The sequence below is a fragment of the Magnolia sinica genome, chromosome 9, assembly GCF_029962835.1.
Source record: "Magnolia sinica isolate HGM2019 chromosome 9, MsV1, whole genome shotgun sequence".
NCBI lineage: Eukaryota > Viridiplantae > Streptophyta > Magnoliopsida > Magnoliales > Magnoliaceae > Magnolia > Magnolia sinica.
In genome coordinates, this window is record NC_080581.1 from 56,547,079 (window position 1) to 56,619,167 (window position 72,089).

At 38.0% G+C, this 72,089-nt stretch overlaps 2 protein-coding genes across 2 annotated transcripts; both read right to left on the reverse strand.

Moving 5' to 3' along the window:
* Window positions 1-12,755: 12,755 nt before the first annotated feature.
* On the reverse strand, window positions 12,756-31,258 carry LOC131256324 (putative inactive receptor-like protein kinase At1g64210). The gene is made up of 4 exons (XM_058257280.1): window positions 31,198-31,258; window positions 30,037-30,108; window positions 29,382-29,453; window positions 12,756-13,170 (listed from the first exon to the last, which is right to left on the reverse strand). The coding sequence occupies exons 1-4, from the start codon at window positions 31,242-31,244 to the stop codon at window positions 13,086-13,088; spliced, it is 276 nt and encodes a 91-aa protein (XP_058113263.1). The 5' UTR covers window positions 31,245-31,258; the 3' UTR covers window positions 12,756-13,085.
* Window positions 31,259-33,712: 2,454 nt separating this feature from the next.
* LOC131254996 (uncharacterized protein At1g24485-like) lies at window positions 33,713-51,503 on the reverse strand. The gene is made up of 4 exons (XM_058255697.1): window positions 51,266-51,503; window positions 48,666-49,203; window positions 37,753-38,234; window positions 33,713-34,026 (listed from the first exon to the last, which is right to left on the reverse strand). The coding sequence occupies exons 1-4, from the start codon at window positions 51,501-51,503 to the stop codon at window positions 33,713-33,715; spliced, it is 1,572 nt and encodes a 523-aa protein (XP_058111680.1).
* Window positions 51,504-72,089: the final 20,586 nt, after the last annotated feature.

Here is a 72,089-nt window from a genome sequence, read left to right on the forward strand (position 1 = left end):
TAAAAGTTGTTCCAGCAAGGTTGCCCTGCCATTTTTATGGTGTATGGCTGTCCCTAGAATAATATATTTGTGATTACAATTTATTTCAATTCAGTTTGTATTTATTTCTGTATTCCTCTTCGGTTTGAGATTTGATACAAAGATCTTTCTAGAAATAAGGTTGTCCTACCATAAACTCTGGTTTTTGGTGTAAGGTTGTCCTTAGAACAACATTTGTATCAACCTCTCAAGATTTGAATTTTGAGGCTGTTTTACTTTCCTGCATTGTGATTTATTTTGGCTATCATATTCTTTTTAATTCCGCTGTTATAAGTTTTATTTGGCATTGTCCTATTCACCCCCCCTCTAGGACATATAGCTAGGCCTTTTCAAGGAGGTCGACAAGCTCCTAGAGGCCGAATTTATTGAAGAAGTCTACTATCTCGACTGGTTGGCAAACATCGTATTGGTGAAGAAGTCAAATGGCAAATGGTGAGTATGCATCAATTACACTAACTTGAACAAAGCATAACTAAAACATAGCTTCTCCATCCCAAGGATCTACCAGCTGGTCGACAACGTGACTAGGCACGAGCTCCTCAGCTTTATTGATGCATACTCAGGCCACAATTAGATCACCATGCATAAGCACAATAGTAGATGACAGCCTTCGTCGCCGATAAGAGACTCTATAGCTACAAGGTTATGCCCTTCCGGTTGAAAAACGCTGGAGCAACTTACAATGCCTCGTTAAAAAAATACTCGCTAAACAAATCGACAACATGATGGTAGTTTGCGTTGATGATATGATGGTCAATAGCACTAAGATGACAGATCATGCGGTTGACCTGGAGGAGATGTTCATGATCTTGTAGAAGTATCAAATGAAATTGAACCGAAACAAGTGTGCCTTCGGCGTCAGCTCAGAAAAATTCATTGGCTTCCTATCAATCAAAGAGGAATCGAAGCAAACCCTGATAAGATTCGAGCACTTCTAAGTATGAAGTCCCTAAGTACCATGAAGGAGATACGGAGCCTGACAAGCAAGGTAATAGCCCTTAATAGATTTGTCTCCAGAGCCACATATAGATGTTTGTTGATGGGTAAGTGGAAGGAATTGGTAGTGGGGCACCAATATTTGAGAAAGCCCTTAAAGACAGTGGTATCTTTACAGAAGTGATTGGACGTCACCTTGATTGTGTTTAAAAGATCACTTTTAATATAAGACAGTTAAAGGGTCGGTTGAGAATGTGAAAGAATTTGTTACTCTTATGAGTCTGACATTAAGACTCTCGAAAGATTATACCAGGTAAAAATGTAGATCTAAATTATATAGTAGTATGATTGGTAGTTTTACTTTATTTGCTTCACACGTAGACACAAATCTGTTTTAGTGTTGGTATTTCTTATTAGATATCAATCGATACTAATGAGTCATCTGCTTCATTGTTAAATGGTTATTCGATATGTAAATCTTATTAATTTGGGTCTCTGTTATCCATATGATACTAGTGTTCAGTTGGCTGGGTACACTGATGCTGATTGGGCTGGTAATATCGATGATAGGAAATCAACCAGTGGTGGTTGTTTATATATTAGAAATTGTTTAGTTTTTTGGTTTAGTAAGAAGCAAAATTCTGTATCACTCTCAACTGTTGAGGCTGAATACATCGCAGCTGGAAATGCATGTACTCAGCTTGTTTGGATGAATAGAATGTTAAGCGATTATGGAATTGCACAGGAGTCAATGGTTTTATATTGTGATAATTCCAGTGCAATAAATATTTCTAAAAATTCAATTCAGCATTCATATACCAAGCACGTTGACATTAGGTATCATTACATTCGTGAATTAATGGAAGAAAAACTAATATCTTTGGATTATATTCTGACCGAGAATCAACTTGCTGACATTTTTACTAAGCCACTCGACAAAAGCAGGTTTAATAAATTGAAATTTGATCTTGGTATGTGCAATTTAAATTGAATATTCATGTATATTTGTATCATACTGTATATATATATATATATTTGATAATTTATTGGTTTAAATTTTAAATTTTTATGAAAAATGTATGTTTTTGATGGTACACGACCAGTCGTGGACCTGCTCGACCAGTCATGGCACGACCGGTCGAGGACGACCCATGACCAGTCGTGTAGCGTGCTGGACCTTTTAAAATTTAGGAAAAACTCATCTTCCTCATTTCCTATTTCCTCTCCAACGAGCCGATGCCCGACCAGTCATACCCACCTTCCTAGATCTTCAAGGTTATTGCGTTATTTGCATTTTTCTTGTAGATTCTAGTCAATATAACTTCATTTTCACTCTTGGAGTAATTTATTTTGTAATTCATTGCGATTTTGAGATTTTCTTTTGAAAAATCTGTTCTAGCCAAACCCCATTCTACATCCTTTGTAATCTCTTGATTCTTTGTACTCTTAGTTGCAAATGGATGCTAGAGGTAAAAAGAAAACTTCCCGTGGTTCATCATCTTCTACATTAACTCCTATCTCTTGACGCCATCGTCGGTCACCCGAAGATGATCCCTCACATGTGCGAGATTTACGAATGCGCAATGTCATTATTGAACAACCTGTTGATCTTGACCACATCGCTCCTTTTGGTATCCTTCCTCTTCTCCAAGCTGTAGGATGGGCTAACATCTTACATTAGGGTGGGCCTGTATACTAATCTATTCCTCAATCTATGTTTGCATGCATTTCTGACTTTTCGACTGAGAATTTAACTTTTAAAATTGATGTTAGAGAAGGTCCATTTGAAATAGACCATCATTTGATTTCGGATCTAATGGACATACCGGTTAATGACGAGGGTATTCCTATTCATACTCTAGTTAAGAAACCCTCAGAATCAGAAAAACGCATGCTCATTAGAGCACTATGCAATATGGATGTGCAATGGACTCATAAAGGGAATGCGCTCCCCTCAAAGTACTTATTACCCAGATACAGGGTTCTCCAAAGAATCTTTATTTCAAATCTATATCCGCGTTCTGGTAATAAAACAGAACTGACTCCCTTTATGGTTCGAGTTTTGCATTTTGTCATCACTGGTGTAAATGTCTGTCTGTCTTCTTTAATATGTCATTCCATCATTCAGTTTTATCTCCATCTAGGATAGTGATATTCCATTTGCCTATCTTATGACTGTGTTAGCTACTCACATGCTAGTTGATATGCCTGTTGGAGAGGCTCCTATACATCATCTTATTTTCAACAACTCTAATATAAACAAGATGAAATTGGAATTGGCTCCTGGACAAGTGGATGTTGGTGGTGGTGGAGCTGAAGCAGGGAATGCAGATAAGGCTGGTGATCTTCCTCCTGATGATATTAATATGGATAACATCTTTGATGAAATTGAATCAGACTCTACTAATGATCCTGATTATGAGCCATCTGATTTTGCTGCTCGTCTTCATGCACTTGAGGAGAAGGTAGAGAACATGAATGTTGCCCATGATTTACAATTTAAATATATGCGCAAGTATCTTAGGCGCTTAAACAAGGGCCTTCATCAACTTGATCCTACCATACCTACTCCTTTTTCAGGATCTAATTAGGTGTTTTTATCCTATGGTCTGTAATAACTCCTATACTACTTTGGTTTCTTTCAGTGTGCTAGACTTACTTTGGATTATACTGGTTTATGATATGTGCACTTTGAATTTGCTTTTATATCTTTTACCTATTTAACTCCTTTATTATTCTCTTATTGGTCTTCCTCTTCCATTTATTCTTTGCTTCCTTTGTCATATTGTGACAAAAGGGGGGAGTATATTAAGTTGGATTGAATACTTATAGATATGGATTGAGGGGGAGTAGAGTAGCATAATTATGTGTGCTACTCAGGGGGAGTAAGTAAGGAGGAGTTTGAATTTGTGCTAGTTAATAAAAACTGGTGCATGATTCTTTAACCAGGCTGTAACTGGTTCTCTTATATATGACTGATGCATGATTCTTTATTGAGTATGTTGTGCTTCTCTTATATTGATTGGAGTGTGTTTTGTCACAAATTTGACAAAGGGGCAGATTGTAAGTGCTATGGTTTCCTGCTCCTTTAGTTGTCAAATTTTGTGGTGCCAAAAACACAATCTGTGTCTTGTGTAGCATGTTGATTTATATGTTCAAGACACTGCATCACAATGCTTCAAGTTAAGAACGGTGATCTACTTCAAGAAATGCAAAGTCAAGTACTTTGTCCACTTCTGTAAGTTTCAATGTTCAGAGTTTTTAAAGCTAAATCAAAAAGACGAGTGCTTGTTCAAGACTCAAGATAATGTTCAACTCAAGATCAAGTATAACTCAAGAACGACAAATCCAAGCTTTAGAAGATCTCAAGTTCAAGATATATTATGTAGAGATCTTAAAGCTTCATAATCTTCAAAGGTCAACCATCATTTCAAGAAATGAAGATTCAATGTCCATACTTCACATTTAAGATATGAATGACCTTAGATTGACCTTAGGGTTGTATACATGAGTCAATTGAATCATTTTATAAGTGTTTGGTCTGTTCTAAGACTAGTCCTGGACCTTGTTCCATGAGTCCTGGAACTGCCTCAACTAGTCCAAGAAATTTCAAGACCAGTCCTAAGTTTGTTGCAAATTTTCAGAATTTTTTGGTTGAGCTACGACTAGTCCTGGACTCTGTTCGACCGGTCGTGTGAACAGTGCACGACTCGTCCTACGACCAGTCCAGGATCTACGACTCAAACTACAGCGAACAAACCTGGTGCCTCACGACTAGTCGTAAGATGGTCACGACCAGTCGTGGAGGTATTACGACCGGTCGTGCAAGGCCTACGACCAGTCGTGAAATGGTTTTATCCGATCGCGCTCAAAATTTCAAAATGCAGTTCGTCCTACGACCAGTCGTAGTATCCTCAGGACCAGTCGTAGATGTGATTTTTGCAACTATAAATAGAGCACGAATTTTAGAGTTTCATATCGAATTCAAGTAAAATCAAAGCATCACTCTAAGAGATAAGTTTGTATTCTTTTTAAGCTACATTGTGCATATTTAATATTCTCTTTTGTTAGCTTTTCTTATTTGATTTTGTTTCTGCATTCCAATCTAATTTGAAAGAGGAATTGAGATATTCCACTTCTTAGAATCAAAATCAAATAGAGCTAGCCCAACTTGATTTAATTTAAAATCAATTAGAACTTGGAACCATTTCAAAGTGAGTATTGAACATTGAACTTTTATATTCGAACTTCTACTCTGATTGGTTCTTTCGAGCTGCTACAAAAGGAGAAATCCAGGTATTTTACATTATTATAAATTTTCTTATTTTGGTTTCTTTTGAGATTAAGCCAGAAAAATCTCATTGTATTGGTTATCTGAGGAGAGCCAGAAAACTTAGAGGTTGAGGTTTTCGAATTGTGTAAGCCCATTTGAAAGACACAATTGTGAGGGTTTTAGGTGAACCTGAGAAACCTATTTTCATAGTGAACGCTAATATCCCCTGTGTAAGGATATTAGGAGTGGAGTAGCAAGTTGTGTGGCTGTTGTTTAACAGTTGGTAAACTAATTCTTTGTGTCTTGTGATTTGAATGTTTGTTTAATTTCTATTTCTTTTATCATTCAAATTTGTGGGATGTGTGTGTGTGTGGATGTGAATGTTGTAATATTTACATTTTAAGCATTGTGGGGAATGTTGTAATAGTTTAGAATTTATTTCTTTCTATTTCCTTTATTTCCTTTCAGTTTGAGTTTTTGATATTCAAATTGTTCTAGTAAGGTTGTCCTGCCATAAACCCTTGATTTTTATGGTGCAAGGTTGTTCTTAGAATAACATTGGTATCTATTTGAGGTTGCTTTACATTTCCGTATTGTGATTTGTTTAAAGTGTTATCTTTCCTTAATTCATTTATATTCTGTCGTTAAAGTTTTAATTTGGCATAGTCCTATTCACCCCCCCTGTAGGACATATAGCTAGGCCTTTTCAGAGGTTTGCCGGAATTCGATCGGGAGGACTGCAAAATCCTATGGAACAGTACGGACTAGGATACGGGTCTTACATGAGACTTGGGACTTACTCCCGATGTGTGCTAGGCCATCCAGGACCATTACCTTCCCGAAGGGTGTGGATGAAGGACAGTTGTCCAAATCCAGGACGGCTTGGAAGAAAGATTGAGAATATCGACAACCAATTTGGAATCAGATTTCACCACAATCCGAGATAGGCCCAGCGAAAGGCAATGGGTCACACCGTCCCAAATAGCTCTGAATTCTGCTTGGTTGTTGGAACCCAAACCGTACCCCACCGTACGATACCAATTTAGCTATCATAACCTTACATCTATTCTCCAACACAAATTTGACCATTGGGAATAATCTCCGTTCATAAATCAAGCCATCTGATCATTGATTTTGACATAGGATCACCATATAACTAAGTATTCTTATCTCTCTATCATAACAAATTGCTCAATCAAATGTTCACTATTAGATAGAGACATCTGACTGTCCACTTTAATTTTGGACCACCCGATCATAGTAAACTAACTATCTAACCTCCACATCCATCCGCACACATATCAGATTGAGATTTTGATCCGTTCATATTGTTTACCCCATATGAATATGTTTAACTAACCATTTGAACTACAATATGAGGAACTTACATGTATCAACAAATTATTCGAATCGAACAGTATATATGTTCTACCCCTTGATCGCTCCAAAAATCCACTTGGGTTCATCCTTTTACAAAACTAACTATACATCCACCTACATACATGGTAAGAGTGCTAACCATCAAGTTCCCTTATTTTTAGCAAGTCATTTGACCATCCATCATGTTTGGATCTACCAAATGAGCCACGCAAATATCATGGTAAACCGATCATCATGAAAATCTTAGGTCATATATTCAAACTACCTAGTAACCTATCAATCGTATATATACAAATATTATTTTGAATTATGGAGTGAGTTAGTCCTTGAAAGATCATGTTGGCTATCTGGAAAGATCGGGTCCACTCTAAACCGAAAGGAGGGCAGAAAATATCACAACATTCGAACAGTGCATCCAAATGTTATGGATGACAGAAGGTAGGACGAGGAAAAAGGGCAAGTTCGTAAATAATGGATGTCATGTGCATGACCACTTAGGTGCTTTGCTGTAGAAAATTTTAACAAAGGATGATGCTCCCTATTGTTTTATAATGTGTGGCCCACCTAAAGATCAGATCGACTTCATATTTGGACTCGAGAGTCAACATGAGTCGAAGCAACTGATGAACGGAATGGATTTTCATAATAAGATAGGGGATCCGTCTGTGGATTCGCAGCCATCTACGTCCCTGACATCTGAAACCAAAGCAATAACAGATTCCTGCATTCAAGTTACGTGCAAACCGAACTGCCCTCCGACGCATCATCTCACAGCTTGACAGATCGTGTGGTTCGCCCGAAGCTCGAATCTGGCTCACATTTTGGGTCCTGGGTCAACACGACGTAAGGGAGCTAATGAAGGGAGTGGATTTCCCTCTACGTCATCACAAGTGGACCCCACCTGAAGAAAAAGGAAAGCTTGGAAACAGGGTCCACTTGTGATGACGTAGAGGGAAATCCAGCAAGCGAAACAGGGTCGACACTTCTTCGCTTGCTGTAACAGTGTCTAAGAATCTTGCTTTCGCAAGAAGTTTTTCCACCATGAACTCTCGACTTTGACGCAATCTACACCATCCACATCCCACTCTGGAGGATCCTGATCCAATCTGGAAAATTCAGAGGAGGTAAGAGATCCAGACATGACCGCACTAGCAAACCTTGTGGACTCCAGTTGCAGCAGCGTGCGAAATAAAAATCGTCATTCAGTGGGATGGGAAACCCACTAAGCAAATGGCCTTGAAGCTTCAATCTGAAGCACCCTGTAGCTTCCAACAACCAATCCGAACCTTCCAGTGAAACCAGAATGTGGAGAGGAGGTGCCCATGCAAATCTGCCATCGATGTCAGCTATCTTCTTCGCCAAGAAGTAGTAGCTATAGGAAGCCATCTGACCATCATTTTTGGATCTTAACCAACCACAAAGTGGCCCCCATTCTCAGCAAATGACTTTTGTAATTGGGAGGGAAAGAACGGGACCACATTGTGACATGGACGATTGAACATCTAGCCGTGCGCAAGAAGCTTCGCACGACCACGTAACTGGAGTTGGAAACCCTCTCCGACACGAAACCTTGTCCCAAATCTCTATATAAGCACTTCCTTCATGTGTTTCCTAGCACAACAAAACGTTAGAAAGAGAGAAAGAAGCAACAAAGAGAGAGAGAGAGAGAGAAGGACCGGGCGTTGTGAACAGCGCCCAAACCCCCGAAGTCCAGCAAGAATCCATTCTGACCAACCTCCAGTAAGAGTTGGGTTCGGGCTGGCTGTGAAGATTTCTTGCCCAACTTTCCAAGAAGAAGAAGAAGGAGAAGAATAAACGCGAGGGATGCCCTGCGTTGTGCGGTGATTCATCAAATCACAAGATCAAGTTTAGATCCGAGTTAAGCCCTACAAACTTCGGAGGTTAGTCAGTTTGTTTGATCACTCCTGTGATATTCTATATGAGATAGATTTCAATCAACGTTACCATCCAAACCTTCAATCAACCATTAAGTTCCAAAGCATGGGTAGATTGTTTCCAAGTCAACTCAGGGAAATAGTAGCACTAAACTCGTTTTCAAGTTGAGACTTAGGTGTTGATCAAGGTAAGTTAGCCATTTACATAGTGATTTATATTAAAATTTTAATTTGACTAATAATTAGTTTAACTTACACATAGATGAAAGATGAAATCTTGGATTAAACCCTAATCATATAACTTGTGTAATATATAGTAGAAGTTGAATTTAAAGTGCATGCACTAAGTTTTAACAACATGAGAGGGTGCTTCAATGTAAAAAGGTGAGGAACTTTCCTTTAAACTTTGCAATTTAATTAGTTACACCTCTTTTCCCCGTTTCAAATTTATTTATTTTTTCATAATCTCCTTATGAATCAACACTATAGAAATTCACATCACTTTATTATCCTGCATGCAAGTATCGTATCGGGCATCCCACCCTAGGTAATCATCATAAATTCGTGGACGTAATGCGTTACGAGTAGCGGCCCTCTTAGTCAACACGTAATTCCGTATATGGTTGGCATGATGTACAATCGATGTAAACAAATCGCCATGCGTGTTACATCACTTCTTGGGATTGGATGTCGTAAATAGTCGCTCCATAAATACATCTTGTCACGAAAATCCCTTAATCGCGTTGTTGCACCGCCTTAAGAAGTTCGTATAAATCCATGCTGACGTGGGACACGTCGGCGAATCTCCATAATATGAGAATGCGGGGCGAGTCAGATGTAATAAACTACCTTTTACATTGTGATCATGATTGCTGAGTGTGATGGATCACATATATTTTGCTAGGCATACATGCCATATAAAATGTTGCGCATATCGATACCCTTGCATATGTGGAATACGAGAAATATCAGTGCCCTTTCGATATCCTTGTTAATTAATTTAATTATTGTAAATTTTAAAGGAATAACTATCACTATGAGTAGGGCGTTGGCCCTCTCCAACCGTACAGATGATGCGGGTGATGTACAGATTGAAGACCCAGAGGAACACCTCTCTATGGAAAACTATATTGAATAAATAAGAAAATAGTTTTATGATTTAGCTTTATTTACATTTCCACTGCAACTTGATTATGTAATAAGCTCCCATTGAGAGGGTATTTGATAATTTGTTAAGTTCTTTTTAAATACAGTCAATTTTATTCTCGCGAATGGTTACCTTCATGAATGTAACTGGATGTGATTTAAATGGAAAAAAAAACATGGTGCAATTTTTAAAGCATCCAATCTATTCAATTATTAACACCCGATTTTTTCGAGCATGAGTATAAACTCTGGTCATGAAAATTCAGGATATTATATAGCATGATGGGCCCACATTGAGTTTGTAAATTTCTCAATTTAAGTGTTAAAAAAGTAAGTTGTCACATCTGCATTAGGAAAGATGTAATTACCTAGGAAAATAATTATTACCCATTTATATGGTAATTACAGTTGAGTGGAAAAATCAAACAGGCCCTTAGTAAAAGAGAAAGATGAAGTACAATAACTCGATCTTATCACAATGATAAGTATGTGGGCTGCTCTCTCATTGGTTACGGAGAGTTTGTTTTAAAAAAAAAAAATTTAACTCAATCCCTCACTACAAACTAGTTATAGTACTAGTCTATGTCTTAATAACAAGTTACAATTTTTATTTTTTATTTTTTAGAGAGAGAACTGAAAAGTTGCTAAGAATTAAGAGGGCCGCCAAAAGGTAGGAAAAGAAACCCACCTTCACAAACAAAGAAGGTTAGTAGATTAGGCTGCTTTTGTAAAAGATACACACTCCGAACAAGTCAAATTTTTCTTTGATTCTTTTTTAATAAATTTTATTGCTTGTTATAAATAAATAAATAAATAAAATGGTGTGTAGATTGAACTATATTATTATGATCTTTTCTGTTATAACCTTAGTGACTTAATTTTATTGCTTACGTCAACTTCACTACTGGTTGTGATATACGGAGTTTTTGTCATGATATTAGTAGATGCGAGAGCAATAAGGAATTGTGTGTTCTTTCATATCCTGTAGTTGTCATACTGTAAATTTAATTGTTCTAGCTGTTTTATTAGAACCTTTGAACCAATGAAAATAATCAGATTGTTTAGGGCCGTTGAATTTGGTTTTCGACTTGAAAAAATTTGACAGCAGTTTTTGACCCCCGCATCCATATCCGTCGAATTTTCAAAAATTCAACAGCCTTCCGCCTTTTCACTTAATGCCCGATCTAAAGATACTTGAATTAATTAAGATGAGTTGGAAAATCTTCACAAAAAATTGTGTGAGAGGATCTAAAAGTTAAACTTGGGAACGAGTTCTTTTGATGACTAAAGACTAATGTAGTTGCCTAGGAAGTGAGGCCAACGGCTACCCCCCACCCTCATCTACACTCTCTCTCTCTCTCTCTCTCTCTCTCTCTCTCTCTAGATCTCTCTCTCTAATGATAAGACAAAGCTGTATTTTTCTTTTTGTTTATGAGATCTTTAGATCGTCTTGGAGAATGACTTAGTTCTCTCTTGTATTTGGGTGAGTGATTCCCCAAGGCATATATAGTATATTGTCACCTCCATTTCTTATCAAGGAATCATCTTTTTTTTTTCTTCTCTCTACCACTTGCTTGAACATTTTATTTATTTATTAATTATTATTATTATTATTATTATTACTATTATTATTATTATTATTATTATTATTATTATTATTATTATTATTATTATTTTATTTTTCTAGTTGGGATCAGCATCACAATGAGTAAGTAGCCCGATTGACCCAATGTGCTGACCTGGCTTGGGCTAACTAGCTTGGCCCTTGCATTCAAGGCCCAATCAATTTCCCCTTCCGGTAGCTCAATCATTTTAAGCCCAACTTTGTACTGCCTGATATAACTTTATATGTAGGTGCCATATCTTATAAATGTCATTTCAATCTCACAGTGGGTAACCCATCCATCTTGTATGTAGACTACTGGTTTTGTTGGTAATAATAATACAAAATGTCTATTTCTTTGTGCATGTGCAGCTCATTTGATCAACGGATAGTTTATGAACATTTGATGTAGAGCGGGTCATGGACACTTTCTTGGAAAGGATGGACCAAAGAAGGCCCGATCGAAGGTGGAAATAATCCGAACCATTAGAACTTTAAATCAGTCATATCTCGCAAAACGTACGGGATGAGTTTTTCAACATATTATATATGATTTTGAGGTAGGATGATCTACTTAAGCCAACCAACCCCACTAAGTTAGGTTGAACATGCTGGATTTGCGAGATTCCATCGGATTGACGGTCAAAAGTCACGTTTAGTTTTGTTTTTACTATAAATAATAAGTTTTAGTTCTAGCATAACTTTTGATCCTTTGAGTTGTAGAAGCTGTGCCTAGAATGAAAGGGGCTTAGAAAAGTTAGGAGAATAACATGGTTGGACTAAATTGGACACTTACTATTTTTGGCCGAAAATCACAAAGTCTAGTAGGAATAAAGGTTGTCTGTAAATAGTAAGTTTACTATTTATAGTAAGTCGCATTTTTAGGGTGTTTAAGTTGGAGTCTAAGTCTAAAACTTCATCCTAGGTTTGAGTTCTTTATTTAAATAATTGTAATTTCATTTTTTATGATCAAAGTTATTTTGAATTTATTAGAAATTATTCCTACTTTTATCCCTTGTGGATTCGAGGAAGCTCTGTGATAAGTCCAGAGAACTCTATAAATTCAAAGTAGTTATCACCTGGGGAAGATTGTGATCGACTCATCACATCCCTCCCTGCTACAACATTCAAGTGAGGAATGGGGATTTCATAAAATTTTGGATCTAGCCATGCCATGTTAAGTAGGGGGCCAGTTCTAGTCCTAGCTTGACCTGGCCAGAACTCGGTCCATTGCCACCAATGCTTGCAATTTTCCTCACAATCCATTCTAATCATCAAAAGTCTACCAATAGTTTGCTGAGATTATCAGGTCTGTGAGCTTCTTTTGGCCATCAACATTAAGGTCGATCGGATTAACAGCTGGAATCCCACACGTGTGGCCTCAAGAACTTAACGACACAGTATCACATTGATGAAATGGTTTCATCATCTAAGCGTAAGCGTATGGCATTGTACTTACTACGTACATATAAAGGCTCCGCCCTTCTATCCCACCACATCACGATCATACCGTTCTTTTAAAAGGTTCCACCATATATGGCCTACAATGAAAATTCTCATTGATTGGAGCTCCTAACCATTAGGAGCCTAAAGTCAGAAATTGCTTTCCTGGACGATTTTTTATTTTTTATTCTAAATTATGTCATAGGATCCATAAGAATAATGAGCAAGATATTTTCCATGTGGCCCATTCATGGTGGGACCTTACAGACGAACAGTCTAAATTATCACATGGTGGGGCAGAAGGGCTGAGCAGCTTATGGTATTCTATTTGGCCAGTTGCCCATATTGGCCCACCTCTGAGTCCTCATGATCATTGAGTACTTGAAGGTGACGAGGTTCTCCTCTTGCTGCTTCTTGTTCTCTTCTTTTCCTTGATCGACGGAGAAATGCTGTGACTATGAGGCAAAGAACCACAACGACAATCAGCATTCCGATGGTGAGGCCCACTATAAGACCAATCTTCTTCTTCTTCTTCTTTGGAAATTTCAGTTCCGGGTTTCCACTTGCACTAAGAAATCAGAAGGGAGTTTGATGTTATAGATGTGAATCAGTCGCAAAATAAATATTAGATCTATATAATATGCATTCAATCGTGAGAATGAGAAGCCACTAATATGCATTTAGTCGTGGGAGAAAGAAGCCACACTCAATTGGTGGGCCTCACCACATAGGTTAGCTGGCCCAAAAGTTAGGTTGGCTGACGACCATGTGGTGGGCACACATCCATGTTGAATATGGTCTATTGGTCATTTTTTAATCACCATTTTTTTAGGCTCACCCAATGAGGGGATCGGTCTACTTTTGCCCCATGGAATCTATATGGCGGAATGTTTGAGTTTTATTTGGTTTAGACTATTTGCATATGATAGTAGTTAGTTAAATAGATTCAATTAGATTACTATGCTTATATAAGAGAGCATGAATCAGGAATTTTCTTTTCTTTTTTCTTAAGCCATTGGAATACACTACTAGTCTTCTCTCTCCACTTTTCTCTTTATATTACCACACATACACCTAACACCCATCTCTTCTCCACAGTAGGTAAGTTTGATTGTGATTTTGAATTTTTTATGCTTTCACCTTCTGTTAATTCTCCACTGCAATTTTCGTCAGTGTTGGTGAGCTCGATCACATCAACATTAAGTGCAGTTGTTCCCAAAGTTCTACCATGAAGAACTATATAAATAGGAAAGTGTGCTAAGAAGCTACTTGTTGGGTCAAGGCTTTTTGGATATAGTCGCCTGTAGAAACTTGCAAAATGGGGAAAGAACAATAGAAAGGCTATATGCGCAGCCCAAATTTCATGTTGAATGGAGATACTTTCCTAAGTAAGAGAATTGAATCCTACGTAAGAGAATTGAAATCAGCAAAAGATGCTTTGAAATCATTTAAACACGTTCGTGAACAAGCCAGCAGTACTAAGAAGCCATTTTTTTTTAACAGATGAATTTTAGTTGAATAGGTGAGTTAAGGACTTTGTGCCAAAGCTTTCTAAATAAGTGAAGGAATTACTATCATCAAATGGAAAGAATTAGCGTCAAGATGAAAAATAGTACTCTAGTAGCGATCATCTCAGAAAATCTATGAATCATGTTTGATGGTACACGTGTGTTCAAAGGAAAATGCTACATGAGAAGGTGTGAAGTGAAGAGTGATTCAAAAAAGGTGGAGGTAACGAGCAATGTTTTACTTTCATAAACACGTGGTCAGATCCATAGAAAAGGAAGGGTTGCGGATTGATGGGAGTTCTTATTTTAACCATCCATATTTTCTATATTATTCTTCATTGACCTTGATGGCAAGGCCCACCTTTTGCATGACTCAGATGTCACATGTACTTGAGATCAACGGTTATATATATCTTAATCTAATCTATAAATGGTTTGATGGTACGAGTGTTCAAAAGAACTTTCTACCTGTGAATTGATGTTAAGCGATAGATTAGGGCTAATTCCATTCTCTCTTATTAATTTATATTAATAATACCATATTTTGTTATAATAGTTTAGAGGACGACCTAAAAATAGAATGATTTTCACTTTAACACTCCCCTTCAAGCATAGATATTTGTCATACCTAGCTTGGAACATAGTAGAGAAAATCGTGCACACGATGAGGCCCTAGTGAGGATATTTGCAATATATGATTTGGACTGAATATAAGTTATGGCAATCTGCTTGGAAGGGATCATCTCTTGTATGAATTTGCATCAACTTTTATATGCGTAGTCCTCTCATGGAAGACTGGATATGGGTCCTTGCTTGATCATCGCAATAAACCATCATAGGCCCGCCTCAAAACAACTGGAGTTCTTGTAATAAAGATTTGAGCGGTAACAATTCACAAACTGCATGACATATGGCTCTACACTCTGTTGATGCACTGAAATGAAAGACCATATTTTGCTTCTTATACTTCTGAGTAATCAAATTATCCCCAACAAAAGTACAGTATCCCAAAGTAGACTGCCTATCTATGATGGAATATACCAATCAGCATTTGAAAACGCCTCTACCTGAAGGTAATCATTAGCTCGGTAAAAGATCCCCTAGTCAGATGCTTTATGGAGATATCTAAGAATTTTGAGAACTACTTCCCAGTGTGGAACTCTTGGTTGATGCATACGTCTACTTATAATACTGGCTGCAAATTTAATATCCAATCGAGTGACTGTAAGATATATATCAAGTTACTAAACATCCTTTTATATCTACCCGGGTCATTAAATAATTCTCCTTAATCATCCAATAGCTTCTCACTAGTCTTTATGGGCGTATCAACAGGTCTACATGCAAGCATACCGGTCTCATTCACCGAATCAAGAACATACTTTCTTTGAGAAAAGATTAATACTTGACTTTGATCTACCAACTTCAATGTCAAAAAACAATGAAGTAGCACTTGGTCTGTGGTTTGAAAATGCTTTTGGAGATGATTTTTAGTTATAAGATGCTAAATGTGTCACTCCATGTAATAACAAGATCATCGACATATACAATCAATGCTATCATACCCTTATCATTATAGTTCATGAAAACTAAGAGATCAACCTTACTTCAATAGAAGCCATAAGTTAGTAGGACATTACTAAACTCATCAAACTACACCCTTAATGACTATCTTAAACTGTAAATTACTTTTCAAAGTCTACATATTCTCCTAGTCTCCTCCTGAGGAAGAAAACTAGGTGGTTGCTCCAGCTAAGTCACCATGAAGGATCTGGTCCGACGGGGCTGGGGAACATATAGACCAAGGTTGAGGTGGGTTGCTAGATTATGGCAAGGTTACAAGGTCAGTGTCGCGACGCGGTGACGGAGAGGGAGGATATGATTTGAGGGTTCCATCTCTGATTGCAGCAGGTGAGAGGAAAGACAAAGTTACAATTTTGCAATGAGTTGGGGATGAGGCTATCATAGACAATTATACTGCCCCATATGGTGCCAATCGGAGAAGAAGAAGATGTGTTTGAGTTTAGATTAATGCTAGCCATAGGTGGACGGTGCCAAAAAATGGGAGAAAGGGAGCTAAGGTTTTAATCTATCTTTGATACTATGTGAGTTGATGTTAAGTGAGAAATTAGGGCAAATTCACTTCTCCCCTATCTATTCGTATTAATAATACCATATTTTGTTATAATAGTCTACGGAACCACCTAAAAATACATTGGTCTACTCTTCAACACCACCTATGGAGGAGACGTAAGTGTGATATAGGCTTTTGGAAAGAAGAAAAATGAATGCCAAAAGCGATTCTATAAAGGTAGAGAGGTAAGAATAGATCTATTATTTTGATGGACATGTGGCCAAACTCATGGAAATGGAAAGGCTGTGGATAGGTGGAAAGTCGTATTTCAACTATCCATTGTTTCCATGTTTGTCTATAACCTTCATGGCAAGGGCCACCATTTACATGGCTCATATGTGATGTAGGGCGGGTCACAGATAGTTTCATGGCCAAGATGGATAAGAAAAGGCCTGGTCGACGACAGAAGTGATTCGGACCGTCGGACCTTATATCGGGAGTATCTCACAATCCGAAATGAGTTATTAGGCATAAAATATATGATTTTGGGGTAGAACGAGCTACTTTAGCCAATCAACCCCGCTACGTCGGGTTATACAAACCAGATTTGTGAAATACCTCCGGATCGATGGTCGTTTCCCTATTTTAATTCCATTTTTACTATAAATAGTAAGTTTTAGTTTGATTATAACTCTTCATCCATTGGGCTTTAGGAGTTGTGTCCAACATGAAAATTGCTTAGAATAATTAGGAGAACAACTTGGTGAAGCCAAATAGGACACTTACTGATTTTGGCTGAAAACCTTGCACACTAGTAGACATCACGATTGTCTATAAATAATAAGTTTACTATTTATAGTAAGTTGCGAATTATAGGAGTTTTAGTTATAGTTTGCTTTTGATTTCTCTCCCATTGCTTGGAACCCCTATTTAAAGGGTTGTGAACTCGTTTATTTCATTCATTAATCAAATAAATTTCAAATTTATTGGAATTTATTTCTATTTTGTTGCTTTCTTTTCTCATGGATTCGAGAAGTCTCTATGAGGAGTCTAGAGAAGCTTCATGGATTCAGAGTAGTTATCCTTGAGGAAGACGGTGATCAACGTCATCACATTCATCTCTGCGTCAATTGGTATCAGAGCGAGGATTCCCCTCAGGCTGATGGCAAACAATGAAGGTATGACTCAAAATCCTATGGACGGTGATATAAGGATTCGTGATCTTGTGGAAAGAATGTAAGCTTTCCACTGAGAAAGTGTCAGTTGACCATGCAAGGGCTGCAGGCAACCCTCGACTGTCTTGCAAATACGATACTTCTACCCCGAGCCCTAGGCGATGCTCCACCACCTATGGTTGCTTCACCGCCCGTGGTTGCTGTATGACACAACTCCGATTTTTGTAGAGCATTATCAGTGGCAAACCGTAGGGTTACATCAAATAATTCAAGTTCCAGTGACAAGAACAATAATAAAAGTTTTGCTCGACGACCAGTACATAGAGGTAATCATTTAGATTGTGCTGAAAGAGACTACGAGGTAAGACTGAACTTCCTAGTTTTAATGATTTATTACGCATAGAAGATTTCCTCTATTGATTAGCCAAAGTAGAGAGATATTTTTATTATATGGACGCGTCAGATCATAAGAAGGTAAAATTGGTAGCGTTTAAATTAAAATCTGGTGCTTTTGGATGGTGGGAGCAATTACAACTCTAACGAGCCCGCCAGAATAAGGTACCCATCTCATCATGGCCACAGATGAGACGTCCTCTTCAATCACAATTTCTCCCTAATGATTACGAACAGATGTTATTCCAGTTATACCACAATTGCCGACAAGAAAATCGAACTGTCACAGATTACACTGAAGAATTCCAGTGGTTGGTAACCCGAAACGATCTGTCAGAATCTGAGTCACAGAAGGTGGCACGATTTATAAGTGAGTTGCAATCGACAATTCAGGATCGAGTTCAGATGTACCTAGTCAGGACTGTGGATAAAGCACTTCAATTGGTAGGTAAGGAAGAAATGCAACTTGCGAGGGTTTTTACTCGGCCTTATCCTTCAACTTGACCCCCCATGACGAGTCCCACACAGGATCTAGTGCTGGCACGAGGAAAAGAACCAGTAGGAGACGTTCTCAACCTCCTCCAACCGTAATCCATGATACGGGGAGCAACTCATCTAGACCCCAACATGTAATACCCACAACAGCGGGCCCGAGTAGGATTCTAAATCATTATGTTCGGCTAAGGTCGAACAATTGTTACCGCTTGGCCAACTGGGCCACTCATCAAACAACTGTCTTCAACGTCCCATGACACACTTAATCATAAATGAAGGGGGCACTAAATGTGAGGTCGCAGAAGAAGACCCTGGCTTTAATGAACATGACCAAGCCACTGAGGAAATAACAGATAGTGATGAATTGACGAGCGAGGATCATGGTGAGTCTCTAGTTGTGAGGCGATTATTGTATACCATATGGAAGGAATGATATCCACATCAAGATAATATATTCTGTACGCGGTGCACTGTCAATGGAAAGGTCTGTGATGTGTTATAGATAGTGTAGTAGCGAGAACATCGTCTCAAGTGTGATGGTGGACAAGTTACAGCTACAAATGACAAAACATCATTCCCTGTACTCAATTGGTTGGATAAAAAAGGTGAACGTGACTAAGGTAACTGAACAATACAATATCTTATTTTCAATTGGTAAAAATTATAAGGATCAAATACTTTGTGATGTGGTCGACATGGAAGTATGCCATATGTTACTCGGTCGACCCTGACAGTCAGACCGTGATGCGACCCATCAAGGATGAGACAATGTCTACATATTTGTCAATGATAGTCGAAAAATAATCTTTACCCCTATGGCACCAGAGAATCACCCTAAAGCCTCTAAAGTGTAGGAGAGTTCCCTCCTGACCATTCAGGATTTCATGGAGGAATCTAAGGAAACTGGCAGGTATATGCCGTAGTAGTGAAGGGTGAAGAATTAGAACCCTCAAACATTCCTCCAAGTTTAAGACTATTGCTAAACGAATTCAAAGAAGTTTGGCCTAAAGATTTACCTAATGGATTACCCCTCATGAGGGACATCCAACATCACATATACCTCGTCCCTGAGGCTAGCATGCCCAACCACTCTCATTATCAAATGAGTCTAAAGGAGTGTGAGATACTTCAGGGGCAAGTGGAGGAATTGATTCGTAAGGGTCTCTTGAGAGAGAGAGAGAGAGAGAGCATGAGCCCATGTGTCGTACAAGCATTATTAACGCAAAAAAAGGATGGAAGTTGACGCATGTGTGTTGAGAGCCAAGCAATCAACAAAATTATCATAAAATATTTGTTTCTAATACCACGGTTGGATGACATGCTCAATATGCTAGAAGGGGCCAAGGTGTTCTCTAAACTAGACTTAAGGAGCAGGTACTATCAGATTCGTATCTGACTCATTGATGAGTGGAAAACGACATTCAAGACCAAGGAAGGGTGGTATAAGTGGCTAGTCATGCCCTTCTGCCTATCGAATGCACCAAGTACTTTTATGCGTTTGATGAATTAAGTTCTAAAACCATTTACTTGCCGATTTGTGGTAGTATATTTTGATGACATACTGATATATAGCCAGGATGAGACGAAGCACAGGAAACATTTCGGCAGGTGTTGCAAGTCCTACATATTAACAAGTTGTACCTCAACTTGAAGAAGTGTAATTTTTAATGAACAGCTTGTTGTTCCTAGGATTTGTTGTAACGTCCATGGCCATCCATGTAGATGATGAAAAGGTGCGAGCCATTAGGGAATGGTCGATCCAACAAACATTCATGAGGTGAGGAGTTTTCACGGGTTGACGACCTTCTATTATCGATTCGTGTGAAATTTTAGTACAATAGTAGCGCCTATTGTAGATTGTATGAAAAAAAGACCGTTTCAGTGGACCGATGAAGCTGACAAGAGCTTTCATGAGATCAAGAACTGTTTGTCCACAACACCAGCCTTGGTGCTTCCTAATTTCGATAAGCTGTTTGAAGTAGAGTGTGACGCTTCATACATTAGAATTGGAGGAGTATTATCACAGGAAAGTAGGCTGGTAGCCTTTTATAATGAGAAGCTCAGCGATGTCCGAAAGAAGTGGTCGACGTTTTAGCTTAAGTTGTACGCAGTTGTTCAGGCACTGCGACATTGACGACATTATCTGATTCAAAGGGTGTTTGTTCTATACACTGACCACTAAGCATTAAAGTTTATTAATAACCAGATAACGTGAATCGTGTGCATGCTAGATGGGTTGCATTTTTACAGAAATTCACATTCATTTTGAAGCACAATTTAGGATAGCAGAATAAGGTGGCTGATGCACTTAGTCGTCGTGCATCACTACTTGTTACGATGAGCAACAAGGTGGTCGGCTTCGACTGTCTCAAGGAGCTGTATGTCGAGGACGAGGACTTTAAAGATTCTTGGGTAAAGTGTCAAGAAGCTCACCTCAGTGACATTCATATACAGGACGGTTTCCTCTTCAAAAGGAATCAATTGTGCATCCCCCAAAGTTCTCTGAGAAAGCAAATTATTTAGGAGCTACATGGAGGTGGCCTCGGTTGACACCTTGGGTGAAACAAGATGCGAAGCGGTATTACTGGCCGCAATTGGTATGTGATGTGGGAAAAGCAGTATAACGTTATCATGTTTGTCAGACATCTAAGGGGCAATCTTAGAATGCAGACCTTTACACCCCATTACCTGTGCTTGATGGTCATTGGGAGGATTTATCTATGGACTTTATGATTGGTCTCCCACGAACACAACGCGGCATGGATTCAGTGTTCATGGTGGTATATTGTTTCTCTAAGATGACACACTTTAACCCATGCAAGAAGACCCTCAATGTAACACACGTGGTGAATCTATTCTTCAGGGAGATCATATGGCTACACCGGGTTCCCAAGACCATTACTTCTAATCATGATACAAAGTTTATTAGCCACTTTTGGCGAACTTTGTGGACTCGATTCGATACACGACTTCAATTTAGCAGTGCATATCACCCACAACTGATAGGCAGACCAAGGTTGTGAATCGTACGTTGGGAAACTGAAGCAGTGGGATTTGGTCTTGTCTCAAGCAGAGTTTGCATTCAACAACATAGTGAACCGCTCGTCAGGAAAATCGGCATTCCATATTATCTACGAACGAGTGCCTCGCCACATGCTTGACTTAGTCCCTCTGCACAAGCTCTCAGGCACGAGCATTGTAACAGAATATATGGCAGACAGGATCATGGGCATTCATGTGGAAGTGCAGACTAAGCTACATGTCTCGAACGAGAAGTACAAGGAACAACCGGATAAGCATTGGCAACAAAAAGTGTTCGAGGTGGGTGGCCGCGTTATAGTTCATCTGTGTAAAGAGAGATTTTCGACCGGGACGTACAACAATTTGAAGAATAAGAAGATTGGACCTGCCCCAATCATCCAAAAGATCAATGACAACGCTTATTTTGTTGATCTTCCAAATGACATGGTGATCTCACAGACTTCTAATGTCATGGACCTGACCGAGTATCATTAACCAGATCAGGACGAGAACTCGAGGACGAGTTCTTTTGAAGTATAGGGGACTGATGAAAAGCGGGTCGCGGACAGTTTCATGGCCAAAATGGATAAGAAAAGGCCCGGTCGACGACAGAAGTGATCCGGACCCTCAAACATTAGATCGGGCGTATCTCACAATCCGAAATGAGTTATTAGGTGTAAAATTTTAGGGTAGAACGAGCTACTCTAGCCAGCCAACCCCGCTATGCCAGTTATGCAAGCCAGATTTGCGAAATACCCCCAGATCGACAGTCATTTCCCTATTTTAATTTCGTTTTTACTACAAATAGTAAGTTTTAGTTTGATTATAACTCTTCATCTGTTGGGCTTTAGGAGTTGTGTCCAACATGAAAATTGCTTAGAATAATTTGGAGAACAGCTTGGTGAAGCCAAATAGGACACTTACTATTTTTGGCTGAAAACCTTGCGCACTAGTAGACATCACGACCATCTATAAATAGTAAGTTGTGAATTCTAGGAGTTTTAGTTATAATTTGCTTTTGATTTCTCTCCCATTGCTTGGTACCCCTATTTAAAGGGTTGTGAACTCATTTATTTCATTCATTAATAAATTAAAATTTGAATTTATTAGAATTTATTTCTATTTTCTTGCTTTCTTTTCTCGTGGATTTGAGAAGTCCCTGTGAGCAGTCTAGAGAAGCTCTGTGGATTCGGAGTAGTTATCCTTGATGAAGACGGTGATCGACCTCATCACATTTATCCCTGCGTCAATATGTCATATGTACTTGATGTTGAGGATTTGTGCTGCGGAATCACACAGATCTAGATCTAGGATAGCAATCCAATAACGTCAAGCATTCACAAGAGAACACAAAGATTTAACGTGGAAACCCCTTGCGGGAAAAAACCATGATACAAAGCGACGGAAATCCACTATGAAATAGAAATTATAAGAGAGAGGACTTACCCAATTCGAACAACCTCGAATCTCACCCTTGCTACACCCTTTGATAACCCTAGAACCCTTTTAGAAACCCTTAAAAAATCTGTAGTAAACCTTAAAATCCTTTAAAATAGCCCTAGGAACTCCTATTTATAATTTAGAAAACTCCACTTACGCACCTACTTTAGAAAAGTCTGAAAATCATCTCAAATTTACCCAGTCCGCGCAGGATTTGCGTAACATCGACTGGTCGAGCGGCCCGAACACCCAAAACTTGTGCTTGCTAGACTTCGAGTTGAGTGGCCCTTGACCAGTCGAGTGGACCCTCGATCGGTCGAGCAGCCTAGAAAATGTCAGATTTAAGACATTCTGACAACAATCTCTGCCATGTCTTCAATCTTTAATCGGGTAGCTCCTTGACCTCTTCTCTTATCTTTGCATCACATCATAGCTTCAATTAACGCTTCTTGTGCACACTCCGTCCTTCGTTTATGCCATCGCCAAGCCCAGAGAAGTTGCACAGAACTTGAACTTCTCTTTAGGAACGACCTTGGTGAGCATATCTGCTGAATTCATGATGGTGTGAATCTTCTCCAGTTTTATGCCTCCTTCCTCAAGCACCTGTCGGATAAAGTGGTAATGAACATCAATATGTTTAGTACGTGAGTGATAAATAGAATTTTTAGCCAAATTGATAGCACTCTCACTATCACAGTTAACCAGCACAACCTCCTATTGAAGTCCCAACTGATTTGTCATGCCTCTGAGTCAAATACCTTCTTTAAATGCTTCCGTCACTACCATATATTCTGCTTTGGTCGTGGAAAGAGCCACCATAAACTAAAGCTTCGACATCCAACTGATTGCTCCACCCGCTAGTACAAATGAGTATTCTGAAGTGGACTTTCTGGAATCCACACTGCCTGTGTAGTCAGAATCACCATACCCTACCAACTTTGTCCTTGTCTTCTCAAAAGTTAAGATGTAGTATTTCATACCTCGAATGTATTGAAGTAGCCATTGCACCACTTTCCAATGTTGCTTGCCGGGGTTTGACATGTATCTGCTCACAACACCGACTACATGTGAAATATCTGGTCTTGTACAAACCATGACATACATTAAACTACCAACCACATTCGAATAAGGCACATGAGACATAATTTGCTTTTTCTCATTTGATTTAGGACATTATTCTGAGGAAAGCTTGAAGTGAGCCGCGTGGGGAACGTTCACCTGCTTTGCTTGGTCCATCCCATACTTAATCAACACCTTTTCAAGGTATTCTGCCTGTAATAACCAAAGTCTGTTATTCTTCCTGTCTCTATGAATATTTATGCCGAGAACCCTCTTTGTAGCCCCCAGATCTTTCATCTCGAATGTCCCTGATAACTGAGTCTTTAGTACGTTGATTTCAGACATATCATGACAGGCAATCAACATATCATCAACAAACAGTACTAGGATGATGAATTTTTCATCAATCAGTGTCTTATAATAGACATAGTGATTGTGTTCACTCCTAGTAAATTTCTGACTCACCATGAAAGAATCAAATTTTTTATACCACTGCCTAGGCGATTATTTCAGGCCGTACAACGACCTCATTAACCTGCAAACTTTTTTCTCTACCCCTTTAACTTCGTAGCCCTCTAGTTGCTTCATGTAGATCTGCTCTTCCAATTCCCCGTGTACGAATGTAGTCTTCACATCCATCTGTTCCAGCTCGAGATCGTATTGGGCAACCAGTGCCAACATGAATATGATAGATACTTGCTTAACCACCGGTGCGAATATCTCTGTGAAGTCGATTCCTTCTCTTTGATTATAACTTTTCGCTACCAATCTTACTTTGTATCTATCCATTTTCCTTTTGAATAACCACTTGCATCTGATCGCTTTTCGGCCCACAGGAAGCTCCACCAGCTCCCATGTGTGATTTTTGTGCAACAAGTCCATCTTATCATCCATAGCCGCCTTTTACTTTTCTACATCAGGCTCATCAAGTACCTTCTGAATAGTAGACGGGTCCCCCTCATCTATAATAAGGACATATGTAATATTAGAGTCGTCTCTGTATATTGCCGATAACCTGCGATCATGCGGTGGGTTCCTTCTCACAGGTGCCTGCTCCACCTGATCCTGTACCTCTGTCTGCGCATCTGTCTCTGACTGAGTATCATCTGAGTCAATCTGGACGTCTATGATCAACCTTTCTGGTTCCTTTTGCTCCTCTTGATCATTCTTGCGGAATAGAGAGCTTTCATCGAATCTGACGTCACGGCTAGTGATGACCTTGCGTGTGATCTTGTCGAATAACCTGTAACCTTTCACACCAATGTCATAGCCAACAAAGATGTACTTTTTGGCTCTATGGTCTAGCTTATCTCTCTCAACTGACGGTACATGAGAGTAAGCTCTACAACCAAATATGCGTAGATCTGAGTAGTCGATTTTCTGACCACTTCATACTTCCTCTGGGATTTTACATTCAATTGCCGTTGAAGGAGATTAGTTCACCAAATAACCATCTGTGTTAATGGCCTCTATCCATAGGTCCTTACCCAACGCAGCATTACTTAACATGCATCTGGTCCTCTCCAGGAGAGTCCGATTCATTCGCTCAGCCACACCGTTTTGCTCGGGCGTGTGGTGCACTGTGTTGTGCCTGATAATCCATTTATTCTTGTAATACTCATTAAACTCAGTGGAAGTAAATTCTCCACTATTATCGGTCCTAAAAACTTTTATTTTTTGCCCTGACTTTTTTTCCACCATTGCCTTCCATTGTTTGAATATGGTGAAATCTTCAAATTTACATTTCATGAAATAAACCCAAACTTTTCTGGAGTAATCGTCAATGAATGAAACAAACCATGACGACCCCCCAATGAAAACTTCTGGCGATAACCCCCATACATCATAGTGCACATAATCAAGCACTCCCTTACAAACAAGTTTTTCAGATTTAAAAGACAATCTAGATTGTTTACCATATATACGATACTCGCATATATCTAAATCAGAATTTTTAAAAGCTAGAATCAAACATCAATAAGAAAGTACCTTCATGCCCCGCTCGCTGATGTTGCCCAGACAAGCATGCCACATACATAGAGACATGGAGTCGGCAATAGCTGTTGTTGCTCCACCTACTGAAGTGCTCTCAATCAACCTATAAAAGTTTCTGTGCCTCTGCACTTTCATAACCATGAGTGCCCCTTTTGAAACTTTAAAGACACCATCAATACTGGTGAACTTGCACCCTATAGCCTCGAGTGCACCGAGAGAAATCAGACTTTCTTCATATCAAGAACGTGCCTGACGTCTGTCAAGGTATGCTCCATCCCATCAAACATCTTGATGCTCACCGTACCAATAGCCACAACCTTACAGGCATTGTCATTGCCCATAAAAACATGTCCACCATCGCATTCCTTATAACTGGTAAACTAACTCCGGTGAGGAGTCATGTGATAAGATATTCCTGTGTCAAGTATCCACTCGTCTTTATGATTGTCGAGTAAATGACTAATATGGAAATAGACAGAACATCATCACCCCTTGATTCTTCATCAGATGTGACTACATTGGCCTCCTTGAAAGAAACCGTTGAATTTTATTTCTTCATTTTAGAATTTCTACAATTCTTCTTCCTGTGTCCAGACAACCCACAATTTCAACACTTTAATTTTCCTTTGCCCTTGCCCTTAGATTTGGATATAGGTCTTTAAGATCCTGTACCTCGCTCTGAATCTCTGACCCTTGTGATCAGTGTAACGGAAGATGACCTCATGTCGCCGTTTAGCTTTCTCATAGCCTTCACTTGAAGGGCTGAGATAACGGTGTCAACACGTAGGGATTTATTTGCGGTGCACATCGTGTCCCCGAAAGCTCATATGATGCAAGAAGAGAATTCAACAATATAAATGCTTGTTCCTCATCTTTGACCACTTCCTCCATATCCAGCAATTCGCACATCAATTTATTAAAGTTACTGATATGGGCTTCTAGATCTCCACCCGCTGCCATCTTGAAGGTATAACACTGTAGCTTCAAGTGTATGTGATTTTCAGAGGACTTCTTTACATAGATGTTCTCTACCTTCGCATACAAATTAGCCACAGTTTTCTCCCTCAAAACATTATAGTGAACCTCATCCATGAGACATAAACGGATAGAGGCTAAAGCATTACTATCAAGGTTTTCTCATTCATCATCTTTCATGGTAGATTTTCGCTCCTTAAGAGCCTTAATCTCGCCTTGCTTGGTTAAGAAAGTACCTTCATGCCCCGCTCATTCATCAGAATTTTTAAAAGCTAGAATCAAACATCAATAAGAAAGTACCTTCATGCCCCGCTCACTGATGTTGCCCAGACGAGCATGCCACATACGTAGAGACATGGAGTCGGCAATAGCTGCTGCTGCTCCACCTACTGAAGTGCTTCTAATCAACCTGTAAAGGTTTCTATGCCTCTGAACTTTCATAACCATGAGTGCCCCTTTTGAAACTTTAAGGACACCATCAATACTGGTGAACTTGCACCCTATAGCCTCGAGTGCACCGAGAGAAATCAGACTTTCTTCATATCAGGAACGTGCCTAACGTCAGTCAAGGTACGCTCCATCCCATCAAACATCTTAATGTTCACCGTACCAATAGCCACAACATTACAGACATTGTCATTGCCCATAAAAACCTATCCACCATCGCATTCCTTGTAACTGGTAAACTAACTCCGATGAGGAGTCATGTGATAAGATGTTCCTGTGTCAAGTATCCACTCGACTTTATGATTGTCGAGTAAATGACCAATATGGAAATAGACAGAACATCACCACCACTTGATTCTTCATCAGATATGACCACATTGGCCTCCTTGAAAGAAACCACTGAATTTTCTTTCTTCATTTTAGAATTTCTATAATTCTTCTTCCTGTGTCCAGACAACTCACAATTCCAACACTTTAATTTTCCTTTGCCCTTGCCCTTGGATTTGGATATAGGTCTTGAAGATCCTGTACCTCGCTCAGAATCTCTGCCTCTTGTAATCAGTGCAACGGAAGATGACCCCATATCGCCGTTTAACTTTCTCATAGCCTTCCCTTGAAGGGCTGAGATAACGGTGCCAACACATAGGGTTTTATTTGCGGTGCACATCGTGTCCCTGAAAGACTCATATGATGCACAAAGAGAATTCAACAATATAAATGCATGTTCCTCATCTTTGACCACTTCCTCCATATCCAGCAATTCGCACATCAATTTATTAAAGTTGCTGATATGGGCTTCTAGATCTCCACCCTCTGCTATCTTGAAGGTATAACACTGTAGCTTCAAGCGTATGTGATTTTCAGAGGACTTCTTTGCATAGATGTTCTCTACCTTCGCATACAAATTAGCCGCAGTTTTCTCCCTTAAAACATTATAGAGAACCTCATCCGTGAGACATAAACGAATAGAGGCTAAAGCATTACTATCAAAGTTTTCTCATTCATCATCTTTCATGGTAGATTTTGGCTCCTCAAGAGCCTTAATCTCGCCTTACTTGGTTAACAGGTTAATCATCTTAATCTTTCATAACTTAAAATTATTTTTGCCTGAGTACTTCTCAATATCAAACTTGCCGTTTTCTATATTACTAATCTTGTAGATTCAGATCTGTGCCCCAATGATTGCTCTGATACCACTTGTTGGGGATTTGTGTTGCGGAATCATACAGATCTAGATCTAGGATAACAATCCAATAATGTCAAACATTCACAAAAGAACATAAAAATTTGACGTGAAAAATTCTTGCAGAAAAAAACTACGGCACAAAGCGACAGAAATCCACTATGAAATAGAAATTACAAGAGAGAGGACTTACCCAATTCGAACAACATCGAATCTCACCCTTGCTACACCCTTTGATAACCCGAAAACCCTTTTAGGAACCCTTGAAAAACTTTTAGAAAGCCTTAGAATACTTTAGAATAATCATAGGGACCTATATTTATATTTTAGAAAACTCCACTTACGCACCTAGTCCAAAAAAATCCGGAAACCGCCTCAAATTTACGCAGTCTATGCAGGATCTGCATAACCTCAACTGGTCGAGGGACCCCCTCGACCGGTCGAGCGGCCCAGACACCCAAAACCTGTGCTCGCTAGACTTCGAGTCGAGCGGCCCTCGACCCTGGTCGAGCTAGTCACTCGACCGGTCGAGCAGCACAAACAATGTCAGATTTAAGACATTCTGACAACACTTGAGACACATCTGCTATATCTTAATCTATTAATCTACAGATGGTTAGGTGATTAATACTCTTTTTGAGAGACCTGTTGTGCATGTAAATAATATTTGGGCAGTGACCCGAAATGATTGCATATGTTGACTGGTAAAGAGGGGATTATGTACTATATGACTCCGGGTTATCTCTTCGTCCATTGACTGTGGGTGGGAATCCATATGCACATTTCCTGCCTACAGTTCCAAAAGTTGGAAGGAGTCAAATTTGAATGTGCACGGAACACCGGACCGCTGGCAATCAAAGGAGGAAGACGTTGGTGCACAAGTTGGTGATTGAAGTCTTACTTGAAGGATATTCTATCGTTGTTTAGAATCGACTTCGGTATGCTGCCTTCAAAATTATTGTTGGCTAAGTTCCTGCCAAAAAAAAAAAAGAAAAAAAAGAAAAAAAAGAAGAAGAAGAAAATAAGAAAATAAAATAAGATAAGATGAACTCAGCTCAGAGAGGCATTTCAACTTTAGGGTAGATTCCTGTGCTAGTTTTGCATCATTTAAAAAAATGTTAGTGATTCATCTCCCTCATGTGGCATTGATGTAGACTAGTTTTGCATCATTTAAAAAATGTTAGTGATTCATCTCCCTCATGTGGCATTGATGTAGAGCTATGCAGACGATCAAAATTTACAGATGTAGCATCTCTGAAATCACACTGATCAAGCAGTCCTAACCATCCAATTAATGATTATCATATGGATGGTTAAAATCATAAGATAGTAGTCCAAATTCATAAGAAAATACCACGGGTACTGATGATATCCTTTTAGTGGAAACTTTCAATCATGCACCAGCTACAGTTGGGTCAGCAATTTGACAGTTTGCGTTACCTTACGACAATGCCACGTGTACATTCGTAGATCACTACCATTTTTAAAATGGTTTGGAAATTAAACAGGAGACTATCCTTTGAACTGATGTTCAAGTAAAATTGACTGTAACTTACAGCACTCGCAGGTTTGGAAATTCTCCAAGGAAGTCAGGTATAGGCCCTCGAAGGTTGTTGTTGTGCAAATCTCTACAAACAAAATCAAATTATTGAACTTCACACTCTCTCTCTCTCTCTCTCTCTCTCTCTCTCTCTCTCTCTCTCTCTCTCTTTCTCTCTTTCTCCATTTGAAACCATGTATCGATCCAATGGGACTCACTGTGGATGGGTGATATAAAAAACATCTACAAAATCTTCTATCAAAATAGCCCACAAAACAATGGTTAAAATAGATGGCCATATTCAATAGAAAATATTTTAATGATCAAATGGTTAAAATATTTAAATCCAGATTTTTTTTCCCTAATATCCCCCATCCATGTTGAGGGAAATGATATGGATCTTTGAAGAATTTTTCCAGACCCAATAACTATAATCCCTATGGAAAATCAGAAATATATTGTGATGTTTTATAGCAAAGACAGTCTCGTCCACAAACAGCTGTAGCTGAAGAGCATGTGCAACTAGATTCGTTCGGGGGCTGTCATGGTGGATGGCATCCAACTCATCTAGCATGGTCAACCCACTTTGAAATGAAGATGCTCAAATTTTGTTGATAGATTAATTAGGTGGCTTAGGGCCTGTTTGGCTGGGCGGATTAAGAAGGATTAGGAGGGATGAGATGGATTTTAAGGTAATGATGGTGGTGTCAGTGGATTGGTTTAAGATCCATGGGATTGCTATATCCCGGGATAAGTTCATTGAGTCTGTTTGGCACACCCGGCATATCCCGGGATTTTACCTTCCAATCCCTTCCAACCCGTCCAACCAAACACGCCCAAGGCGCGATTGAACGGGATTAGGAGGGATGGGATCAATTTTAACGTAATGATGGTGATGTCAGTGGACTGGTTTAAGATCCATGTGTTTGCTATATCCCGGGACAAGTTCATCAGGTCTGTTTGGCTCGTTTGGCATATCCCAGGATTTTACCATTCCATCCCTCCTAATCCCATGGGATCCATCCAGCCAAACACGCCCTTACAGCCTAGACAATGATTGACAATCAGCCAAAAATTTCCAGCCATTCCTTTTTTCCATATGCATTGCTGGTGTGGTTTACACCAATATATATAAAGATACATATGTACATGCATTTATCTGTTAAAATAAACTTACATAATTTCAAGGGCTTCCATTTGGCTGAAGTTTTGAAGATAACCCATAAGGCTATATCCAGAGAGATAGCTAATAGAGAAAAAGAAAGAAAAGTGATTATGTTATGTAAACCAAACACGAATGATTCACCAAAAAAGTAGAATGGATAAAAAGAAAAAAGTTGTTAAATATGGCTTGGAGATATTACATAGCCGTAACTCGTGGGGGATCCTTGTCATTGCAACTCAACCATTCCCAAGTTGAATTTGATGGCAAGCATGGATCTCCGGTCCACTTATACAGGCGCATCGATTGATAACTGAAACTTTCTAACCCATTCACTAGAAAGAAATACATTAATCAAAACACATTTTTTATAATTGAAACACAATAATAGAGATGAATATTTGGATGAGGCATGTTCATGGTGGAGTCAACAGATGAACACCCTTTGGTCATACATACACCGGTACTGTTCTCAGAAAAATTTCTTTAAAATGTGTTAAATATCAAGAAACTACATTGAAGAAATTATAATTTGTTTATCTAATTGACAAAAACAATAATATATAAGAGATAACAGAGATAAATGAGAGATATGTAGAGATTTGCAGAGATGTAAACAAAAAAAAAATGAAATATTCTAATATAAGAAGATTATCATAATCTGATTTAATATCTCTCTTCAAACTCAAGTTACTCGTAGTGAATATTTATTCAAAAGCAAAAGAAAAATTCAACAATAACATGGCAACAGAACAATAAATAACATGAGATCAGCATGCAATTTGATGACTTTAGGATATAAATCATTAGCACTTTCAATGATAGGATATAAATCATTTGATGTTCTAACAACAAATGAAAAAATAGGTCTGGCCATACGGCTAAGGTGATAGGTCCAGTTCAAATGCTTGACATAATAACAAGTCCAGTCGAAACTCCCTACACAAACAAAAGACGTCTTGTGAAAAGTCTGCGGTAAGGGAAAGATACATATATCAATAGGTATACGGAAGAGGTGATGAACAAAACCTAAAATTCTAAAATTGTCATATGAAAAAACAAAAAAAAAAAAACTAATCAAAACCTCACCACCCACCATCAAACCCTGGCTTTCTGTAACAGAGGAATGAATCTATGGAAAGTGCCCTTCCTCTCCTTAGAAGAATAAAAACCAAGCTTAGAAAACAACTTCAAAACCTCTTCCAACCCAAACCAATGAAATCCCTCCTTGTATTCCTCGAGAACCTTCAACACCCCTTTAGAAAAAAAAACCCACATCGCAGGGTAGAATCAACCCTTTGCAGAATTAGAACTCAAACTTCTAGGCCTTCTTCAGTAAGGTAATGAAGATGTGGAGGTTCAGGAATCAGGTTGGGATCATTAACCAGTGTCGCTTGGCTAAAAAAGTTCAGGTGTGGTTGATGTCGAAGATAGGCTGCCACACTGGAAATAACTAAATTTATATACAATTGATTTAATGATGGTGGATGATTGAGGTGGTGTTGTGAATGTGCATGCAAAGGCAAAGAAGGCAGGGCAATGAAGGAATGCAGAAGCACTGATAGAGATGGAGATAGCGGTGGGATTGGGAATTGGGAGAATTGGGAGGAGTTAGGTTTTTTTTTTTTTTTTTTTTTTAAATTTTTGGAAACGAAATTTTATATCATTATGGGAAAGATACAGACAGTATTTCGGGCCACCTCTAAAGACAAAAAGAACCAGGGGCAGCCTATCGTGAAAGAAAAGAAACTATACAAGAACACCCTCAATCTAAACTAACTCCTGAGTTTGCCCAGCCCCACTTTATCCAAGAAGATGAGCCCCTTCATTTCTCTAGGAATGGATCCAAAATCACTAGAGAAAGAGGAAGCTTGAGATGCACTCCCCATTTTGGCCATCCTATCTACCGGCTCATTCCCCTCTCTGAACATGTGCTGGAAAATCACCTCGGCGGAATCCTTCAAACCATTGATTTTGCCTATCCAATACATCCACCTCCAGCATGGGATAGACTTGTGGGTAAGGAAATTAATCACCATTAGCGAGTCTGACTCGGTGAAAACTTTGTGGAAGCCTCTACTCAAACAGAGTTGAAGGCCATCGTGAATCGCCCTTAACTCAGCTCGAGTGTTAGACGCGGTTCCGTACCGTTCGACGAAGCCAAAGAGGAACTTGCCTTGATTGTCTCTACAAATACCACCTCCACCCACCAAGCCCGGGTTTCTTCTCGCCGACCCTTCCACATTCAGCTTCACCCAACCTGAAACGGCTTGCTCCATTTGACCACACGCAGACATGCAGTGTGGGCGCGAGATCCAACAGGCCGGAGACCCAGCTGCGCTAGGGCCCTGTTCTGCGATCTAGCTGACGAGACTGGGGCCCACTCATCTGAAGTGACCTGGACCCAGCCTTTGATCCTAGCCACTTGAGACAGGATGGACGGGCTGAGGCCATCGAACTTCCTTTGGTTTCTACATCTCCACACTTCCCAGATTATGAACCCTGGAATTAGCTTGAAGATATGAACAGCCTAGCCCCGAGGAGAGGGGCTGCTCCACCACCAGGACAACTTATTAATCACCGTGGAACCCCCCAACGAGCCCAAACCAAAGATGGTCCCAAACAGGATCCACAGCATTCTCGCCCTTGGGCTAGTGATGAAAACATGATCAACCGATTCCGACGCAGGCCCCTGAGCAGCGATTCCGTCACAATAGACGCATTGAGAAGCCAAATGGATCCCCTTGGTCTGAATCACATCCTCCACTGGGATCGCACTTTTGATGGCCTTCCAAAGCAGAACCGAGATCTTCTGCGGGAGAATTGGGAGGAGTTCGCACAAATCTGATTGGGAGAATAAATTTTGTTTGAGTAGGCATGACGCTGTTGAATAATATTAATGATGTTGGATAGTGAAGCACACATCTCTAGTGGACAACAAGGACATCCAGCAGGAAAAAATCTTATTTAGGTGGGTCCTAGCATTTGCAGGAGGGGTGAAAGTGAGCAGAGGAGGAGTCTGGATAGGCTCCTTGGAGTTGGATTGCGTGTCAGCTGTGTGACATGCCCTGTTTCATTCTCAGTTCCTTTCTCATTTTAGGTTTCTTTAGGTTAGCTTATATGATAGGTGAGGCCGGTTTTTATGGTGGCCACCCGAAAGTGTAGGTTGTACATCGTCTGTTCTCATTTAACAAAGATTCAGGGGCAAGGCCCTCCGTTTGTAAAAAAAAATTGATCAAAAGGGAGGCCCCATGTGTGCAAAAAAAAAGAAGGTACGTGGATGAAAACGAGTAAATTTATGGATGTAGAGATGCTGGACTGTGGGTTTTGTAGGGGCATATCAATGGCTCAAAGACGGTTGCTACAAGTGGTGGTTGATGGGTGGCATGTAGATAATTATGCACTAGTAGAGGTCTCATTGGGTGATGGCTGGCAGACAGATAAAATGACACAAGGGATTGGTACCGCGGTGATACCATGTTGAACCATAAGAGACTACATTCTAAAAATTATAACTTGTTTATTTTACTGATAATAATAAAAATAAATAGAAGAGAGAGAACTTAATAATTAAACATTATAAATAAATAAAACATCCAAATCTCAGAAGACTACCTTATCTACTATCACAAAACCACACAAAATAGTGCAATAACCTTCTTCATTAAGAAACATCCTAATGAACTAAACATTTTCGACTTGCACATAATTGTATGTGGGAATGAGAAATATGTATGCAATCACATAGTCTAATTTACCTAACCCCTGAAGTTGTTTAAAAGAACATTTTATGCCCTGCATATTGCATAGTAGACTGTCTTAATTGTCTAATGGAACCTATCATAAGGAGAAATAGCGGCAAAAATAAAAATTGGATCAAGGGACCTAAGCCAGGCCGCACTGGCCACCAAACACTTATTCCCTTACTGCTCCCAAGCTCACTTTTTCCCATTTTTGTTTAATCTGCGGTGTGTGTTCCGCTGTGTAATTAATGCAGATATTTGACAGAGGATCCATTGCCTAATGCAATAAACTCTTCTTTTTTCATTTTGTTTAATCGGTATTCTGTGCTTGTCAACGCCAACAAAAAATTTACCTTCTAAAGATATTTTCCAACAACTATATGGCTCACATGAAGAAGGATATGTCTGGTTTAAGGGTTTAGATAATTTTTGGATGCAACATTGTGTAATTCATTATCATGTGTGGATATTTGCGGTCAGATCCTGCTTTCCAAACTCGTTTCCAAAAGGAAGAAGAGGAATTAAAAAACACCAACCCTTTCACATACTATGATGGTCATATCATAGTATTCCATTATATACAAAGGATGGTCGCCTAAGGATGTTGATTACATGGGATTCTTGATCCCACGGATCCCGGAGTTCTCGCAGTGGAAAGTTAAGTGAAACCCATCGTAATGTTTGTGAGAAATCCATCCCATCCATCCATTTTTCAGCTTGTGTTAGGACATGAGCCTAAAAATGAGACATATCTAAAACTTAAATGGGCGACACCACATGAGAGTGGGGATTCAATGCCCATAGTTGGAACATTCATGGGCCACATTAGTCTGGGATCATGATAATACTATTGTGCTTTCGGTTCATTCCAGTGGGAATGAACTTACGATCAGTTTGGATGGAATATAAATATCTTGGTAGACATTGGGAAGGTTTTAGCAATAGGCATTTCTATCCCCACTTCTTATTTGGTGTGGTCTACTTGAGTTTTGGATTTGCCTCATTTTTAAGCTCATGTCCTATCATGAGCTAGAAAAGCAGATGAATGAAAGGGATTTCTCCACCCGTGGCCTCATCTAACATTTGAAATCAAGTACTACCTGGGGTTTGCTGGCAATCCACATCCCTCCACCAGCTCATCAAGTAACACGAGGAAAAAACGAGGCAAATCCAAAACTCAAAGGATAGTTTACGTCTCACCGGCAGATCTCCCCCCTCTAGCGCGTGGTCCCCTTTTCCTTATTAGGGTTGGGCTAAGTGCCGTCAGAATGGACAGTTAGCACATTTTGGTTTGTCAGACACATAGGTGTGTTTCATGATAGATGGGGCCTCGGCCTATTTGTGGGGCCCACCCGAAATATTTTTACATTTGCCTTTATGAATGCAAAGAGTATCCAAATTTAAAATTTAAACGAAAAATAAAGAAATAAAAAAATAAAAATTGCCCAACATTGAAATATAATATTGGTGGGCACAAAAGTTTTGGATCAAATTAGTATTCTTATGTTTTAACGGCTTACAAAGAATATACACATTAATGGCCACTATGACAGTTATGAGAAATCCACCCCCATTCATTCGTTTTTCCAGCTGATGTTATGACATGAGGCCAAAAAATGAGGCATATCTAAAAGTTTAGTGAGCTACAAGGTAGTAAAGAGTAGGTATTGATTGCCTGCCATATAAACATTCATAGGGCTACCAAAGTTTTGGGTCTGATAATATATTTCTATTTTCATTTCATCCCAATGGGAATTACCTTATGAAAAGTTTTGACCGAATAAAAACATCATGGACGACCTGGGGAAGTTTTCAATGGTAGGCACTTCCCTAACAACTTTTTCCTACGGTGTGGCTTGCTTGAGCTTTGGATCTGTCTGGTTTTTTGAGCTCATGTCTTACCATGAGCTATAAAAATAGAAAGACAGGTATAAATTTTTTATAAACGTCACGATAGACTCCACTAAAATGGAAAAAGCAATTTATGGCCTAATTGAGGCATCCTAATGTGAAAAACTGGGTCCGTCTCCACCGAAAGGTTGGTTAGCGCAGCACTTCTCGACTTGCCGCTAATCCTCCGTTGAGCTCTCCCTCATCTCAGTAGTTGGTTCCACCAGATAGATGGCTTCGGTATTCTTCACACGTATTATATTGTTGGTGTATGGAGAACCTAGGCTATGCACACGTGTGTATTGCATTGCATATTTAAGATTTTGACTTTTGACTACGCGTGGTTTGCTAACCCCACACACACCCTATCCGCACACACCGTCACACAGCACATATGCCAAGCAGGATTTTGGGACATCTGAGCCATGCATAAGGTAGGCCCTATGGTTAAGTGGGCCCCGTTATGTACGGCTCAGATATCTGTCACGTGCTGGGTTGGTAGCAGTGATACACGTAAATGTGCTCAGGGCTGGTAAACCTCCTACATTAATTCATATGTTTTCGAGCTTTGCTAAGCTAACAGAAGTGTACAAGTCAGCTAATGCACACACCACACGTATGCCAGCGTGGCAAACAGATGAAATATCTAAGCCGTGGATCAGAAAGGCACCACTCAGTAGACTCGCTATGCCAAAAATCATCTCGGTTCACTAATCAGGTTAGCCACAGTTAACTGAAAAGAAAATCCGGCTGTGAAAAATCGTCCAAAGTTTTCTTATTTCTTGGCACACAAACTAAGTGGGCCACCTTTATATTTTGGTAGCAGTACTTAAACGGTGAGGTCCACATGATGGATTGCTTGTATATTTGATATTTTTGGCATGCTGGCATGTGGTGAGTGTGCATTAGATGACATTTAGACGCGTGTGTAACTTACAATCATCTTGGGATGTGCTTTCTAGCTGATATTCTTTCACAGTGAACAGCTCCATGGCGCTGATGATCGGAGGCAAATTTGAATCATTCAAGGGAGAAAGGGTCACATTGAACCATCCGACGGTCTGATTGAACCATCCATCTGCATTCCAGCTGATCTCTTCGCACATCTGGTAGCGGGGAGAGAGAACTGGAGAGAAGTACTTACCAGTTAAGTATACCTCAAATGTTCTATTCTGATCAGGCCCAAACTTTCGAACTTCTGTGAAATAGAGTGTGACATATATGGACCGTTGCTGCGGGACTGGGAACGATAGGATGATCTTATCCGATGGAGATGGGGCTTCTATCGCAGTTTTGATCACAGTCAGAGGTGGATCATCATCAACGGACTGATTAAGGGATGGATAATCTGCAGTAACAGTTTTATAACCAGTCGGAATGGCTGGGTCCCAGAAACGGTCGTATTCATCATCTGGGTACCTGCAAAATGTAATTTGTAAGGCATCGGTCGCTTCTCGAGAAACAGTTATTTAGGTTTGGCCGTTTATCCACCTTACCCATGGCGTAGAATATGCCAATCCATCCGTCCAGTATGCGTTCACATAGTCAAAAATCATATAAATGTCACCATTCATTTCTATTTAGACAGTCCTAAATAGTATTAGTGTATGCTGTGTATAATCGATGAATTGTCACGGATTTATGTGCTGTGAGAGAGACACATTTTCAGTCATAGGCGCCCCGCAGTAGTCTGTACACGAGCCGAACCCAGCAGAGTTTGACATAAGATTGGTTTGGCTTGTGTGTGTGACACCCTTTATTTGAGTTTTAAAAGAGCCGAGCTTCTAGCCTATCTCCATTGTTTGAGTTTGGTTTCTTCTGGATTATAGAAGCTTGAGCTTTGTTTGGTTTAGTCCAAATATTTGAGCTGAGTCAAGTCTAACTGAACCAAGTTGGAACGGGTGTTAGATTGTTTTTTTTTTTTTTTTTAATTATTAAATAAATAATATACATAATATGAACTGTTTTAATACAAAAATAACACTACAAACACAAAAAATGTGTCATCATTTTGATTAAACCAAAATCACCTTATGAAAAGATAATAATTGAAAGACTAATTCGTATTATGATCTAATATTAGAAGCTATTATATATTTTGGTACACTTGAAAGGTTGCCTAATCATTAGTGTTTTGGTCAATAATGGTGCAGTTGTAAATATCCTTCCAGTCAAGATAATGGTCAAGTTGAGAAAGAGTCAGGATGATATGATATCGATCGAGGTCACGGTCAATAATTTTGCTAGAGGAGTGACACAAGTACATGGTGTTTTATTTGTCAAATTAATGATAGAAACTAAGAAGGTGCTGGCCGCTTTCTTTGTGGTCAACACTTCTTCAAATTATAATGCACTGCTGGGGAGAGATTAGATTCATTCTTTCTCATGTATTCCGTAATTACTACATCAATATGTGATTTTCTATAATCAAGAAAAAGTAGAATTTCTTTTGGCCGATTATAAATTATTTTTAGTCATGTCCAATGCGGTCAAAGCTTATTTCTATGGAAACAAGATTGGACCAATACGTTGTACAAGACGAGATAAAAATGTCAGACCGACTGAGAAAGATGCTAGAATCAACCTATATAACATCATACAAGATATCGCTACTAAGATACGACTGGATGATTAGTTGTCAATGTTATAATTCCCTTTTGTGTAACTATAACTTGTACCATAGAAGAAATTCCATGATGACTTAGATATTGTTCAAGGTCTAATTCACATTAGATTAAGGTAGCTAGAGGAGACTCTACAAAGATAGGATAATGGATGCTTTGCTGATATGGTTGAAATAGTAGTACCAATCGATTAAATAGCTAAAGATGGTATTGATTTGAACGATTTAAAATAAGCTCTAGGAAAATTGGATGATTCTCAAGTTTAGATCCAAGATCTTTTAGTTGAAGTGAATTTGGGGATAGGGTAACATCACAAACCTACTTTTATCAGTGAATTGTTGGACTCATAGATACAGGTCAAACTTACTAAGTTACTCAAATAGTTCGGTGATTACTTTGTATGTGACTATCATGAGTTGCTTGGACTACACTAAAACATGGTCGAACAGAAGTTACCTATAAAAGATGGCTATTGACCACATAAATAGCCGCCTAGGCGGACAATAGCCGAAGTTACTTGAAAGATAAATGAAGATATTAAACAATTTTTAAAAGTCGTGTTCATCAAATGCATAAAATATGCTTATTTGATTTCAAATGTAGTATCGATTATTAAGAAAAATGATAAACTTAGAGTCTATATTGATTTCAGGAATTTAAATCGAGCCACACTAAGAGATGAGTATCCCATGCCCATGAAGAAAAATTGACCGACCGAGCTACAGGACATCAAATGATTTCTTTTATAAATGACCACTCAGGATATAACCAAATAAGCAATGTAACTAAGGATGTCCCAAAAAAAGCCTTTAGATGTTGTGGACATTTAAAAACTTTTTTTTTTTTGGTCATAATGTCGTTTGGACTAAAAATGTAAAGCTATTTACCAACGAGCTATGAATGCCATTTTTCATGACAAGATTGGCTATTTCATGGAAATTTATATTGATGATTTAATGGTTAAATCGGCTGATCTAGCTGAGCACTTGACTCACTTACAAAGATCATTCAAAAGAATGAGGATTCATAAGTTGAAATGAACCATCTTAAATTTTCTTTTGATGTTTCGACTGGAAACTTTTTAAGATTTATGGTACATAAATGAGGGATCAAATTTAATCAGTACAAAGCTCGAGCAATAATGGAAGTTCAACCGCTGAGAAACAAAGCTAAGCTATAAATGTTTTTCGATAAAGTCAATTTTATACATTGATTCATTTCTATTTGTCTAGGAAGAATTAACATATTTTTCTCATTGTTGAAGCTAAAACAAGGAGACAAGTTCCGGTGGTAAGCAGAACATCAATCAGCTTTTGAAAAAAAATAAATTATTTGAGTAAGCTACGATTGTTGATGCCACCAGTCAAAAGTCAACTATTAAAGTTGTATGTCACGGCTTATGTAGAATCGGTTGGCGCTACGTTAGCACAAGATATTGATCACAAAAAAGGAATGAGAAGTTTATTTTCTTAGTTGAACATTATTAGATACCGAGAGGCAGTATTCTAATATATAAAAATTTATGTCTATTGTTGTACTTTACGGTCACAAAATTACATCATTATTTATTAATCAAGTCGACATAATAGGGGAACGACCATAAATTACGTTTTGATCAATAATGAACTATACTGAAGGGGAGATTATGGTGTGTTATGTGATGTTTAGGTAAGAAAGAATCCATGTTACCCATTGGCAAAGCACATGAGGAAATCAGTGGAGCACATAAACTTGGGAGGAAAATAAGGCTTAGACTCAAGTGGTATGCATATTTCTGGTGGAGAATAACAATTGATCGTATTCAATATGTTAGAGTATGTGAAGCATGTCAAAAACATGATTCGATACAACTTGTATCAGTGACCAAATTGCATCCTATTATTAAACTTTGGTCATTTTGAGGATGGGGCATTTATTTAATAGTTAAACTTTATCCTTATCCATCAGAAGGTCATAGTTTTATCATTGTGGCTATCAATTAATTCACTAAATAAGTAGAATGAAAGCCCATGATAGGAACTAGTCATTAAGAAATTATTGAATTCATTGAAATCCATATAATCCACCAATTCAAGATTCCCAAATTGATTACTGTGGACCAAGGCACGAATTTCTCATCTAAGGAAGTCAAAACAATAACCAATTAATATAAAATTAAGTTATTACATTCATCTCCTTACAATGCTCAGGCCAATAGCTAAATTGAGGGTAGTAATAAAATTACTTAAAATATTTTACGTAAGATGATTAATGAAAAACCCAAAGAATGACATATTAAGTTTTCTGAAGCCCTTTGAGCTTTTTGAAATTCATCTTGAACAAGCACAAGGATGAGATAATTCATGCTTACATATGAACACGATGTGGTATTACCTTTTGAGATAATTATGTCAGCGTTAAGAGTAGCTTATCAAGTTAATCTCACATTAGCAGAGTTTACAAAAGCTATGTTGGACGAACTCGCGAATTTAGATGAAATACGGTTGTAAGCTTAGACTCCACTGTGTCAAACAAATGCAGGATAGCCCGAGCTTATAACAAGAATGTGAAAAAGAAGGTTTTTAGATAATGCGATATGACTTGAAAGGTAATATTACCTCTAAGAGCCAAGGATGTTGCTTTTCACCAGTGGTCACCCACTTGGGATAAACTATTTATAGTGGTAAAGGTTCTCAATGAAGGTGCTTATATTCTTCATGGTATGTGAGAAAATGTTGTAAAAACCTAACAATGGTTAATTTTTTAAAGCTTATCATTCAAATTTGTGGGAGCTTTGGAAAGATCAAGCCAAATCTGTGGGAGCTTATCATTCAAATCGTGATATGTGAGAACTCATCATATGTGATGTAACTCCAAAATCTAAATAGTCCAAGTGAAGAAGCACCTCATGAAACCCCCCGGCCCCAATTTTAACTTTAATCCAAAACTTTAGTGGGCTATGAAAAATGAAAACAATTTCCTCCATTGATTTGCATTTCTCTTTGCTATGGCCCACCAGAATTTTAGATCAGGGTGAAAATTTATCCCTTGGGCTTTCGTGGGATTCGCATCACATGAATTGTTCGGATTAGACGCCCATGACATGTGTGCAAAAGTGCGCAGGTGAGCATGACTCTCTCTCTCTCTCTCTCTCTCTCTCTCTCTCTCTCTCTCTCTCTCTATATATATATATATATATATATATATATATATATAAAATAAACACAAAGAAAAGGAAAAAAAAGGAAGCCTGGTCAAGATGCAATTTAGCCGTATGTTTAAACCTTTTAAAAGCATGTTCTTTGAAGAGTTCGGCCATTTTCTTTTAAGTTTTTAAGGATTCTCCACTCTCTAAAATATGTTTGAGGAAGCGCATAACCTGGTCGATACGACGATCGATTATGTTTGCCTTTTGGTCTGTTTGTTTCTTCTGTTCACTGCTTTCATGCAAACGAGTTTGATAAATATCAAGTTGAAAGTTAATGAAATTCAGAAGAATATGTGAGTGGTCTGAATCCCTCCTTGGGTTAAAGACGCTCAGTATCCTAAAGATCATCATTGATCCCTTTATATTAAACTTGGGGGGTCTGCGACATCACCTTTTGAAATGATATAGTCCAATGCATGCGATTATAGCAGGTGTATTATATTGGCTATAGAATATGTTCGAATCCCTATGAATGACAGCATAAAATAAGCATTGCCGATGCGTTGGAGCTTGGCCGGAGCATCCAGAAGTTCGTTTAATGGAGCATCATTTTTCTCAATGTCAGGAAACTCGTAGAAAATTGGATAAATGTCAAACTAGAGAAATGAATGAGCAAAAGAATCAATCTCAAGAGAAAGAAATTCCCTCAAGAAAGCTTGAGTCTGATCGATGGAAAAAAAAAAAATGGGTGTAGTGGCCATGATAGAAAAAAAAAGTTTTAAAATTAGAAGTAAGAAATATTTCAATGCATAGTGGAGAAAGAACCATTGATTCCTTTATACAAGGCTCAGGGAATCCTAGCATTCCTGAAGTCAAAGCATCATGACAATGGGAGTATCCATTAATGTCATGAAATGTTCCTAACAAAGATGGAATGAGCAAGCACATGACTTTACATGATTTTGCCACATTATCAAGATGGTTATTCCTTTTAAGAATTGCAGAAGAAAAAAAAAAAAAAAAACTAAGTATCGTAGGCATTGTTAAAGAAGAAGGCATTATGGCTGATTGCATTAAAAATAGAGAATTATAAGCCAACCATACATTAGTTGAAGAGGTAGACAAATATATAGCAATTAGAACTCGAAAGAAGAAAAAGTGACAATCATCTCTAATAGCATCGCTTGCCTAGCTTTCTGTCGACAAAGAGCAGTTCTACTCTTAATGGTCGAGCATACTATCTGGCTGATCAATGAAATATGCTCTTGTATGAAGACACTCAATGTATTGACTTTATCTTTCCGACCACATCTTATCTTGGTCAAAGATGTTTCTTCTTCTTTTAACACCTCTGGCTTATCCTCTATCGCTAAATTTGAGCCTTCAAATTAGTTAAAGTTGAGTCAACTCCTTCAGTTTGTCATACATGGTGGAAAGATGTTCCCTAGTAGTTGTGATCTTGATCTTTTTGAGGAACATGACCATATATTCATACTAAAATTTATCGACCACCATAACTGCATCCTCATATTCATGAATTAGATTAAAAAATTCATAGAGTACATGCATCCTGGCCGATAAGGATTTGTTAGACTGAGAGAGTTTGGTAGTGACAGATAAGATGATTAAGTCTATTCGATCATGAAGAAATGATGTTAGAAACCATGAAGCGAATGAGAACTAATAATTCATTTTGAAATTGTTGGAGTTCCGGTGAAGGCGTTGGGGACTCAGCCACCAAGGTATCATTGACGAAGGCTTACTTGAAGGAGGACAAAATATCTTCTATAAGATGGGTATCCTCAGGTGATGGAGAGAGGGCACTAGAAGTATCAATTGGTATGGTTAATACAATAGGAACATTAGATGTAGGGATCTCTATGAGTACAGATCGATCATGGGAAGTTTCAATTGGGTGAGAGAATTCCTCTTTTATTTCTCTTGCTTAGTCTGCGATAACTACCCTACACACGTTAATAAGGATAGGATCTGTCTACTCAGTCAATTCTAAGGATGAAGCAAATTAAATGGAAGAAGCTAGAATCACATGAGAAATGGCCACCCTAGATGAATCTTACAGTATTGTCACGACTGACTCTACAACTACCTGACCCTAATCACGAACGAGTGACAAAGTCATAGACTATAAAAGGAGAATGAAAGACTCCATAGGATGATATGCTATTACCTCTTCCTGAGTGTGACTTTTTGCCTAACTTTCTAGTCGATGAATGTCACTAATAGTCTCTTTAGAGTTCAAAACATCAAGTTTTTTTTTATAGGAGATTAACTTGTCTAGACTAGAGTAACTAAGATTAATGTCTCGACCTGAAGAAGCAATATAGAGGAGGCAAAAAACTCCTTGGTCACTATGAAAAAGAAAAGAATGGAATTAGAGGAAATATTGGAATATGAAAATACAAAATAATAATAATAATAATAATAATAATAATAATAATAACAACAACAACAACAACAACAACAACAACAACAACAATAATAATAATATAAACAACATCCACCTAAATCAGAGACCAAACAATGATGGTGAAAATTCTTTCAAATTTTGGTGGGATCAATGACCAAAGCTAGAGCTCGGTTAGAATAAGGGAAAGGAGGAGGATTGAGCCAATATGATTTGAGAAAATGATTAAAATGAATATTGGGATCATTCAATCTTTCTTTTTCTCTCCGACATTTATTAAAGGCTATATTGAAGTGAGCACTCTATGACCTTTATGTGCCTCTTTTATCTCCTAAGAGTTGTGAAAAAGGAACACCTACACAAAACTTGGTTTTATAATATTTTTTAAAAACTATAATACATTTAGCCGAAAAAGAAATACCTGAAGTTTTCGGGTCACTAACCAGAATGAGCAAGAGATGTAGGAAGAGGGGCTGAAAGAGGCCTAAGCTCTGAAATCTTCAGAATAGTCGGCCGGAGGCACAATAGATGCTTGGATGGATGAAGCACTAAAAACAACTTTGACTAGACCTGTAGCTATAGTCTTTCAACACTTTGGTTCAGGTGAGGCTAGCTCGACTAATCTTATTTGTTATGGACAAAACTAGACCAATTTGATACCTGGGACGTGACAAGGTGATTATCGGAGGAAGCTCCTTAAGAAGGATCGGACTACCGACCCGACCTCAAACATTGACCTCAGCCTCCATGACTAACCTGAGTGGTGACCACAGATCCTGACCTCGATTGCCAAGCTTGGTCTCACTTGACAGCTCTAGAGATCAGCCTCGGTAGATGACTTTGAGGGTCAACCTCGACCAGTAACCTTGATATCGGATACCACCCACAACTCACCGTATATGGGTATGATTTCCTAGTGGGATCTCATCCGAAGATCACGCCAAGCGAGGCGTGATGTATCCAGGGACAGATTCATTTTATGATACGGGTCTATCTAGTAGATTCACTGCAACACGTAAGTGATCCTAAAGGATTATAAATAGAGGCCCAACTGAATAGAAATGTATGCACAACAACCCTGATTTAGGCATTGGAGGGCCCTTAGCCATAATTGGCACCCCTAGTGTCTGCTTGTCTCCAATCACTTGTAGGTACTCAATGTGCTCTCAACAAGCAGAATGGGATCGACTAGATTTCAGCATCAATATTATTAATGTAAAAGGAGAAGGTTCGACCGCCCTTATTAGTGTTAGAAACAAGATCCAACTAATGCATTTAATGTTGTCTTCTTTGATCATGTCTTCCTTTGAACAAGAGACACTGCCGACTGAGGTATTGTCAACTTTTTAATACATCCGGTTGTTACTTTTTTCTTCTCAACTATAGATTTCTCCACTCTAAATGAAGTAAGAGAGAATCAAGTGATGATTAACTTATGAGATCTATTGACTAAAGTCTATAGTAATTTTTCAACAAATGGTAAAATAAAGATAGATATTGAGGACAACTAGGGAAGAGATGAGGCATAAAAGCAGAGCTCATGACATCAAAATTATGGTAGAGGGTATGGAATGTACTAACTGAATCCACAACGAGCAGATGATTTAGTGGTTGATTGCAAATTTGATGAATAAATGGATAAGGAATGCTTTGGGCCAATAAGGAGATTTGGGCAATATTGTTGTTAAGTTTCAAATATTGCATATTTCCTCCTATTTATATATTAGTTTTATGAACACGATAACGCTTAATGGGTATATTTTATACATGTTTGTATTGCGAGGTGAGTTTTAGAGCTTGGATTGAAAGGAATGTTAAAAGCTTAGATTTAATGGTTAAGAATCACCAAGGCAAAGAATGAATCTTAGGAGACCAAGATTGAAGATTTCAAGACACCAAGATCCAAGGAAACCAAGTGGAGAAGGAAGAAAGTCGAAAGTGCAAAGTGCATAAATTCATGCTGTCTATGTCATTGAAGGTTGTTCGATGTCATCGAAGCCAGTCCTCGATGCATCGATGGCAGTTCGATGACATCGAAGAATTACAGAAAATCAAGTTTGGTTACTGGACTAATTGGATGCAGTTCTCGATGATATCGAAGCCCTATTCGATTGCTCGAAGATACCTTCAGAAGGTATCAATCAAGTATGGAATGGACAAGGTAAAGCTGGTTAGCGTTCTCCAAGCAGCTCATTTCAAGCTTTCATTATAACAATGTCATAAAATAAATGAAGAAAAATATGATGTCTCATGTGCATTATTCGAATGCAGTTAGCAGTTTAATGTATATCATGGTTTATATAAGACCAGATATTTTATAGCTAGTTGGTGTTATGAGCAGATATATGTCTAACATCGGAAAATAACACTGGAAAGTGGTGAAATGACTACTTCGATATATTCGATGTACAAAAGACTATGTCTTAACTTTTGAGAAGACAGCGGCTAAGTTAGTTGGATATGTGGATTCAGATTATGCGGGCAGTGTGGATTGTAGAAAATTGACTTTAGGTTACTCATTTGTACTAGCAAGTGGAGTGATCAGTTGGATGTCGAAAATTCAATCTGTGGTGGCTCTTTTGATAATTGAATCTGAGCATATGACAGTGATGGAAACATTTAAGGAAGGTGTTCGGTTGAGAGGGATGATAAATCAATTAAGACTTTAGCAGGAGGCCATACCGATTAATTACAACAGTAAAAGCGCTATCAATTTGGCTAAAAATTCTATTTATCACTTACGTACTAAACACATTGATGTTTGTCACCATTTTATCTAACAAGTGCTTGAGGAAGGAAGCGTTACTTTAGTGAAAATTCACAGGAGCGTGAATCTGACAGACATGCTTACTAAGGTGGTTACCACAAAGAAGTTAAGGTTCTGTGCAATTTTTCTAGGCTTAGGGAAAGTGTAAAGTAAGACGAAGGATACACGAGAAGCAATTGTGAATCTATGATGCAAGGTAGGATTAGAGAAAGGGAAAAAGAAGCTATGAAGGACGATGATTGAAGAGATGGTAGAGATTGTTGATAGATGTCTTAAATCTATAAATTCAACAATCTGTCAATGATAGTTTCGATGCCATAGAAGTTGGCTCGATGCCATCGGCGATATTTGGAATAAATCGATTTGGTTGTTGGACACTTTATGCATCATTTTTCAATGACATCAAAGGCTTGGTCGATATCATTGATAAAATCTAGAATTTCATGTTTGGTCGCTAAAACATTTTGGTATTAGTTTGATGCCATCGAAGTCCAATCGAAGGTGCCACTAAATGTATGCACATATTTACGCAAAGTTTTGTATCTGCGAGATTTGATTCCGATTTTGATTGGGATTCTCCTAGATGTCATGTATAGGAGTATAATTGAGATTAAGATGTATCTAGAGCTTTCTAATTCGTTCCTAGGGTTTCAAAGGGCTTGTAAGGGAGATTTAAGGCTTGTTCGAATCGGATATTCTCTCTATCTCATGTAACTTTTGCTTTTATAGTGTTTTCTGTTAGATTGTGCAATGGTTTTTTCACATAAGGGTTTTTCTACGCTAAATTTGGTGTGTTTGCGTTGTGCTTGCTTGGTGCGATTGGATTACTTCACTTTACTTATCTCCGTGAGTTTCCACAGGCCCCCAATAGGGTTCACCCTTAAACTTTGAAGATATTACCACTCACCTGACCATTTCTGTTGCTCCAAAGTTCAACCTGTATTCCTTGAATAAGACCTGGTTACCCAGCATCCAGCCGTACATGTTCATACCAAGGTACAGACTTTCCAAAGAAGAGATGAAGGGGACCCCACCATCGACCGTGCGGGCCAAACAGATGCTGACGTTTTGCCTCGTGGGTATCATGATCACTTCGAAGAAACTGGGCTCATCAAGGGAAGTAGTGACAGTGGCCCACAGGTTTCCATCAAACTGTAGATCAAAGGTGGGTGGCTTCGACTGGCCGTCATAATTCCCATAGTAAAAGCCGGCCCGAAGGAGATATTTCTGATAGGCAAACACAGGCAGGATGTAGCAGTTCTTGTTCCGATCAGGGAAGAACCGGAGCGTACTCATCTGTTGGCTTGCTATCGTCGTATTTGTGAGGACTTGGCTGTTGTTGCCCGGGTAGATAAAAAGATTGTCATATTCCCAACTTATGCCGTTGCTGTCAATGTAGCTTCTAGATCCGCAGTCGATCCGCAAAGAAGCAATGCAGTAAATATCTATGGTTTCACTGAAGAAGTTAGTAATGACAAAAGAAAGAAAATGAGTTCATCTCGCCTGTGTGGCAAATTAAGATGACCAGCTTGTGTTTTCCCGTTGGGACCCACATGCTGAGATGGTCTAATGATGGTAGCCATTCATGTTCTGGAATGGGAGAGACCAAAGGAAGTGTCACTGCAGCAATCGCTCATGTATGGCAGAATAGAGAAGATGGACGGCTCAAAATCATCAGACCAAATCTGCATTTGGGGCCCCGTAGCCTCACGCTGAAATGATCCTGGGTTCCGACAAGGCAAAGTGAGCTTTTATATATATATATATGTGTGTGTGGAAATGGTACTATGAGGTCGACCTCATGGGAGCTTTCCATGAGGTCGAGTTGCGTGGGCACCACCGTGATGTGTGTGCCGATGAGTCACCTTATGAAACATTTAAGTATTTTTAGCCTGATTAAAAAATCTGATGGGTCATACCAGAGTTAAAACCTCCATGCCCTTGTTATTATTATTTTTTTAAAACACGCACACACACGCACACACAGTCACGCTATAGTGGGATTTCACCACCTATGGATACTCGAACCCTTGACCCGGTGTTGAAAATCTGAGAGTCTACCACCGGAGCAAGAGTAAGGATCCATGCCCTTGATTTGCTTCTCATTTTATTATACCCACCAAAATTTTGAATCAAGCCAAAAGGTTAGCCTTTGATGTTTGATGAGGTGACTCATCCGATGTATTACATTGTTGGAATTTTGTACCCAGGTCACGGGTCAAAAGTTCTCCCGAAATTTATATGAGAACGGATTTGATATATACAGACAACAGAGAAGATAACACGCAACCTTGCAAAATATGTGCTAATACAACATCCAATGTTTAGGGCTGTCAATGCATCAGGTTATATGGTAGTGGCCTTACCCAGCTGCCAGGTTTCTAAGCGTTCTTAAGGACGCATACTTTTTTTTTTTTTTTTTGTTAGCTTTTTTGTAAACCCCAATGACAGTTCAAAAGACACTGTTAGCCAAACCCAATAGGGACGCATACCTGAATTCAACTAGATTTGAATACCTTCCCTGCGTATAAGGTCTTTAAATCTAGGTTTCTAATTCGTTTAGGCCAAATGAAATCATTTTTATATGGTCAAGCCCTCTTGATGGATGGTTTTGTATACCACACGCATGTGCTACTTTGATACATGCACGCTTTGTGTAAATGAGATCCTTTATATGCATATGACTCACAAAACCTTATTCAATTGCTAGAATAAATATAACATATTAAATATATAATATAACCATCATAACTAATTGGACTTGGTCTGATTCAATTTTGACTAGGTCCTAGTTAATGCATGCAACCAGAAATCAATTGCAATCGAATTTAACCTTGTCCTAAAAGCTGAAACCATATCCGATCCAATTAATATAATTTTAGGGTTAGAGAAAGCTCTCTCCCCACTCTCTATAAAGAAAATATGACGGAGGTGGCAAATGGGCCTACAAAGTGTCGGTTCAATGGGTCATGGACCTAATGGGCCAAAAGTCCAAGAATGAAAATAAATACTTTAACACTGATTACTTGACAAGTTGAAAAATTGGACTTGGACCCATTTTTTTTTTTCAAAGTTTTTTTTTTTTTTTCATTTCAAAAGAGAGAGTTACAGTGAATGAACGTATTATTATTATTATTTTATTTTTTTTTACATCTTCGGGATGACCCTGCAACAAAAAGAGGGCAGGCTACCTATCGTATACCACCTCTGTACAACAAAAGCACGTGGAAGGAAACCAGTGGACACGGGATCAGGAGGGCTAAGTGACAGTACAAATCGAACCAAGGCCAACCTTGTCAAGAAAAACCAGGCCCTTTGTTTGTCTAGGAAGGGAGGCAAAATGATCATGACATTTTTTCACCTAAGTCTCGCTCCCCACTTTCGCCAAGCTGTCTGCTGGACCATTCCCTTCACGGAGAATATGGTGGAATGTAAATGTACGGGATAACCTCAAGTTGTTGATCCTATCTACCTAAGGTTTCTAGTGCCATGGGCATCTTGATTCACCTACAAGAATGGCAATCACCAGCTTTGAATCCGATTCTACCATTATCCTGTTGATCCCTTTAAGAAGACATAACTCTAAACCATCATAGATTGCACGTAATTCTGCACTATTATTAGTACCATACCCATAACCTGCAGAGAAAGCGAAGATGAATGAGCCATCTTCCTTTCTACAAATTCCTCCTCCTCCTGAGAAACCAGGATTTCCCTTAGCGGACCCGTCGACATTTAGTTTCATTAAACCCGGATGACTCCATTTAACCAGAACAGAAGCAGTCCTGTTATGCCTAGGCGCAGGGAAGGTTGGGATGACCCTATTTGAATATGAAGATGAAACCTATTCCTGGAAGTTTTGGATTGTCTGGGTGGCCCACCAATTTATCCGACTAATGGAATTTTAGGTGTCCATCACTTTTTCTCTGAAAGAAGCTTCATTTCCAGCTTTTCACAATTCCCAGAGAATTAGCAGAGGGAGAGACGATCTAATCTTCTGGGAGGCAGCACCTGGTGCTGACGCACTTCTCCACTGACTGATTTTGCCAAGCACCGAGACATGAGGTATCAAAGAGACGCCACAAAACCCCTCGAAATGTGCCCAGATTTTAACCGCTTGCTGACCAGTTAGAAATAGGTGGACCCTTTAAAATTTGATTAGGGCATAAGGTACCTAGTTCAGGTATATATGGGCAACTCTAATAGTTAACACTATAAAAGCATCTAAGCCATGATGTGGACCATATATACCATAAGATCACTAGGAGAAAAACATGGAACAATCCACCCCTCAAGTGGGCCGCACACATGCACTAAGTCAAGACATCAGTTATAGTGTTGATTTCATCAGTTAATGTATAATTCTAGTTTTCATCCCAGGTGATCATTATGTTGTGGATGCTCTCCATGGTTAGTGTGCTCACATCTTCACTTTTGCCTTTTTAAATTTGCAAAGGGTGTGGTAATTAAGGACTCAAAGGGAATGATATGTTTGACCTGGAGTCTGGGTCCTTACTCTTGCTCGGGTGGTAGACTCTCAGGAGTTTCAACTCCCGGTCAAGGGTTCGAGTACCCATAGGTGGTGAAATTCCACTAGTGTGTGTGTGTGTGTGTGGGTGTGTGTGTGTGTGTATAATGTTTGACTTGGAGTCACTACTAGCCAATGAAATTTTGAATCTACCACCACTTGGCATCTTAGAATTACTTTTAAGATGAGGAATCTCAAAAATTTTTCAGATTGAGTAACTTTTATGTTTAGTCTATGGTTATAAATTTTGAGTAATGGCCTTAGTAATAGAAAATGAAGGGATTAGACACTATTTTTCTATCCATATTATCATGCGATCTCTACTTTAATAGATTTTGTGATTTTTTATTTTTTATTTCTAATTAACAAAGCTTTAAAACATTTAATTAGGATGGCAGAGGCAATGCCCTCAATCAAATTCCTTCTGACTACCTAAATGGCTGATCATGACACCCAAGACTGCTTTCAGTTGCTAGGAGTTATCGTGCTGACAGTGGCTGACTTTAAACATCACAGAAATGCGCACCCCCACCCCCCCGCCCCCAACGATCAAAGAACACCTTTCAAGATAATTTTGTGATATAAGAGGTCAAAGTGCTATGCGTAGTTAAGCCCTTCGATTGGTAGTTGGTGGCCGGTGGGAATTCGATTTTGGTTGACAGCTTTTTCTCTTCTTTCTTTCTTTCTTTCTTTCTTTTTTTCCACTAGCTTTGTTCCAAGAGATTATGAGAGAGTTCTTTGATTGGCTGATTAAACGTTTCCAAGAGTTTTCTAAATAATTCTGGTATTTTATTTTGAATTTCAACTCAGTTCCTGTAAAATATTTTCTCATCTTTGGCAGGGTGTCTACAAAGATGATCCACCCTTCACACAGTGTTGATGTCAAAAAAAAATAAAATAGTGACACAATAGCAGAAAAGAAAATAAAAATTCATTGTCTTAACATTTCATTAAAAAACAACTTACCTGAGCCTACTAATAATACCAAGAACAAGAATAGCAGAACCATTTTTTTCTTGCAGACTACTCTATCGATTCAGTCCGTTGTCTTACGGAGATTTATAGGATCGAAATGTCATAGAAGAGCAGAGGAGGACTGCCGAATGTTGACTGCTCAACTCAGGTCCAAAAGAATCTACATTTCCACGTCCTTAGCTGGCAATAATTGATAAAATAGTCAATGAATCTCGACTCAATTTCCCCTTCCTTGGTTGGATTGGAATCCTTTACAACACCGGTTTTACACGGCGTGTAAAATACCCAAGGTCTATGGGCCGTCTACCACGTTTTACATACAATCAGCTCTGTCCATCAGGTGAGAAACATTATTTAGACTATATACACAGAAGATTAGACTGATTAAAAACTTATATGGGCCACGCCAATGAGAACAATGTAAGCTTTCAATGCTAAGTTCACACGATGTGGCCCGCCGGAGGTTTGTATCAGGCTGATTTTTGCATCATCTCTTCATCCTGATGAGTTGATTAATACGTTTGTTGAAGGATACACACCACCGTGGCCCCACACATGCATGCTCCATGTTTGGCATCGCATGCCTATTGTTCCATATGGTGTGGCCCAAATGAGTGTGGATGTAGCCGAATGTAAGCCTTATGGCCTAATACGAAGGATAAAATCTGATAGATGGAGTGGATTTAACATTTACATCGTGGTTGGCTCCATACTACTGCGGCGACTTTGGTATTCGGGATGATCGCCGTACCGTCTAACTTTAGATGGCATATGCCTCAGCGTATCCTCAACGAAACTGAATATAACCTTTCAACGTCTAACCCACGTACATTCAACTAGAAAAATACAAGAAAGGTCCTTAGCATATTGGTCGATGGATCTTATAACATGACTTCTTTTGTTTTTTTTTTCAATGCCCTATCTATATGGTGGTGGAATTTATACCAATGGTCAGGATTAAGGAACCATGGCTCCACTTGTAAAAATTGAAAACCCTTGTATCCGTCCAAAGATTTGGGCCACACTTATCATTTAATTAACTCAGCGTGTATGCTAATGTATCATGGAGATTTAGTTTCCTTAAATGGAATCATGGACCGAGGATGCAGACCGTTGATACGAGGGCTCCATTGTAAACGGACGTGCCAGCCAATCTGCCCTTGTTTTGGTTCAACCAAGGTACTGATCATGAGTTAAGTTATTCCTGTTATCCTTGAAGATTATGTTGAAGTGATTTGTGTCATTTATTATATGAGCCCATGGGGCCCGGTTGTTGCCAACCACTGGTGGGTTTGTCCCACATGATTTTATCACTGATATACCTCTTTCAAATTTCTATTAAATTTCAAATTATCAATGGGATGAGAATCGTGATGCGAGAGAGAAGTCGAATGTAATTGAAATTATACATGAAGAGCCCATATACTATATGTGTGCAGAAGCTTGGCGAAGTTATAAAATGAAGGCGATGTCATATAAGGGTGATTAGGACGAAATAAAATTTATGACTTTTAAATTCAATTGCTTACTTAAACTAATATGACAATTAAACTAAGCAAGATGATATAACACTAAGGCTTTTAAGCCAATAGTGCTTCCAATCACGAAAACTATTAAAGATTTTCCAATCATACAACTAGTTTATAATTGAGAGTGAGCTTGTGTGTATGTAACAAGTTAAGTGTCTAATATATAATTCAATTCAAGCATTCATATGATTTTTCTAATTAAACACATGAGCATGAATAAGAATGTACACAATTTATAATTACAAACACAAGCATGTATAGTAGTTTGGTTTCCTTACTCTTCTCTTGACATATATGCTCTCCCTAAATGAACTAATATTCACTATCAGATGTATTAAATTCGGTTCACCTCTAACCTTTACAAGTGTACACTCTCACTAGAGGCCTACACGTGGACTTACTCACATACTCACCCATGTCAAGGCCCACACAAGGACTTTCCACATACACACCCGTGTTGATGGCCTACACAAGGACTTACCATGTACACACCCATGTTGATAGCCTACATACAGACTTGCACACGTAGTCACCCGTGTCAGTAGCAATACAATCGTACACAAGAACCTACGTGAGTTTGAATTATGAACTCTATTGAGAACTGTGGAAGTATACAGAATGGAATCAAGCAAACTACACACAATCGTACAAATAAGCCAAAACAAGATATCTGACTTTTATGTGGAAAAATCTTTTTAGAAAAAACAACATGGCACAAAGCAACAAGTAATGTACTATGAAAGAAGAATTATAAAAGAGATAATCTCACCAATTCAAATATGCCTAAAATCACCTTTAAAACCTAGCTATACCCTTGAACCCTTAGGAACATTTTAGAAAGCCCTAATGCACCTTAATTTTACCCTAATCCCGATTACACCCGATATATATACTATTACAATCGGAATAGAAAACAAATCGCACACTTGCGCAATTCTACGCGCAAGTTCGATGGGACCTTTAATGGCATTGTCATCCTTCGAAGTCCTGTGAATGGCATTGAAGCCTCCTTCGATGCCATCAAGTAGCATCTCTAAAATAATCTAGCAACAAACATAGATTTTTCAGATTTTCTTGATGGGATCGAGCATCTGTCGATGGCATCGATAGACTTTGTTACTGACAAATTTAAGACATCAACAACAATCTCTACCATGTCTTTAATCTTCATTGTATATAGCTCGTAAGCCTTCACTATCTCTTATTTGCCTTCCATCATAGCTTCATCATCGCTTCTTGTGCATACTGTCTTTCATTAAGCCTTCGCCAAGCCTAGATAAGTTGTACAAAGCTTGAACTTCTCCATAGGTACCATCCTCGTAAGCATGTTAGTTGGATTCATGCTTGTGTGGATCTTCTTTAGAGTCACGACTCCTTTCTTAAGCACCTATCAGATAAAATAATGACACATCAATATTTTTAATACGTAAGTGATAAACATAATTTTTAACCAAATTCATCGCACTTTCGCTATCACAATTAACTGATATGGCCTCCTGACGAAGCCTAAGCTAATTTATCATTCCTATCAACCAAACACTTTCCTTGAACACTTTTATCACCACCATATACTCAGCTTTGGTTGTAGAAAGAGCCACCATAGCTTAGCAGAGCTAAAGAATAAAGGCTATGTCCTAGAAGGGGGGTAATTAGGGCTAATTGAAAATTTTTGTCTTTTAAACGCAATTGCCTACTTAAGTTAATTTGTAAATTAAGTTAAGTAAACAATTAACTTTAAGACTTTCAAGCTAATAAAGGGTCTAATCACATAGACTACTAATAATATGTAAAATAAGCAATTAGTCTTGTAAATGTGATAGTATACATGTGTTTATGGTATGTGCTAACTATCAATTCCTAACATTTATATAATCATCCATACATATAATTAAAAATTCAATCATATAAATATAATTAAACAAGGGCGCAAATTAATGACAATCCCAAATACAAGCATATATAGTGGTTTTGTTTCTCTACTCCACTTCCGGTGAATATACTCAACCCATGAGTGTATTAGTTTTCACTATTGAAAGTTTTAAATCAATTTAACCTTTAATCTTTACAATATTACAAAAGAAATATCTCTCATAAGAGATTTTGTATGATTTTTCATAGGCTCGCCACAAACCTCACTCCTACACAAGAACCTACTGAAGTACACTCCCATTGGATGTTCCCGTAATAAACTTTAGTTGATTTTCCTTATGCTAACCGACAATCATGGTCTTAATCCAATGACCTACATTTATTCCCATCAGAGGCTCCCACAAAGAGTAACACGTATACACTCGTTTTCGGTAGCCTAGACAAGGACTTGATTTAGGCCCTACACAAGAGCCAAAGTCCTATATAAGAACCTATATTTAGGCCCTACACAAGAGTCAAGGCCCTACACAGGAAACTAGTCAAGTTTTGCTCACAAAATCTTATCCTCAATTCTACACAAGAAAAGAGAGTATACAGACTCTTACACTTGACAACTTGTCGGATTGAACATCTTTTGTAGAGTTATCTCAGGTTACTTGATCGATGCTCTCCCGTACTTCAATCATCTTCCATTTGCTCTCCTGATCATAATATCGATACTTTGTCAATGCTTCAGCTTTAAGATCAAACACCTTACATATAATACTCCTCTGAGGTAACCAAGGTGATGGGAGGTCTGTTGAATTTCGTACAACTAATGAAAAGTTTCATTTTCTAGGAGATTTACTTATATGATTTAGACAATGGTATGCCTATAGAAGTTGAGTCTAATCTTTAAAAAATGGAGGAATTCAAGTACATTTTTAAGATAAAGATTGGAATCCTCATTAGAGTGTTAATCTCAAGGAATATGACTTACAACTCATTGGTTTAGAGGCTTGGGGTGAGGGATATGATCATAGATTTACCTAAGCTTCTATTACATCAAAAATCTATATAAATGGTCAAGAACTGAATGTCATTTTAAAGAAGTTCAAGTTTTTTTTTTAAAAAAGGTAGATAACAGCTTTGTCGATACCATCGAATAGTCTTTGATTCCATTGAGGTAACCTTCGATGACATTGAAGGGTACCTCGATGCCATCAAGAAAATCAAATATTATGTTTAACTCTTATTGAACATATTTGATTTACCTATTCGATGTCATCGAGTGGTTTTGGATACTATCGAAGGGAACCTTCGATGTCACCGAGAAAATCAAATAAAATGATCTATTCTTACTAGACATATCTGATTTTTCCATTCGATGTCATAGAGGAGATTTGATGCCATCAAAGACCTCTTAAGGTCTACTCGATGGAATCAAGCACCACTTAAAATCTTTTATTTTGGGCATATGATTTCACAGCAGCTTCGCACATCTTCTAGCCCTACTTATTATATTCTAATTAGGTCCCTAAAGCTAAAGAATCATTAATAATGTTTACCTATTAAGCCGATATCATATAAAGGTTTAAGAGTTGTTTTAGTTCAAGGGTTAGGGTTACTAACGCACCTCTTTTACATATTCTTTTCTCCTTGATGTTTTTATCTTCTTGTGTCTTCAGTATTTAGCTTCCAAAGGCTTAACTAACTATATGACGTAAAGACTCACGTGATTGACAAACATGATGCGCAAATCAGTGCACTAACAGTAGTCCTACATACCTAAAATATATCGAAGTAGACATTTCACTGCCTCCTATTGTTGTTTACTGGGATTAGACATGTATCTTCTAACAATATCCATTGCATGTGAAATATTTAGTCTTGTACAGACCATGTGTTTCAACAAGAAACAAAGTATCGTGGGTTGGAATATCTATATTCAATGTTAACAATGAAAAACTGAAGAACAAACATCATTATTCATTTTATTAATTCTGAATTCATATTACGTCATTCATATTTCCCTTGATTAAAAAAAGTACATTTTAATCAATATACTGGAAGAGAGGAAAACAATTCAATATTGATTTCGAAAGCATTTCAGCTTGCGAAGCTTCATCCATTGTGACAAAAGAGTTGCCTGGGTTCGAAGACCCCTTATTCCCCACTAATACACTTGGAATACAGGTGCAAAAGACCGACTTGTAGGAGATTCTGGCTCTTATAGAAGAATACCACCAAAATGCTTGATATACACATATGGACATGATTGTTGCCCGATCGCACAATAGGTCTCTCCTTTGTGTTGAAGGCTTCTTCTTCTTATTATTATTCTTCTTTTATGCTTATCTTCATGTCGCACTGCAAGATACCTGAAGAATATCTCAAAGAATCTTTAGAATTTCTCTAACCTCTTTTGTACTCCTTAATTGTGAACAAATTAAATGAGAGGAGGAGGGGATATTTATAAGCTTCCACACGTGTGAAGAACCAAATCTGTACAACCTGATAATGTTGTGTAGTCGCGCACCCTATTTCTATTACGCAGTCCTGCAATAGGCTACATGCCCATTTTGAATGATATGTCTCGCAAGCTAGCTTTCTGGCATCTTTATTCATTGGGCGGCTGTATAACTCATCTCTATTATGCGGTCACGCAACAAGATCGCCTTCATATGGTTTTCACATTTTTTTAGCTCCAACAGATGCTCCATCGATCCTTCTTCGATTTTCCATAGAATCAATTAAGGATCGACTCTTAATTTCGCTCGAAAATTCTAATTTTGGTTCATTGCACGATCGTGTAATCCATGTTGTGCGATTGGGTCCCGCACAACACCTCTAGGGTCCCCACTGACTTATAAAAGTTGGATTTCCCTATATTCGAACCATTCCGCACTTGACTACCTCTGGATTATGCTTTTCCATTCCGTAACTACGTAGCAGATCTTCATTGTGCAATCATGTAATGGACACCCTTTGAGTGTCGCGCAACAGCCTGTCTCGATAAAAAACTTCATCAAGTACACAAACTCTACTAAAATTCCCAAACTATAATGGCCAGAAGTAAGAGAGCCTCCAGTGCTTCTCAAGAGCATTCAACCCCTTTACAACACCCTACTCCCGAGAGCTCGCATCCTTTTCAAGTTGAAGATCACCTCTGTAAGAGAATGAAGATTACAACCAAGCGCCCCTCTTTTTCAAGGAACGTGGTCCTTCCAACGATAAAAAATTTTGATAGAATATCCAGTCTAGGCAGTCTCATTCACAGAGCCATCATAATGGGGGGACATAGAGAAACCTCCTTGAAAAGGGCAAGGGTCAGAATAAGAGGACTGGCTAAAAGTTACTACAAATATTCGGACAGATAGCTTCTGGCCGCTTGCTAAAGAATCAACTTCACCTCCCTCCTTTTTAAAGAAGAAACAATTGACAAATAAAGAGCAACAACTCTAAGAGAAGATAAAAGAGTTTAATAAAAAGTGCCTCTAAAATACTTGGGATTGTGTGAAGATGCATCAGGATATGATTAATTAAATTCAACAGGCCCTTCAAGATAAAATGATCACCATTCCAATGAACCTATGCCAGCATCTCTTAATTCTTCATAGTAAGCCTACAGACCAAATAACACACAACAGAATACTTTATACTGCAAATTGGGCCATGAAGGAGCAACAAATTTTGAAAGGTTTTCTGTTAGAGAAAGGCTCGAAGCAAAGGACTGGCAGAATCTCTGTCATGAGATTTCTATTACCATGTTACAACATGCATACTTTATACCCCACCCACTTTTTGGAGATAGTCCAACAACGCTTTCGTATAAGAAATTCTTAATGGGCCGCTGAAGAATTTCGAACTCGCAGATTTTTATCCTCTCGGAATTATTATGGTGCCTGGGTTGGGCCATAATCAAGAAGCATTTTGATATTTTGATTAAAAGTGATCTTTTAAACACAATCAAGGTGACGTCCAATCACTTCTGTAAAGATACCACTGTCTTTAAGGGCTTTCTCAAATATTGGTGCCCCACTACCAATTCCTTCCACTTACCCATCAACAAACATCTATATGTGGCTCTGGAGACAAATCTATTAAGGGCTATTACCTTGCTTGTCAGGCTCCGTATCTCCTTCATGGTACTTAGGGACTTCATACTTAGAAGTGCTCGAATCTTATCAGGGTTTGCTTCGATTCCTCTTTGATTGATAGGAAGCCAATGAATTTTTCTGAGCTGACGCCGAAGGCACACTTGTTTCGGTTCAATTTCATTTGATACTTCTACAAGATCATGAACATCTCCTCCAGGTCAACCGCATGATCTGTCATCTTAGTGCTATTGACCATCATATCATCAACGCAAACTACCATCATGTTGTCGATTTGTTTAGCGAGTATTTTTTTAACGAGGCATTGTAAGTTGCTCCAGCGTTTTTCAACCGGAAGGGCATAACCTTGTAGCTATAGAGTCTCTTATCGGCGACGAAGGCTGTCATCTACTATTGTGCTTATGCATGGTGATCTAATTGTGGCCTGAGTATGCATCAATAAAGCTGAGGAGCTCGTGCCTAGTCACGTTGTCGACCAGCTGGTAGATCCTTGGGATGGAGAAGCTATGTTTTAGTTATGCTTTGTTCAAGTTAGTGTAATTGATGCATACTCACCATTTGCCATTTGACTTCTTCACCAATACGATGTTTGCCAACCAGTCGAGATAGTAGACTTCTTCAATAAATTCGGCCTCTAGGAGCTTGTCGACCTCCTTGAAAAGGCCTAGCTATATGTCCTAGAGGGGGGGTGAATAGGACAATGCCAAATAAAACTTATAACAGCGGAATTAAAAAGAATATGATAGCCAAAATAAATCACAATGCAGGAAAGTAAAATAACCTCAAAATTCAAATCTTGAGAGGTTGATACAAATGTTGTTCTAAGGACAACCTTACACCAAAAACCAGAGTTTATGGTAGGACAACCTTATTTCTAGAAAGATCTTTGTATCAAATCTCAAACCGAAGAGGAATACAGAAATAAATACAAATTGAAATAAATTGTAATCACAAATGTATTGTTCTAGGGACAGCCATACACCATAAAAATGGCAGGGCAACCTTGCTGGAACAACTTTTAAAAGAAATTAAATATCAAGCTAATAAAGGAACAGCAGAAAATAAATTCTAAACTATTACAACATTCTCACAATGCTTGAATTAAATGATTACAACATTCACCACCATACATACATCCCACAGAAGAATAATTAAAGATTAAAAGAATAAATCATTCAACCACAACACAAGGGATTATAGTGGTTCGCCTGTGTGTTCACCAACTGTTAAACAACAGCCACACAAAATGCTACTCCACTCCTAATATCCTCACACAGGGGATATTAGCGTTCACTAACAAAATAGGTTTTCCCAGGTTCACCCAAAACCTTTACAATTGTGTCTTGTCTGTAAGCTTACACAATTAAAAAACCCCACTTCTGAGTTTTCCTGGCTCTCCTCAGATAACCAATACAACAAGATTTTTCTGGCAAATCTTGAAAGAAACTAAAACAGAAAGGAATTTACAATTAAATGTAAAATACCTGATTATCTCCTTCGTTGTAGCAGACCAGAAAATCGAGTAGATGATTGAATGTCCAAGTTCAATGTCCAGTACTCAATTACAATGGTTCTAATTCTAATAAATTTTAAATTAAACCAAATAGGGCTTGCCTTAATTGATTTTGATTCCAAAGAAAGGGAGTAACATTTCCTCTTATCAAATTAGATTGGAATAGCAGAAACAAAATCAATTAAATAAAACTAAGGAAAGAGAATATTAAATAAGCACACTTAGCTTAGATGGAGCACAGAATTATCTCTCAGAAGTTCGACGAAGATTGGCTTGAATAGATTAATTAATTCGATAATTTCTTCTGAGATTCGTGCACTATTTATAGGTGAGCAGATCGTGTCTTCGACTGGTCTAGGAAGCTCTTCGACTAGTCGAAGCAATAACAGATATTTGAAAAATCTGGCGGGATAAGCTCTGACCGTTCTACGATCGTTGAAGGTCTCCTTCGATCGTCGTAGGTCTCGTGAGGTTTCCTCGTCAAGAACCTGTAAAACCTCGCTGTATTTCGAGTCGAAGATTTTCGACAGGTCGAAGATGCAGTCGACACTATTCCTTCGACTGGTCGAACAGATTCCTGGACTGGTCGAAGCCTAACAGATTTCATCCAAAATTTGTAACAAACTCACGACTGATTGAGGAATTTCTTAGACTGGTCGAAGAAACTCTAGGATTAGTCGAAGAAGGCCTAGGACTAGTCGAAGAACAGACCAAACTCATGTAAAATAAACATTCGACTTATGTATCCAAAATTACCTACTTCTAAGGTTAACATATGGTCAGTCAAACCTCAATCATGAAGTATGGACATTGAAACATTAGGAACAAGTGACCTTGAAGTATGAGCCTTGAAGTCTTGATGTAGCTCAATCTTGAAATCTTGATGTAGCTCAATCTTGAAAGTGTCTTGAGTTCTTTACAAACTGCCTTGTACTCTTCTTGAAGTACAGCTTGAGTCTTGTCTTGTGAGCAGTTCTTGCATTCAAGATTGATCCTTGTACTTGTGAGCTTTGCTTGTTTGTGAGCTTAGCTTGTTCATGAATGTTGATCCTTGAGAGAGCTTCACTTATGCAAGTTATATAACAGAGTATAATAGTGATTTTGGCACCACAAATTTGACAACAAACAGGGGTATAAACTATAGCACTTACAATCTCCCCCTTTGTCAAATTAGTGACAAAACACATAACCAAGATAAACATAAAGTAAAAACAACTCATAAAGTAAAACAACTGGTTAATACCTGCAAATCAATATTCAATATTCAACTTTCAACATTCAACCAGTTTCATTCAACTAGTTCAAACATACTCCCCCACTCCCCCTGAGTAACATAATCAATGCTACTCCTCTCACAATCACATCGTTAAGAACAAACCATTCTCCCCATTTTTGTCACAATATGACAAAGGAGAACTAAATAAAGGAATATATGAGAGTAAACATGAGGAGTTAAGAGAGTATAGCAAAACAGTGATAGAGATACTCAGCATAGCTTCACATAGAATAAATATCCAGCATAGAACATAGATAGTATCCAACTCAAAATCAGTCAACCAAGTACTAAGTTATAAAGTTATTACAGACCAGAAGTCTCATAAAAACTACTCAGAACCAGAACCAGATGATGGAGCAGGAATAGAGGAATCAAGTTGGTACATGCCTTTATTCAAGCGCCTAAGATATTTACGCATGTACTTGAATTGTAAATCATGAGCAACAAACATGTTTTCCATCTTTACGTTTATATTCTCAACTTTCTCCTCTAATGTACTCAAACAAGCATCAACATCAGATGGTTCAAAATCTGGATCATTTGCTGAGTCAGAATCCAATTCCTCAAAAATTTCATCCATATTAATGTCATCACCAGCTTCTTCATGACCACCACCACCACCACCACCTGTTCAGGAAGTAGATCCAGCTTCATCTTATTGATATTAGTATTGTTGAAAATCAGATGATGGATTGGTGCCTCATCAACTTGCATATCGACTAACATATGAGTAGCCAATATAGTCATTAAATAAGCAAAAGGAATATCACTATGACTAGGATGAAGTCTAAACTGAAGAATGAAATGACAAATTAAAGAAGGTAAACAAATCTGAGTACCATTGGAAATAACATGGATAACACGAACCATAAACGAAGTCAAGTCAGATTTATTACCCGAACGAGGATACAGATTAGACACAAAGATTTTGTGGAGAATTCTGTATTTGGATAACAAATACCTTGCGGGGAGCGCATTCCCTTTTTGTGTCCATTGAACATCCATGTTGCACAAGTCTCTAGTGAGCATGCATTTTTCAGACATTGAGGGTTTATCAGTTAAGTTATGGATAAGAATACCCTCATCATTCACAGGAATGTCCATAAGGGCTGAAATTAGATGATGATCAACGTCAAAAGGCCCTTCTCTAGTAGATATTTTAAAAGTTAAATCATCCTGTGAGAAAGCACTAATGCATGTAAACATGGATTGGGCAATGGACCGGTATGCAGGCCCACCCCAATGTAATAAGTTAACCCAACCTACAGCTTCAAGCATAGGAAGGATGTCAAAAGGTGCAATATGATTAACATCAACAGGATGTTCAACAATAACATTACGTAATCTAATGTCCCTAACATATGATGGATCATCATTGGGAACAAGAAGATGACATTTAGAGATAACAGTTGATCTGGAGGAAGAAGAAGGACCACGTGAAGTAGTTTTTCTACCTCTAGAAGCCATTTGCAACAAGGATTTCAAGGAATAAAGAAGTTGCAAAGGATTGAGAAGTGGGTTTACTTAAAACAGATTTTTCAAAATCCAAACTCCAAATCTCAATGAAATCCAAAATAGAAAGCTTAAAGCTTGAAAAGAAAGCAATCTAGACACAAATCTGCAAGAAAAACGTGATTTGAAACACTAACCTTGAAGAACTTGAAGGATGGGTTCGACAAGTCGAAGCTCGGCTCCAAGGAGAAGAAAAATGAAATGAGGAAGAAAGCAAAAATCCCCAATTTTAAGTGAAACCCGAGTTCTACGACTGGTCATGGGTATCTACGACCGGTCGTAAGACGACTGGTCGTGTATACTCACGACTGGTCGAAGAAGCCCAAAAATACATATTTCTTGCAATTTATACAAAAATTGGAATATAATCTAGCAAATATATACACTATAATACAAGAAGGCATAAATAATCAATTTAAAATGCACAAGCCAAGATCAAATTTCATCTTTTTGAACCTGCTTTTATCGAGAGGCTTTGTGAAAATGTCAGCTCGTTGATCTTCAGTAGGAATATATTCTAGAGATATAACTTTTTCTTCTACTAATTCCCTTATATAATGAAATCTAATGTCAATGTGCTTAGTACGAGAATGTTGAATAGGATTTTTTGAAATATTTATCGCACTGGAATTATCACAATGTAATAACATAGAATCCTGTTTAATTCCATAATCACTTAGCATTCGTTGCATCCAAACAAGCTATGTACATGCATTACCAGCTGCGATATACTCAGCTTCAGCTGTTGAAAGTGATATAAAATTTTATTTCTTACTAAACCAGGAAACTAGACAATTTCCAATGTAAAAACAACCACCACTAGTTGATTTTCTATCATCTAGATTACCACCCCAGTTCGAACACTAGTCTCATGAGGATACCGGAGACCGAGATTTACAATACTTGCGACATATCTAATAATTCGCTGGACAGGAATCAAGTGAGATTCTTTTGGATCGATTGATATCTTGCGCAAATACCAACACTTAGAGAAATATCAGGTCTACTAGCAGTTAAATATAACAAACTACCAATCATACTCCGATAAAGTTTTGAGTCAACATTTTTACCATTAGAGTCTTTTGAGAGTTTCAGGGTAGTACTCATAGGAGTATCAAAATTCTTGCCATTCTCAAATTCAAATCTCTTGATTAGATTCAAAGCATACTTAGATTGAGAAATGAATATTCCTTCAGGTTGTTGCTTTACTTACAATCCAAGGAAATAAGTCAATTCCCCAACTATGCTCATTTCGAACTGTGATTTCATCAAATTTGCAAACTCAGTAGTCAAGTCAGTACAAGTTGATCCATAAATGATATCATCAACACAAATCTGCACCATTAAGATATGATCATTATGTTTTTTAACAAACAGAGTTTTATCAACAGATCCCATTTGAAAATTATGACTTAGAAGAAATTTCGTTAGTTTCTCATACCATGCCCTAGGTGCTTGTTTTAATCCATAAAGTGCCTTTTTAAGCCGATATACATGATCAGTATTTTTGGAATCTTCAAAACCCATTGGCTGTTCAACATAGACTTCTTCATGTAAATCACCATTTAGAAAAGCACTTTTTACATCCATCTGATAGATCTTTATCTTTTTAAAACAAGCAATGGATATAAATAGTCTGATAGATTCAAGACGTGCTACTGGTGCAAAGGTTTCATCGAAATCAATCCCTTCAATTTGAGTATAACCTTATACCACTAGTCTAGCCTTGTTTCTAATTATATTTCCACACTCGTCAGACTTATTTTTGAAAATCCATTTTGTTCCAATAATGTGTTTATCTTTAGGTCTTGGTACGAGATACCAAACATCATTTCTTACGAATTGGTTGAGTTCTTCTTGCATCGCAACAATCCAGTTCTCATCAGCAAGAGTTTCTTTTATGTTAGATGGTTCTATTTGGGATGTAAAACATACATAATTACATATATCCTCAAGTTGTCTACGGGTGCGAACACCGGTGAGAGGGTTTCCAAGAATTTGTGTGGTTGGATGATCTTTAACAGTCCTCAAGTCAGAATCAGTCTGATTCGATGAAGTATCAGGTTTATCAATGATTAGTACTTCATCATTATCTGAATTAGAAATTGGCGTGTTTAAGTGATCATCAATGACAACATTAATGGATTCTTGAATCATACCAGTCCTTTTGTTCAGAACCCTATAAGCTCGACTATTTAAGGAATATCCTAGAAAAATACCTTTATCACTCTTCGTATCGAATTTTCTCAAATTTTCACGATCACGTAAAATATAGCACTTGCTGCCAAAAACTCGAAAGTATTTAATAGTAGGCTTTCTATTGAACCACAATTCGTAAGCCGTTTTATTTTTATCTTTGCTAGTGTAGACTCGGTTAATAATATAGCAAGCTGTGTTGACTGCTTCAGCCCAAAGATTTTTAGAGAGCTTCATGCTATTCAACATGACATTAGCCATTTCTTGAAGCACCCTATTCTTTCTTTCAACAATTCCATTTTGTTGTGGAGTTTTGGGAGCAAAGAATTCATGTAATATTCCTTGGTCGGTACAGAACTTCTCAAAATTGCTATTCTCAAATTCAGATCCATGATCACTACGAATTTTACTGATTTGAGAAGATTTTTCAGTTTGAATCCTTTTGAAAACTTTTCTTACTTCTTCAAGGGTTTCAGATTTATCCCTTAAGAAGATTACCCAAGTGAATCTGGTAAAATCATCAACTATTACCAGGATATATTTTTTTCCACCACGACTTTCTGTTCTGGTAGGTCCTATCAGATCCATGTGAAGAAGTTCGAGTGGTCTTGATGTGGTATTTGAATTCACCTTTTTGTGTGAGTTCTTTGTTTGTTTGCCTATCTGGCACTCACCACATATTTTATCTAATTTCTAAAGTTTGGGTAAATCTCTTACAAGTTCTCGTTTGCTCAATCTATATAAATTTCGATAATGTACATGTCCAAGACGTTTGTGCCATAAATCGTCTCCGTATGGACAATGTAAAATGTATGATAAGATGAGCTGCATTCGCTAAAAATATAGCAATTTTCAGACGTTCTACGTCCAATTAATATTACAGAACCCTTATTGTTTAGTATCTCACAGCTTTGATTAGAAAACCGAACATTATGGTTATTATCACATATTTGAGATATACTAAGCAAGTTATGTTTTAAGCCTTCAACATATAAAACATTTTTAAACATAGGAAGATTAAAAAGTTGAACCGTACCTTGGCCTATAATCTTGCAGTTGCTACCATCACCAAATGTGACTGAACCATCAATCATATCTTTCAGATCCATGAATAAAGCTTTGTCACCTGTCATATGCCTGGAGCATCCACTGTCTAGGTACCACTTTGAATGACTTGTTGCTTTGAAAGCAGTGTGAGCAACCAAGCAGGTAACTTTAGGAACCCATTTCATAACTGTTTTGGGTTTAGGAACATAGTTGGTCTTCTTTTGTGTATATTTGTAGGAATGACCTATAGAGTTAGATTTTAAGAGCTCCTTGAGTAAATCAACTATCTTTTCAGCTAGTGGATTTCGTTTTTGATTAAAGTTGACATGGCTGCTTCTAGGTTTTTGAAAAGTTTTTGAATTTCTAGAAAAATCTTGATAAGTACTTTTCCCTTTTGAGTTTGAGGACTCTCCTTTAACAAACATAGGAGGAGTATACTTTTGTTTAGAAGGTAGATTGTTATCATAGCCCAACCCGGATCGATCGCCACATTTTCTTGATCTGGATAAAAGTTTCTCTAACTTTAGATCACCTTGGGCATATTTCCATGTGTCCTTTAGACTCAGAAGAGAAGATACTTCAGTTTTAAGTTTCTCAATTTCAAATTTTAAATCAATAATTAGGGAGTTTTTGAATTCCAAATTGCACTTTGATTTTTCAAAACAATCTGAAATTTGTGATTTTTCTAAGACAAGTGATTCAAAACAATTTTTGAGTTTAGAAAACTTTTCTTTTTAAAGTTTAAGTTTGACAGCAATTTTACAACTTTCCTTATATAGGGCATTGTAAGCGTCTTGAAGATCATCTTCATTTTCACATTCACTACTCAGATTTTCTTCACTTGTTGAGTCATTATCTGAAAATGTGAATTTGGCTAGAGTCATAAGAGTTTTAACCTCATTACCCGACTCAATTTCAGAATCTTCTGATTCAGAAGAACCTTCAGAATCAGATGATTCATCCCATGTAGCCAACATACCCTTCTTCTTTGGTTTGTCCCTTTTAGGACATCTATTTGCTAAGTGCCCATATTCTTGACAGTTGTAACATTGACTATCTTTCAAAGATTTTCAAGATTTGGGTCTAAACTTCTTTTTATCATTTGATTTTTGAAAATCAACCATTTTCTTGCTTTTGAAAATCTTGTAAAATTTCTTAACTAAAAGAGCCATATCATCTTCTGAATCAGAATTTTCTTCTGAATTACATTTAGAAGATTTTAGTGCGATAGATTTACCTTTAGGAGCTTTAAAGTTTAACTCGTAGGTTTGTAGTGAACCAACTAGTTCTTCTACTCTCATATTATCTGTATCACGAAGTTCCTGGATCGCGGTTACTTTAGAATTGAACCGTTCAGGAAGTAAGCGTAATATTTTTGCACACACTTTACTTTCTGGGATTTTATCGCCAAGACCCCACATTGAGTTTACAATGTCATTTAATCTAGTGTAAAAGCACTACAAGAAATCTCACTTTTAGCGACGAAAATTTTCGTCGCTAAAAGTCAAATTTTCGTAGTTAAAAACTTTTAGCGACGAAAGTTTTCGTTGCTAAATTCGTCGCTAAAAGACCGATGTCAAAGCCTTTTATCAGCGAAAAATTCGAATCGTTGCTAAATGCAAGCTTTTTAGCAATGAAAATTTTCGTCGCTAAAAAAACTGTACAAGACTTTAAGCAGCGAAAATTTTCGCTGCTAAAAATAAATTACAAAACTTTTAGCGACGAAAATTGTCGTCGCTAAAACAACTATACAAGACTTTTAGCAGCGAAAATTTTCGCTACTAAAAAAATCATTCCATTTTTAGCGACGAAAATTTTCGTCGCGAAAAAACTGTACAAGACTTTTAGCAGTGAAAATTTTCGCTCCTAAAAAATCGTTCCACTTTTATCAACGAAAGTTTTCGTCGCTAAAAAAACTGTACAAGACTTTTAGCAGCGAAAATTTTCGCTACTAAAAATATTGTTCTACTTTTAGCGACGAAAATGTTCGTCGCTAAAAAAACTGTACAAGACTTTTAGCAGCGAAAATATTCGCTACTAAAAATATTGTTCTACTTTTAGCGACGAAAATGTTCGCCACTAAAAAATTGTATAAGACTTTTAGTAGCGAAAATTTTCGCAGCTAAAAAATAAATTACAAAACTTTTAGCTACGAAAATTTTCTTCTCTAAAAGTCTCTTTTTAAAAAATTATTCTAGCTCAAAATTCTGCACAAAATTCCTAATATACACCTGTTAACAATATATTTCATCATATTCATCCTGATATACACCTGTTATATAATATATTTCATCATATTCACATTCACATGCATCTAAACCCAAACAAGAAAATCCATCCAAACATAAAAGTACATTCATCCAAACACAAACAATCTTATCCACATCACACTCATTCACACATAAATACATATAAGTTTAACATAATAAACACATATACAAAAAATCATCGTCTTCTTCCTATTTCGACAACTTCCTTACCACCTACTTTCTAGTCAAGTTCCATAGCCATGTACACTTGTTTCCTTGTCCTTGCATCTTAACATCATTGCCATCTTTCTCTTTTATCTACACCACCCAACATTTGGAAGGATCATACATGTATTCACTGAAGAAGATATGCTCAAAGATTGCAGGGTCATCCAGAGATGGAAGATCATGCTTCTTTCTAGCTTCACACTTCCCTTCTATCATCTCCACTGGCACACTGAGTGTTTCTGCACTGTAATACACCTGCCAATTGAACTGAAAATCATGTGACATCATTTCTACTAGTCACTGGAAACAGGCATATGATTTGTGACTCCATAACATGTCTGTGGGTTCTCTATGAACTCTAATCACAGAGTGATACCCAAAAACCTGACACACTTGGTGGTCAAACTACAACTCAATGCCAACATGGACTGGCACATCAGCCACTTTTATTGTAACAGGAATTGTTTGATAACCATGATGAAGAAGAATACTTTCCAACAAAGAGCTACCAGTTAACAGCAAAGAAACTCACCTCCATCGTGACGTGGCAAGCCAAAAGTTGATAAGGTATGTACTTATAGCCACTGCAAAAAGAAAAAATGAAAAACTGAGTTGTGGATTTTGGGTTTTCTCAATGACATCATATCTTTTATTCAAGTCCCAATACAAAATAAAATTCAAATCTTTCAAGGCCTGATTGAGTTTCATCGACTTAATGCAAAGATAATCTACAAGCTCAAAACAGAGCTAATCACAGGTTCACCAGGCTAGAAATAATCCATTGATCTAAATGCATCTTTTACGCTGCATTTTGAAACACACCTGAGTTGGATTGCAATTGTTCAGTTCAATTAGGTGGTAATGATTGAACTGTATCGACGGTTAGTGTTATTCATAATGGAGTACAAATTGCAATTACATTCCTTTCTAGTTGAACTTGGAGTAATGATCACACAATACAAATACTATGATAGTTTCAAATTGGTCATTTCAGCTTCACTGAAATGATTATTGCATTTCTAGATGATAGCATGTCCACACACAACCATAGCCTTGCATATACTCTCACCTTGAGCTTTCCTCAAACTATCCATACATATTAACTTTGGAATTCACTTTTAGTTGAAGAAATTGAATGTTAATCTATATGCAAATAGAGATCATCATAGTTCCAACACTTATGTTCCTTGAATGAAAAGAAAAAATGATTGAATATCATTCAAATTATAGAACATGAAAGCAATGAAACAAAAGTTCTTCTACAATATTTGGTGGTAATGTCAGTTGTATTAACAACATGCCTGCACTGCAA

Excerpts from the sequence above, each read along its gene's own strand:
- LOC131256324 (XM_058257280.1), bottom strand. The coding sequence starts at position 31,244 with ATGGGTTATCTTCAAAACTTCAGCCAAATGGAAGCCCTTGAAATTAT. Across the intron at positions 29,454-30,036 it reads TTTCCAAACCTGCGAGTGCT|GAACTTAGCCAACAATAATT; the intron begins GTAAGTTACAGT and ends TTTTTTTGGCAG. Across the intron at positions 13,171-29,381 it reads AACGATAGAATATCCTTCAA|TCACAGCATTTCTCCGTCGA; the intron begins GTAAGACTTCAA and ends TTTGCCTCATAG.
- LOC131254996 (XM_058255697.1), bottom strand. The coding sequence starts at position 51,503 with ATGAAACTAAATGTCGACGGGTCCGCTAAGGGAAATCCTGGTTTCTCA. Across the intron at positions 38,235-48,665 it reads GGAGCAACAGAAATGGTCAG|GTACCCAGATGATGAATACG; the intron begins GTGAGTGGTAAT and ends TACATTTTGCAG. Across the intron at positions 34,027-37,752 it reads AAGCACATCCCAAGATGATT|ATTTGTGCGAACTCCTCCCA; the intron begins GTAAGTTACACA and ends TCTCCCAATCAG.